At 40.0% G+C, this 72,089-nt stretch overlaps 1 long non-coding RNA gene across 1 annotated transcript; it reads left to right on the top strand.

The window, feature by feature from the left end:
• Positions 12,223-64,070, top strand: LOC110400431. The gene is made up of 3 exons (XR_002439833.1): positions 12,223-12,272; positions 13,957-14,052; positions 63,751-64,070. It is a non-coding gene; the product is annotated as an uncharacterized LOC110400431 (long non-coding RNA).

Raw genomic sequence — 72,089 nt, 5'->3', positions numbered from 1 at the left:
CCATCAGATGCAAAAAAAAAAAAAAAAAAAAAAAAGCACTGGAGAAACCGTGTTGACTGATGCTAGTAACTCATATTATAGCACTCAGTTATGACTTTACAGAAATTTTCATAGCAAAACAGTTTTTCAGAGCTCCAAAGTCTTGATACTCAGTTCTTTGTATAAAAACATTGAATATTCCTGCTCACTAAGGTTATTTCCATTTTTCTGCTCAATTTATATAAATATTTCATATCTGCTATTGCAAATGTATTCTTGGTTTTCTTTCACGATTCCAGTGATGTATTTGACAGGTAGAAGCATTTGCAGTATGAAAAAAATTATAGTTCTAATCCTGCTCTCCTAATGTACAAAATTTTGTGTAAAATTTTTTCAGTGCCACACAAAAGTCAGTGGGGCAATTTGAGTCTGTTAGATTCTACCCTTGCAGAGCCTGGCACGATATCTTCTTTTGATTGTGGGGTGCTCAGAAAACCTTTCAGGGTTAAAAATGAACATGTTCTGTCCCCGTACATGGTCAAGTCATTTTCTTTAGCTCTATCTTTTAGCCAAGCAACATTCAATGGCGCTTCAAGTAACCTCCACTATGAGCAAAGGTACTTTGTGAGCAGCGTAGTAGTTAACAGTACAAAACAAACATTTATTGGTTAATATGCACAATGCGAAGCTAATAGGTAGGTGTTAATGTGCTCATTGTTCCCATCTCAACAATTTAACCTCAATGTGAAGTTTTATCTTTCTGACCTCTCCTTTCTCTGGAAGTTTCCACCTGCTCCAGAGCATCCTGGGCAAACAGGCAGCCTTCCTCTCTGCTGCACTGCCCTATCTTCTTCTGTATTAAAGCAGTCCCTGAAGTATTCACAATAAATTCTGAACAAATGAATCAAACAGTTCTGCAGTCTGTCAGAGGTAATAAGATTTTTTTGACTGAGATGTCTGTAAATGGATCTTCAAGTCGGATACTCCATGGTGTCACACTGCCAGGCACCCTGGCAGCCATCCAGTAGGAGGTTGTATTACAGTTACATACAAAAGAACTGCATCGTCAGGGTTTTTTTCATGTTTGTTGAGATCTTTGAGCAAATCAGCAGGGAGCAGAGACCCTGTTGGCAATTCTGATTCACAGGCCGTATGGCTGTAGGAAGAGGAATGTTGAAATCTCCACTGGCAAAGCAGGATGTAGTAAGTTAAAAGAAGATATTTCAGTGGCCCCGCATGGAAAAGAATACATTTGACTTGCTAGTGCCAAGAACAGGTGTGCTTGAAAACAAGGTTTTCCTTCCAAGCAGAAAATCATTGGCAGGGACTTTCTGGCCTCAGCCCTTCACTGACAGATTTGGATGCTAAAATACTGTCTTTTATTAACAGTAGTGAGATATGTCCAAAGATATTGCAGCCAAGGGGAGGTTTGTTAGCAGCGGGTTGCAGGCTGACCAGGAGCATCCTGCTGGGAATGTGCCACAGGTACCACACACAGGTGGCTTTGAAAGGGCTTAATTGAGTAGTGCTGGGGCCACCAGAGCTCAACAAAGGGACTTCAGAGCTGGTGTCTTTAGGGCTGGCAGAGTAGATCAAGGGACAAGAGTTAGTACGTTCATCTTGCCTCTGAGATAGATTACTCAATGAGAAGGCTTTTTAAGTGAGATTTCTAAGAGCTGACAGCAAGGAAAGAAGGCTTTTGTAGCTTTCTACTTAGCATATTCAGCAGGAACCTGCAAGAATAGGCAAGTGTGCTGCATTTAGTCAGGGAAATAGTGGTGATTTGGTTAATTACTAGGCATGGTTTAGTGGGCATGGTGGTAAAGGGGCGGATGGTTGGACTAGATTATCTCAGTGGTCTTTTCCAACCTGTATGATACTACAATTGTGAGCCAGTTCAGTTCAGTCTAACCTCTTTTGTCCGTCTGTAGTGGAGAAACAGCTTGGAACTGCCTTTGCTTTCTAGTGATGTAGCTCCTGTGACACTGCTAGATGGGCTTCATTCCTGTGTGTTGAAATTCCTGGGGAAAAGTTTAAGCATCAAAAAAATGTGCTTTCCTTCCCTCCAGGTTTTTCTGATTATTTGGCTTTATCTTTATTTTCAGAAGACTTTACATCTAGAGCTGGCTGAGTACGTTCAGACAAGGGAAAAAAGTTTCTTACAAAAATGCCCTTTTGTTGAGCCCCAGGTGTTCCATTCATCACATCCCTGGTCCAAGTGCTTGCCAAGTGAGGAGCGCCTGGGCTGTCCTAGGAGGCTCGTGTGCAGGGAGCTGCCAGGGCTCCAGCCTGCTGCTGACCGAGCCCCAGGGCCAGCCTGCCTGTTGCTCCTCAGTGAAATTGTCATCCTTGCTCTGGTCATGAAAGCTGACAGCAACATCAATATCACTAAGTGGCTGTGGGGCCAGGGGAATTCAGCATGTTAGTTTTTGGTCTGATTTGGACTGTGACTTAAAAGAGCAAAACAAAACCAGCCATGAATGGGAAGCCTGTTTTCCAGCCAGCTCTTGTGTAGACTTCACCTGGTGCTCATTTTGAAATGACAACTGCAGCTGCTTGTCCTGGAGGCACAGGGTGGAGGCAGTTTGCCCCCCCTTCTGTTGGATTTTCTGTAAGACCAATCTAAGTTTCTTTGCAGTTAATGCACATAAGTCATAACGCAAATAGTCATTAATGTTCATGGCTGGTACCACCAAAAAAAAAACCACCAAAAAATGATGGCTAGAAGATTCAAATCAATCATATTAGAAATCGATGTGATAAAACATAGTGCATTTTCTCTGCTTCAGGTGAACTACAGACTTCAGGCTTTTCACACATGCAGGTTAAGCTGCCTGAACCTTGCCATCCTGCTCAGTGCACACACCAGCATGGGGATGGTGTTAGTGGGCTTTCACCACTGATATATTGCAGGTCAGAAATGCTGCCTAGTCCATGAAGATTGAGATGAGATTCCTTTCCCTAGGACAAGGGAAAAAATATATCCCTTTTTTAGTACTGGATATTCCTCTTGTCCCAAGCAAACATGAGTTTTTCTCTTGCATTAATATTCTTAATTTGCCCATAATTGCTTTCAGGCATCACATCTGAGGCCAGCCTTCATTAATATGTTAATAGTGCAGTCCCTCCCAGTGGATTTTCCAAAGCTAAAAGTAAACAGAAAGGTTTGTTTCCACTGCCCTTCCCCCAAGTCCTCTAAACTGAAAAAACATTACTGAGATGAGATACTTGACTAGGCTTCAATCTCTGTTATGATGGAGCACATTTATTTCACCTTTCTGGCTCTGCCCAGAATAGCTGATCAGAATCCCTCTGAACAGATCAGAGGCTCATAAGGTCAGAACAAAACTGCATTTTTTTAGGTGCAGTTTAGAACCACTTACACATTTCACCCATCCTATTCTGCATGGATATGCTAAATGGATTAAAAAAAAAAAAAAGCTGACATTATCAAAGTACTACAGGGAATTGCCCACACACTTGCTGTTAATTAATGTGAGATGTGCAGAGGATTTGCCCACACTGCTTTAAAAATCTCAGCTAAAACATGCTAATGCTGAGTATTTTCAGGGAATGAAAAAATAAGGTGCCCTGCAAAACAGGTTCCCTAGCTGTTTATTGCCTTTCTCAGCCTTTAGAGTTGGATTTATAAAAGGGTCATGTACAGAAGGACTTCAGAGTCCATTGCAGTTGCCCTGAAAACAGCCTTCACAGTTTTCCAGGTAGGAACAATGGACGATAATGTGAATAATTTTTTTTATTATTTATTTATTGGAATGTGGATTCTTCTGGCAACCTACCTCCATAAGGACTGACAATAAACTTAATATAGTGCAAGGAAAAACCAGCAGCAACAAGGTGCAGGAATAACTGTGTCTGCTCTGTTATTTCTCCCCTCCTTTTTACCCTGCTGTGGTTACGGGCAGCTTGGGAAATTGTAGGTTGCTTGGATGAGTAGAGATTTTGTCATCAGCTGCAACGGATGTGCTGTAGACTTCCTGGGAGAAAGTTGTCCTATGTTTGTTGATGTCTTTGTCATTTTGTGTATGAAGTTTCACTCTTCTGATCCATACTCTAACTGTCCTCCTCACCTGTCAGTGCTCCTAGCTTTGGCTAAGGGCTGGGTGTTTCCCTGAGGTACTGTGTTATTCACTTAGTAGGTACAGAGAGCAGAAACCAAATCAGGCCAAGAGCGATGCTGGCTGTTTTAGGACTCATTTCAGCAAAGCCTGAGGTGTACATTAGAGCAGAAGGAAATCTGTGTGCAGATATTTTCAACAGAAGGAGAAGACATTCTTGCTTATATCACTCATCCTTACGAGTTACATAGATGTGGGATGGTCACAACAGGCTCATAAGAAAGAAAACAAAACAAATGCCTACCTTTTGCTCATTCCGTGAGCTCTTGCAAATTCACTGAGTCCACCATATTCTTTATTATAAGTCAGGAGTCATCCAGAAACTAACATTTTGATTCAAATAACTCATATTTTCTTCTCTGACACCTGCTGACTTGTATCCAAAAGGTTGGATTAACAGAGGATCCAGTATTCAGCCCGTTTCCCTGTATTTCAGGTACTGTCAATGAGATGCAATGCCTCTGTTTTTCATTCAAATATTTCTCCTACTTCTGTTTACCTAGATCTTTTGTGTATCTGTATTCTCTCTTCTCCAGTCCATGTGCCCATTTGCAGACTATTGATAAAAATTGATTTTGTCCTGTGAGTAAATTGCACTCGGATGAAAGGAATTGCTCCCCCAGGATGTATGAAGGATTTCTGCAGAAAGCACCAGAGGACCATCGAGAGAGAGATTTTTCATAACTCTGAAGATCTTCATGTAGGTTTGCTGAAAATGAGCCAGATGAGACACTGCTGTAGTGTCCATTAATAGGTTCTCAGGGACTTTACAGCCATGTGGTACTCCTTCTCTGAGCTGGAATGGCACTTAGAGAGAAGGTACGCTCAGTCTGCAGCTAAACCATTGTTTATAGTAGTATTTAATTGTCAGTCTGCTTCCCATCACTAGCCATCCTTCATAAATTACCTACAGGGACTCCAAGTGATTCTTTCATCAAAGCTTTATGGAACAGATGTATTTCAGTTTCAATCCACTCATTGTATTGAGTAATAAATCTGCTTTTAGTAGTGGAGTAGTGAGTGTAACTCTTTGTATTCTTAGAAGTGCATATGATACTGAATCTGTTTTTAATGATTTTCATAGTAAACTGGATTTTGCTACAGTTTTTTCTGTTAACAACTTCAAGAGTACTGAGTCAGACAGTAGTGCCCGTTATAGTAAATAGGGGTCAAGCTGTGTGGCAGATCTCAGGTCTGTGGGGCCTGTTAGGTAGCCTTTTCCACCTGGATCCACAGAATTTCAAACATTCTGCATACATAAAGATGTATGCCATGCAGATGACCCAATTTAACAGCTTGTGTTACTGGAATCTGCAAAAATGTCTATATACGATTTCCAGAATTGCCCGTCTATGCCTTAGCTAGGGGTTCATCTGTACAGTAGCTATGAAATAGAAAACTCATCAATATTTTTTTAGCTCAGAGGATGAGGAAGTCCTGTAGTTCATGCTAACTGTCCTACTTGGTGCTTAAATCCCATGGTCACGGTGCACTTGCCCTTTGCCTTGCAGCACACTGGTCAGTATTCAGAGAAGGGGCTGCTGCACTCCGATACAGACATGGCAATAACAGCTTCAAAGGAATCTTCATTTCTTAATGTCTATTCAGTGCATTAATCTTTTCAGTTATAATGAAAATGGTTTAAAACAATCTGGAATGCATGGAAAAAGTATTTTAAATTGATGATATTTATAGCAGCTTCATTTTTTTTAAAGAAGTCTCTGTTCTTAACAACCAATAACAGCAATTCAGTAGCAATACAGTTCCTGCCAGTAACGTTCTCCTAGGAAAAAGGATTTCAGTAAGCTTTATCACTCAGCATAGCCAACAGAAATATTTGATACTAAGAGCAGTGGAACCAGAAAACCACTTCAGATGTCCTTCAAACAGCTAGATGAGGAATTCAAGGGGATATGCAATAGGAAACTCCGAAAACGCAGCTTGACTTTGATACTTACTTGGTGTGATAGAGTAATTTACTCTCCATATAGATCTTACTGCATAAGAAAAAGAAGGAAAAAGGAAGCAGTAATGTGTCACCTTATCTAAATAAGATACCTGTCATTCCTGAAATTCTGTTTAAACTATGATGGATGTTCTTATTCAACGAGAGAGATTTTTCCCCCAGTGAAAAAAGATCTTTTCAGACAGAGAAGAACTATGATGAGACCAAATTTCCTGCCTATGGATGAGACTGAACGATGTAGTAAGGGTTGCAGAGCAAGATGCCCTGGGATTCCTTTCTGATCACTTCCAAGGTCTACAACAGTGGAGAAAGACAGTGATTTGAAAAGAAATATATATGAAAATCAGCTGTACTAATTGGCATGCCAGAAAAATCCGTGTTCTTTGAAGTGGTAACATATTCACACAATGTGTTTTGTTTATTTCCTGAGAAAATTATTTTTCCTTTCATTTAATTTTGATCAACTGGCCTGTCATTTCCAGAACTTAATCTTTCTGCAATTTATGCATGGCTCTGATGTTAACGTATTGCTAATTTAACTAAAGCCATTAGCTGAAAATAGGTCTGTGGTATTGACTTTTTTTTCCCCCAAAACAAATGCTTTTTTTTTTTTTTTTTTTCCTGTAGCTTCCTTTTGAACACTTTTTTTAAATTATCTGACCAGTGCATTGACTTGTTCTTCCATAACCTAGAGGGCAGTTCTCCAAAATGTGTGGTAGACCTCTTCAGTATTAAAATCATTTGCTACTCCATACTATACACACCATACTAAATCCAGTGATGTCTACCCTGGGCTAACGTAAGTAGGTAGAGTAACAAAAATAAACACTCACTTGTGTTATCATAGCATCAGTTAAAACATACTCCAGCTTAGTAAACAATGTAAATTAGGCCACTTGATGCAAATAGGGTTATCTGAGCAGACATGATGTCTGTGTGTGGGTGTTGGGTAAAGCCAGGAGGGGGTGGGGGGTGGAGAGAGACTGCCTGTAACACAAATTGCTATTGTTTTCTGTGTTATTTGTAACTTTAGCTGGAAAGGCAGGGACTAACGTGGGTAGTGGAAAGCTGCAAAGTCAGTTTAAATCTACAGCTCATTTGACACCTGTAGTCACTGAAGCCAACAGAGATGATTCTGTGCACACTGCTAGTGATCAGCCTGTAGTCATTCTTGAAAATAATTCTTGAATGTAGTGATCTTGAATATATAACAATATAACAGTAGCTGTAGTGCTCCCTTATTTGATACTTTGAAACACTTGGGCTACAAGTAACCTTTAGGGAAGTGATTTTTAGGACTTACAATGTGGAAGATGACTGTATAATCATGCCCAAAAGAGTATTTGATGATCTTTGTGTATTCTTTTGGCTGAAGTAGTTAGACTCTGTGTCTACATTTGAGCTGACGTTATCACAGCTCGTAAGGACAAAGCAAGGGTTTTGGCAGCTCTTTCTTACAGCCCACCTATTGGAACCACAGTCTTCATAAGAAAATAAATGAGTTGCATTTATAACAAGCTCTTTGAAGGACCTTCCTAAACTACTTTACTGTGCCTCAGAATCATTGTTGGTCTCAGGAGCCAATTCTGCTCTAGGAACAAAGTGGTATTTGCAGTGCTTCCTTAAAAGCCCTAAACCCTGTTCCAAGTCAAGATGCTGCAGAAGAAAGTTCATTTACACCTCTTCAATGTGCTGTTTCATTGTTTACACAGTATTTTCATCAAAGAGCATGCTGTTCATTAAGCATGGAAGAACCTGACAGACGGGACCTGGAACACTTGCCATCACATTTAGCCCAAGTCTATCTGACATCTCAGCAGGGGAAGTAGAGAGCTGTGATTCTGTGCAGTGTCTAGTATACAACACTGAAAAGAATGTTCCTGCATAATGCAGTTCCTGCCATCAGATATTGTATATTTTACATCACAAATTCGGGCTTCTTGAACTCCGTTTTTAAAGACTTTTTCTTAGCTCACTGACATTTTAAGTGTTCTGTGTTTGATGCCACTAGATTATGACATTTTGATGTTCAGTTAGAAATCCAAAATACCAATTAGGGAATTACAAATTGCAGGAATCTTGCCATTTAACTATTAATTATATTCCTTATTGTCTCAGCTAGTGAATGATTGTACATAATTGTCTCTTAAATATAATATGCAAAATCTTGTTACTAGGATATTCCTGAGATGTCAGTCCCCACTCAAAGGGACTGGGGGACCTCTAGAGCTTGCTGAATGTGACAGTATTTTTGTGTGAAGAATAGTGCTCCAGAGAAGCAGGAGTACACATACATGAATAGAATCAGGTCTTATACCAACTTGAGTGCTGGCATACATTGTAATTCTTTCCTGATCTGGTGCAGAATGTGTCATCCTGGATTGCTAAAAGTCAAACAAGTCTTATTCACATCACGTTTTGTGAAAAGATACAACAGGGAAAATATTTTGGTTTGAGTGGAATGGGATGTTTCAAAAAAACCATTCCAGACATATTATAGAATGTTAGCCTGGGAATACTCCTTGCTTTGTGTAGCTACAGTACTTCAGTGCAGAGGCAGAAATTCCCCCCAGAGGAATCCTGCTCGTGTGTTCTGAGACTATTCGTGGTGTGAGTACAAAAGTGAGATTGACATTAAAGCAGGATCCTGATATGAACTAGAACACTTGAGTAGCCATAGCTCTGCTTCAAATCCCAGACTAGCCCAGGAGGGAAATTCCACAATAGGCTGGTGTTCCTCACAGCTTTGAGTCTATAGAATTGTTTCAATTCCATACATGTGGTAGGAAAACTATGCTGAGTAGTGCTCCCTCCTCAGAAAAGATAGGAAGAAGTGGGAAGTGATTTTCCTGTGCTGGCAGTTATGACAGAAAAGGTCAGGATGGGGAAGAAAAAATATTTTGTTGCTGTTTGTAAATTAGCCTCTCTCTTTGACTTTCAAGAATATGCTGGGGAAGAACTGCACTTTACATGTGCTTCTGAGTTCCAATGTGCTGTTGGTGCCAATACCGTTTTGTTTGTCTATATTTAGTGACAATGTCCTATTGATGGACTCTTGAATTGCAGCTCTGTCTGTTATCCAACTACTTCTCACATTTATACGAGCAGATCTGTGTTTTATTAGCATCTCCGAGTGTGACATGATAGACACAGATCTATGATGAAATAGGAAAAAAAAAATTGGCTTTAAGATTTTCTAACCATCTTTTTCCTTTTTTTTTTAAAGCAATAAAAGACAGGGAAAAAAAACAGCCTGAGAGATACATTTTCAGTCATCCTGAAACGCCCTTTTACCCTCGTAATTTTCTTCCAGACAGTGCACACATTTCCAGTGAATACTTTGCTAAAAACTGAGAAGATGTTAAAAACTGAAATGAATACATCGTGTTCTAAAGAATCAGAGATAGAGGTCATTCAGATTATTTCAAAAAGGGCTGTATCTCACAGCGACAATGACAATAATGGCAATCAAATAATAGAAGAGAGACCCCTGGAAGGCTCTGAAATCAAGCTCTCACAGGGACTGTGTTTTTTCCAGTGCTCAGTTATCATAGATACTAGGAGTATTTTCTGAGTTGTATTGAGATATAGAACAAGTAATTATTTCATAATAAACTATTGGATTTGGTGTGTAGTTAAAAGCCACAGGATCACATGCAAACCAGGTATTACTAGAGACCTGCAGTAGGTGGTTTCATTTGCTAATGTTTACCTCTTCGAGGGGACGTTTTAAAAATTATTTTTTTTTCTGTTTCTGAACCTTAAGAGAGAGAAAATATTTATAGTTTGGATTTTAAGCTTCGTTTTTAAAGAATAATATTGTTGTTGATTACTAACTTCTCCATAATTTATATGTTGCAAAAGTAGCATATGAAAACATGGGAGAAATCACTTCAAGAAAGTACCCTTAATTTTTGTATCATTTAGGAGTCATTTCATTGAATCAAGAAGTTCTAGTAATATGAATTTGCTGTATAACTACACTAACATTCATTAAAACACATGAATTACTCACTTAGAGAAATTGCAATTGTTTTAAACATTTCAAAAGGTTACATTAGGAGTCTAATGGAAAAGTAACATTAAGTGAATAGAGATAATCATTGGAGAAAACCATTCAGAAGTTCTGGTTTTCCCTTCCAAAGAAATTAATGAGTCCTGTAATGTTTTAGAGCAAATAAGTAGGCTTTGGATGAGTTCAAGTCAAGTGACTTGAATGTTTTGTCTTTTAAACTCCAATTGAATGTTATCCTCATTGTGTTTGTATATATGTATACATAAATGTAAAGAGGAAGTGTGGGAAAGAGAATGAGCAGGAAGACCTATTTTTTGAGATGTTCATAAGATTTTCAAGACCACTATGTTTGCCATAGTGGTTATATAGTTAAGCAGAACACCTTATTCTTGAGTAGAAAAATAACTTTTTTATTAAACAAGGTATCATGTCTGATACATCAGGTTCTGAGGGTGATGCCTTCATTTTACGTCACGTCAAACAGAGCTACCACCTATTCTTCAAAATTTTTAAAGCATTTTCTAATAATTTTTAGCCATTCTTTTCCACAGTCTCAGGGTACTGTGGATACCATACCCTGGACTAGAGATAACCTTTAATCTCATGCACTCTTGCTAATCCTTTACATTCTTAACAGTCAAATTGATATGTTATCTGCCTTAATCTCCACTGGTATGTCACATCTAGCAAATAGAGATCTTTTATATCTGAAATTAAATGTTCGGCAATTTTATTCCCTAATAAAGCTCTAATAGTAAAACTTGGAATTGGTAATTCAGAACCAAAATTAACTTTTTTTTTCTGGTATATAAAAACGAATCAGGACCATTTTGAAGGCCTAGAAACTGAAGGTTCTTTAAGTGAATTTTAAGGCACAATACTGGACACTGTTCTTAATTCTTGCTTTGTTTGAATATTTGTTCTGGTTTTAAACAGATATCAGAACTCAAACATAGATGAATACATTGGGAATTTTGTTCTTCCTCTTTTACTTATTCCCACGGATAGCGCACATATCCTATTTGTTCACTATCTGCTGTGTGTCACAGACTGTTATATTTCTTAAAATATGTGTCTGCACAGTATAGAAGGCAGCCAACTGTTTGCCTTGTTCTGGTTGTTGCACTGGGTCGTGCGTACCTTCTGGAGGGAGTGCTCGGTTGCTTTGAGCAAAGGAAAAGCTCAGCCAGGAGCCTGAGTAAAGGCTGGAAAGAGAGAGAAAGGAGTGCATCTGCAGCATAGCTGATGATTTGGAAACTGTCGAGATCAGGCAACAGAACTATCACAGAAGGCTTCAGAGCTGATGGAGGAAAGTCCTCTGTGCTATACAGAACAGGCGTGCAATGCCTATCCTATTAAACCAAGGTTTGTCTCATAGGCTTTTGCAAAACTGATTTGCTGCTTGTAGCTACAGTGAGCATCCAAATGCAGGACATTGCTTGGGTATTCATTTGCCACCTTCTTTTTTTTTTTTTTTTTTTCCCTGAAATTCAGTTTAGTTTGATTATGCAAATTTCTTCATAATATTTTAACTTTTTTTCCTCTGCGTAGCCCTGTGTTTCTGTTCTTTGCTAACCCAGTCTAATGTTACATTCTGTTGTTTAGTTTTCAAAATTTACAATCTGGTCCTGTTTCATTCTCAGTTTTTTTTCACATTCTAATAGCTTTCTATAAGTTTAAGCTGTCTAGTGATCTTTTTCAGTTATGAGTCTTTGATCCCCTTTACCATCTGGCCTTGGATGAGCAATTCCATAAACAGTTTAAAATGACATGTTTGCCTCAGCATAATCAAATGTATTAGATCTCCTTGTTCTTGATTTTTCATATGAAGCAGCTAATTTCCAGAATATGTATTCTTTTTAAGAATGTAGCGTTCTACAAATTCCTGTAACCAATAACTTAATCAATCTGATAACTGGCTTGGTTCTCACTTATATTTATAAATAGCAATGGATTGCTCAAAGTATAGTCAGTACCCTTAAATTGCCATATTGAAATAAACTTTTTTTTTTCTTTAGTTTCAGACACTCAGTTCGTCTTTATGTAAAAATTCTTATACTTCCAGTGACTTGCTATGTCTCTAGGAGCCCTCCTTTTCACCTCTATTTCTATCTTCTGTGTCTCTCCAGGTTCTCATACCAGCTGTAATTCCTGATCTCAATTAATGAGAAGGGTAAGTTTGAGCGCTATAGTTTTGATCAATCTTCACTATTATTGATAGATTAATCAATAGAGAAAACAAAGGAAGAAGATTCATGTCTCCTCTAGTTTGCTAAGACTGATATCTAATGCCCAAATTGTTTGATCCTAGACTCACATTGCCTTTCCAAAAATATATTTCTGTCCTGCTTCTATTAAAGGCAATGGTAATGCTCCTATTGGTGTTGCTACTGTATGAGTTGCAGTAATCCACTTCTGTTCAGCAGTTCTATTTCTTCTCTAACAAGGTACCAGTAAACACAATGATGGTGCGCACTTGTGGCCATGTTTTCATTTAAATTCCAAATCAACTACCTCTCCCAAAGCTATTCACTGAGAAGGGAAACCTGTCTTCGCCATGATGTACCTCTGGTCTTTAAAAAGGTACTGGATGGCATAATCCCAGCCGTGCTACAGCCCTTTGTGTTGGGTTAGGTTATATCACTCAAACTATTCTCCAATCTTACTGCAAAAATGCATTCATATACACACATGTTTAGGTGAAAGGAAAGTGTTTTGCTGATAGAAAATTGTGTCAAAAGGTTTTATTTCCCTATCTGTATGCAAGCATAACATCAAACTGTCATGTGAGGGAACTGTATTCTAAATTTTTTGTCCGAACTTCAGTCATTTACCAAATGTGGTAGTGCCTCTTACGAGTGCTGTATTACTGAGTCAATCATGCAGTTGGAAGTTAGGCTTCTTGATCCCCAGCTTCCATTTATGTGATCGCATAGAGCAGCAAGCAACAGAACTTCTTGCTCTGCTGAGTCTTACGCTATGTCAGTCATAGGTTAGACATGGAATGGGTGCTGGAAAGGAAATTACATTGTACTGTTATGTGAGAAAGAGTGTGCACATTCTGAAACCCAGCAACAATCCTCAAAGGACTATACCTACTTTAAAAGTTTATTTTCAAGTGGATCTACAGTCTGCTAAAACAGAGGGAAGAGAAGTGAAGCAGGGTAATGGTCTGGGCAAAAAGTATCTATTTTCACCAAGCAAACCATACAGCCATCTCACTTATTCCCAGCACCGTTTATTTTTGCCACCTGCCTCTCTTTTGTTGCCTTTTTCTGGATGATCAGCAGAGCTCTTCATTATTTCTCTCTGCCTGCTATCTTCCATCTCATTGTCTTAGTGAAGCCTTCACAATCCTTAATCCTTTGAGCATCCTTTTTGCATTCTTTTTATATTTTTTCCCCATTTCTCAAGCAAACATGTAGTACCTCTGTACACCTGTATTTCTCTGTTTTCTCCACTCTCTTTCTGCATCTCACTGAACCCTCTGAACCTCACTTTATTCTTTTATCTCTGATCTCTCAGCAATATGCAACAGCCCAAGATTTTGTTTTTCTCTTTCATTCCCCTGATCAGTTCCCTAGGGAGTTTAGGTTCTCCTCATTTCCACCTCTTTCCCTTCTACTGTTTTTTTTCCATCAGACTCCTCTTATGTTGCTGCATGTCCCACAGGACTGTGTCCCGATGTTGGAAGATTTCAATAGGCTCAATATCATTTCCTTTGACCTGTGTCAGATGATAAGCTCTGTGCCAGGATTGGTATTTTTTCTTTTTAAGCAGCCCCACAGTATTGTTGACAGTTACAGATGGAGCTATTTCTCCCAAGTAACCTGGTTTTCTGTCCTCCTCTCTTGCAGACTCAGTGCATGGGAGATGCACAGAAGAATGGGATGTTGAGTTCTCCTCCTTATTCCTGCTTGGGCAGCACGTGCCTGAACAGACAATCAGACCAGGTCAGCAGCAATAATGGGTTTTGAAGTTAAAAGTTAATTTGTGATATCTGACTGTGATCTGGCTTAAAATCCACAATGAACATTCTCCAACTGTTTTATATTCCATAGGCCATACCCCTTTACGTAGAATAGATCAATGAGATTAACACTTTACCTTTCCAGATGCATATTTTTTCTGTACCAGAAGTTGGGTTTTTGTATAAAACAATAAACTTTAACTTCCTTGATTTGGTGCTTGTTCCTGGCACATCTGGGAACATCAATACTCACTGAGCAGTCATAAAAGATGTCTTGAAGTTTTGTTGATCTCAGCATCTTTCTAAACTATCAGCAGAAGTTAGTGTACCATGGATATAGTTTTCAACAAGAACTGTTCCCAGTTCTTCAGGAAATACATAGATTTTTTTCTCTGAAAATGCTCATCCACTACATCAAGTCCTTAAATCCCTAATTTTAGAAGATGCAGTATATAGCATATTCAATTTTTAATAACTAATGCACCTGCATTGTTGTGTCTTGAGTTTCTCTGCATGATGCAAATGTTTCTGTAGCAGGTTCCCAAAAGAATCAGAACGTTGAAAGCAAGACTTAAAATTAATTCACATGTGATCAAAGCAAAAGCTTAAGTTTAGTGTGCGTGCTTCTTGTGGTCGCTTTGTAGCCCTGGCCCTCTGCTCTGGGAGACATTGCAAGTATGCAGCTACCATCTCCCTGTGAATATTGCTAATCGTTCGCTAGTATCTGATACATGTGCTGTTACAAAAGAGGAGTTTACTAACTCCTCTGCTCTTCTCCTCTGTTAATTACCACCCAAACAGGGAGCTAGCATAGTTGGAAGGACTATTGACTGTGCAAGTAATTAGCTGCAGTAAAAGCTGGAGAGAGGACAGCTTGGAGGTGTTTAGATAGCTTTCCTTAGCAGAAAGTAACCTTTTCTTTCTTATTGTCTTTTGTGTGAAGGACAAGTGTCTTACTGATTCAGGTTAAAACTCCTCAGAGGCTGCTGGGCGGTGGTGTGTGTATATAATTATCTGACAGCCAGTGAAGCGGCAGATGTATGCAGGCAAAAGTTGAAAGCCAAAGAGCAGTTTGAAGGCTTGCTTTTTGTGCTTTGTTGGTTTTGTTGTTGTTGTTGTTTTAACTTGAATCGTTTCACACCTTGACTTTACAGTGAAGCCCACAAATGGATGTACTATCACAGATTATCTCAGATTTTCTGTACAGCCTAAAAGTGAGCGCCTTGGAGAGGGAGAAAATAAGCGTTTAAAATCCATTTCTGTCACTCATATGACAAAGTGACACTGCGTCCTGACTGTATGGGCAGTTGAGGACTGTGGTGCATTTTGACCTCCCAGGGGATAGGAAGGCCTGTGTATGGCTCTCAACCATGCACATGCCATCCCAGCAGCTGGCATTTGCTTAACCAGAATTTTAAAAGCCACATAGCATGGCTGAAATACTAATTATTATATAATTTGTGATCCTTGCTGTCCTTTTTATGTGGAAGTAGCAGCCATCGGCAGTTTGAGAGCCATGCTGGTGTAGGGGCTGTGTAGGGCTGTTCTACCCTCTGTGCTCTGAAGCCCCACTATAAACCCTTCTGCAAATATGGTCCTGACCCGATCTCATTTTAATACATCAGCATTCAAGCACATTCAGAGACACAAATCTTGAGTGTTAGCTGTGAGGATTTTTAAGTGAGTGCTGGTATGTTAAGTGTGGCATTTGCCCACATTCTGTAATATAGGTAATTTTAGCCATACATCAGACATTATAAAACATAAATCATTTAGGTTATCTATTTTATAGGCTTTAGTCAGCAACTATACTTGGTTAAACAGGTTTTTGTTGCACCAGTTTAATGAGTTAAATGTGAAGATCATGTATTTTGGCTGTAACAGAGCTAGTGCAAGTTCTGTTCTGGTGAAGTAATGGAATAGTAGGGTTCATGTAACGTAACTTTTTAAGTGTGATACCGTAGCGGAAATACTAAGTCATGGCCTGAACCAGTGATGGAGCACCTGGTGGGAAGGCAGGGCCAACCCAGGGGAGCTCTGGTGCATGCAGTGCCCCTGAGTGACCAGAAAGGGTGGAGCCAGGATACCCTCCTTCCCAGACCTCATTTAAGGGTTGGCAGTGGAGGTGAGGGTATCTGCCTGGAGATCCTAGCCTACCTGGAGCCTTCTGAAGGTAAGCAGCCTCTTTCCTTTATTTCTGTGCCTATGGCTGTTGCATTTGAGCAAGTCCTTACTTGCTATAGCCTAGGACCTTGCTACTCTGTTATCATTGCTGCCCTTTCCACTGTGTTACAGTGTTACAGATACTTATCAGCACATAGGAAAGGCAAGAGAAGATGTTAGAAATTAAGGCCACAATTCAAATGTAATCATCCTAATTCCTCTTGCGAAGATACCACTTTATTGTCATATTTTTCAATTAAAAATAAAATATATGATATAATGTAGTTAAAAAAGATTTAATTCATAATTTCAGTATTTCATACTCTGTTCTTTACTTGAACAAAGTAACACAGGTTGATTAATGATCTCTCTAAATGTAGAAAAGTTTGATATGTAGCATGCATCAGGTCTTAGATATGTTGTATACTTGCTAAGGTAAGAAGGAAGCATTGCTATGGGGGGGGGGGGAAGTTAACAAATATTAATCAGACTGGTTAGTTTGGGGTGTTTTTGTTTTTTTTTTTCCCGCAAATTTTTTGTCCTTGGTATCCTAAATATGTGAATCCTTTTATCAGAAGAGGATGAACAAAGTACTTCCACTATAGAAAGCTTTAATTTTAGATAGATTGATTCTACAGATACACACTGTAAAATGTTCCTGTGGCACTGCTAGTGCCTAGTGATTGTGAATTATTAACTTGCATTGATTTATTCATCTTCTGACTCCAGCACTGGCTTATGGTATCACTTCATGCTAATCTTTTGCTCTTTACCTCATTTTAGATATTATGAAGTAAGTAAAAGAGCACCTGTTAAATAGTGTAAGGTTGTATTGTGGAAAGATGTTTGCATACTTCTGTTGAGTTTCTCTGTGTAGCTGATGCATGCAGTGTTTTGGAGTAAATAATGTGGATCCCCTGTCCCCTTCGTCACAGAACCGGGCCGAACGCCCGCAAACCGTTGACATTTTTTTTTGCAAAAACAGTAACGTAGAGCCAGCCAGTAGCCCATAGTGTGTCTCTTCGTATCTTCTTGACTTTACTTTGCTGAACCAAATTATCTGCAAAACAGAAGTCATATGCTGATACCATCAAGAAAGTGTTCCATACAGGTACGCAAACATGTAAGAGTGCAGATGGTAATCAGTCAAGATGCAGACAGATCTGACATTTGCTGAGAGCATCCCTATATTTTATTGAGTTGTCATGCCTTGTTGCGTACTTAATGAGGATGAGTCCTTTTATATGCCGATTTCACATTACAAATGTTGTTTTGCTACAAATAGCTTGTGGCAATACATCTTCCATGCAGCAAATAAGCACATACAACATTATAGCACACCCGTGTTATTGCACAACTGTAAACAACTAATAAAAGGAATGTATTTACTGTGCCTTGGAGTCATTGACTTTCAGTAATATTTTCTCCATTTTCAAGCCTATTGACTTTATGAACATTTGGCATTATTTCATTGTATCATCATTGCTTATTGTATCATAATTTAAACAACAAGCATGCTGTATGCCAATATATGAGGGCTGCTCCAAAAGTAATGCCTCTTGTTTTATTCTGTTGGCCATGACGTCAGAGGCAGATGTCAGCGGTATAGCAGTAGAAGTTAGTTGAACCTTCCTGCTCATAATCTGTCTCGTTTTGCTGCTGTACGAGAGATGGGAGCAGAGGGGCAGTCTAACAAAAGGATGTCTGACATGTAAGTGCGAATGAAGTAAAGGTGTGTCACTGAATTCCTCTATGCGGGGGGAAAAAATGGTACCCATTGAAAATCGTTGAGGCTTGCTGAATGTTTATGAAGACTAAACAGTGAATGTGAACATGGTGAGGCAGTGGGTGGTATGTTACAGCTGTGGCAGCAGAGTTGTGAAAGACTAGATGGCCATGCACCTTTGCTACACTGTGAAATGAAGAACTGAAAGTGACAGTTTCGTGGATCACATCATTACTAGTGACAAGATGTGGTGTCGCCGCTGCAAACTAGAGTCAAAACAGCAATCTATGGAGTGGTAACAAATGAATTCCCCATCAAAGGAAATGTTCAAGACACAGCCCTCAGCAGGTAAAGTAATGTACACTGTCTTGGAATAAGAAAGGGATGACCCTTCTGGATTTCCTGGAACCCAAACAAATCATCAACACTGATCACTACAACACTATGCTGACTAAGTTCAAGGTTTGAACTTCCAGAGTCAGGCCAGAAAACACCACCTTTCTCTAGTAACAGGATAATGCCAGGCCCTAATTTGAAGACTGTAGAGCACACTGCCAATCTTGACAGGGCTGTCTTACCACAACCCCATTTAGTCCAGTTTTGGTGCCTCCTGACTTCCATCTGTTAGGGTTGATTATAAATGGACTGCATGGATGACATTTTCCTAGGAATGACATCATCCTAGCAGCTATAAAACAGTGGGTCATGTTTGCTTGTGCAGATTTTCATGAACGTGGCATACAGGCTCTTGTTCATAACTGGTGAAAATGTATAGCTAATGGTGGTGGTAATATTGAAAAAACAGTGTTTTGTAGCTGAGAGTTTGCTCTGTCAAATAGTGTTCTCATGATCCTTGTGTCTGTTGTAGTTTCTGTGGAAATAAATAGGAGATATTATGTTTGGAGCAACCTATGCATATAGTAGACTACATATAAAAAGATATTTCTGTGACTAGCAGGTGGATTTTGTGTCATCTTAATGACTGGGGAAGTACTTCATGTACTAGGTTAGTCACTGACCTCAAGACAAGTGATTGAAAAATTGATGGGGAGATGCTGATGTCATCAAGTTGCTTCTGGTAGCCTCTGGGCATGGGCAGAGCCAATGTTTTCCCCTGCAAAGGTGAACAGCGTTGCTGGATCTGCATGGAAATCTGGGCAGTTTCTCAAATTAGACTGTTGAACCTCTGATTATTTTTTTATTCCTGGGAATTTTATTTGATGCTGAGTTGCTAAATATTTTCTGTAGTACAGAATTTGCTACCCAGCCAGATGTGAATGTTCCTCAATTTCCAGGTTGTTGCTTCAACTATGTTTTAATGGCTATCCTCATCTTCCTGCAGTTGATGTACGCAGGATGACTGCCAAAGAAAAAAGGACCTATGTTCAATAAACTCATCACCATGCTCCTTCCCACTCCACTCTTTCAGATAAATAAATGCATTGACAAAAATACTATCCTTGTTTTTATAGTTTGTTGGCTGGGTTGTGGGTAAGTTCATTCCTCATTCTGTAGTCTTTCATGAGTGATACTTTCTGCAAGTTGGGTAAAACCTGATGAAGCTCAGTTTGCATCATGATTTTTCTTCATATATCACTTACATTACAACACAATTTTTTTAATGTAGAAGGATTGCCTGCTGCTCAGGAATTTTAACTAGATCTCCTAACTAAGCTAGTGATAAATAGAAAACTAGTAAGATATCTTTTGCGTCTCCAATACTGCTTTAGGTACAAGCTCGCCTAGGCATCTACTAGACTGCAACTTACTGCTCAGGAAAAAATAAAAGTAATAAAGACAATCATGACAACTCTCAACATGAAAGAGGAATATAATCACCCAAAGAACAAGAAATGCATTTTATTATACAGTAATCATATCAGGAGCTTGACATTTTTCTATGTGAAAATTTTAAATGTTTTTCAATGTTATCTGTAATAAATATTATTCTGAAGGCAGAAAATAAGTTAATATGTTTTAGCATTCAAAGATACATTGGTAGCTTCAGTTTTGTAGGTATTGAGTTAAGCCATCTAACTGTACAGAGCAAAATTAGGCAGCAACTTTTACTATTAAATAAAAACTGAAGTTTACAGATCTCTCACAGTTTATCTTAAAATTATTTATCTTTACACTATATTTCATATTAAAACCAGTATTGCTGTTATTGTTGACTGTGGTGATGGGGAATGTCTGTCCTTCGGGATAGATATCTTTCAGAGTATAGGAAGCACAGCATCTTCCCATTTCCATGTTAAAGAAATGTTGTTTCTAATCTTTAATCACAAAATACTGCTTTTCAATCTTGTCATTGATGGAAAAGAATATGGGCAACTTGCTCTTTAGCCAGAAAGGGAGAGTAAACAGGGAAAGTTATGGGGATAATGTTCAGTATCTGAAAAGATTAAGTTAAATTTTACATAAATTAACTTAAACTAACCAATTTCATTGTAATTTAAGTAGCATTTATATAAATTAGGAACATGTGACATTTCTAATTAGGAATAATTTAATGGTTAAATCATGAGTTTTTAAAATGATAATTGGGCTAGTTGTAAAATTTCAAGGTCTGTGATTTTAGAATTGGATTGCTCTTTGACTTATGTAAAAGAATAGATTGTTAAGTACGTGCCTTGCAGGAGAGAAGCCGTCTAGGATATTATGATTTGAATTAGTTTTTCAAAGGAATTTAGAGTAGGCAATCTGTCCTCTGATCTTTATTTGCACACTAAAACTATGAGTCAGAGATGTTAAAATAGCTTAGATAGAGAATGCAATGATTTAACTAATAGTTGGAATTGCTGAGTTCCACATGTGAGGAAAGTGATGCGTTAATAGCACCCCATATGGAAGCTGTAATGAATCCAAGGTATTTTCCAGGGGAACTCATTTTTTTTTAACATAAAGCTGCTTGTTGCAGATACTGTAGCTATACAGCATTCTGGTTTTAATGTAGAACAAGAAGTTGGGAACTTGAGCAAAATCAAGTCAGTATAGAGACTTGTTCCAAGGGGCCATATTTTAATTCATGTGAATGGGAAGGGCAGTAGCTGAAGACAGGACATTGTACAGCAATGCTTTTGAGTGCAAACCCTTGGGTCCAGCGTAACTGCTCCCTGTTCTGGGTCCACGATAGTATACGCGGGACCCAAAAGCTGATGTCTCCCATGGGATCGTGGACAGCAACAAAGGCGTGGAGCACGCATGTTTGAGAGAGCATGAGCCACAGATGGGCAGTGTGCTGGCAGTGCTATGCCATTGACTGGAGACCTTTGTGCGGCAACATTCGGTGCTGTGGAATACAGAAATACGCTCAACCAAGCAGTAGAAAATATATCTGTAATGGCTTGGTTATAATGCAAACTGGAACTGTTTACAAATCATTTTTTCAAGTATGAACTATTTATTAGCATCCCTGGGAGTTACACTCACAGTGGCTCTCTTAGTTTCAGTACGAAAAAGTGTTTAGGGCTGTGTGCTTTGACTTTTTAGAAGAAAGAATTATATTATTATTTAGAAGAATTATTATTTAGGTGAGCGTCTGACAGGAGACTAGCAGCTTAGGGTATAATGACTGAAAGCAGTTTTTCTGAGGAATTTAGAAATGACAATCTGCCCTTTGATCTTTCTTTGCGTATCACAAAGTATGAGTCAGGTATACCAGGCCAGTGTGGCCACCATCTAAAGGACTGTTTAGACAAGTACTTTTCAGTCCAGGAAAGTAGCAACTGGGAAAATCAGCATTTATAAAGCTATGAGCAGTTTGGTGATTCTATGATTTTCCTGCTTCCAATACAGAAACAGAGCCATTCAGGGAACCTGGGAGGGGAGGTGTGTTTGGAGCATATAAAGGTAATCCTGGTGAAAAACAGCCAAATTTAGGAAGTCAATGCTATAAGGTATCCTGAAGTGCTAGACGTTGCATGGTTTCAACATAAAGTTTAGGAATGAGAAACCCATTGAGGACTGCTTAAGACCTACAAGCTCTATCTGGCCAAGGAAGCCCCTGAACAGAAAATGCTGGGATGCTGGCGGAATGTCAGAGGGAAGGTGTTTCTCTGTGCTTTCCATTTTTCCCTTGGCATCTGGTTTTGGATGCTGTCAGAGTAGATTGGAGTAGTTCGACCTTTTGTTTAACCCATTTTCACTGTTCTTGGGTTTTTCTGTATTTTGGAGCACGTGTTGCTTAGTTTCCAATTTTCCTTATTTCTTCAATGGTCAGTCAAATCAATAGAAAATGCCATTGTCTTCACTGGGGAAACAAAATCAGAAGCCTCACTGGTGATTGTGTGAAAAAAATGTCAATTTCTTTCTTCTTTCCCCATAGTTTTATTATCATTCAAACACTGAGGTCTGCTTTAATTAATTTCATTTTAATTGCCAAATGAGAAAAAATTTCTCACAGTCTCAGTTAGAATTCTGCTGGCTCTGGCAGCATGGGTTCAGTAGAAAATTTAGTGTGGGAAATACAGCTCAGTTAAACTAACCCCTGGCTCATCATCTCATGTGGCTGTGTCCCATTCTCCTGGACTAATGCAGCAGATGGCAGCAGCTTTAGTTTTTGTAAATGTGCAAACTTGCATATATGTAATATTCCTTTTGACTAATTTTTTTTACAGAGTTCAACACAAGTCAATTTGATGTTTCTGTTCAAATTGTGTGTTGTATTTGATTGTGCTGGATGGCTCTCCTGGATTAATCTCTGTGCGCTGTCTTTTCTTTCAGAGTTGGTTCTAACAGAGTGAGTTTGTTGATTTCTTTGTATGCTGCAGATCCCTCTCAGGACTCACCAAATAATTAATACTAATATCTGCTTAGCATGCAAATACTGAGACTGTGCTGTCCTCAGATTGCCATTTTTGTTATGGGAAAAAAATGGCCTACAATTCACCTCCAGTCAGATATTCAGTCCAGATCTGTTTCTGCTTGATACCTCAGAAAAGGGAGTTGGCAGCTTTCTTGGTGCAATCAAGTTCTAGCTCCTAGTATTAAAACCTAGACTGCATCCTCTACCTTCCTTTCTAAGGAAGAAAGAGATATCTGAGGTTATTGTAAGACAGGTGATGTTTCCTCTTATATAAAGCAAAAGAGAATATAAGAGTGCTTCTTTGTACCACAGCCATCAGACATTCAGAGAATTGAGTACTTTATGTAGAGCACCATCACACACATAAGCATGGGTATGTGCGGTCTGCATAATAAATACCAGTTCAAAGTTTCCTGCAGAAATTGTTGAAAAGTCATAATTCTAGTTACGCTGTAGAATTCCAGCAGTTATGCTGCAGCAGTCAATCAGTGGAGAAGGGTGGCACTGGCATCTTGTAAATTGGAGGCAACTTCCCATGCTGTGGCAAACTTTGGCTCTTTAACATCTACCACTGTTCCACCCCAGTGACTTATGTGCATGTTCAGTTGGTGCCACTTTTCTCCATACTTGTGAAACCTAACTTATGCTTTCTTTATCAATGGATGAAAAAGATGCTATGAGCCTTTGCTTGTTTCCCAGCAGTGTGAAAAACACCAATGAAACTGTTTGCAACATTTGTTAAAACTGTAAGTGCAAGATCCTGCAGCACTTTTGTATGTTTTGTTTTGAGATCTTCAAATGAGAAACTGCAGTGTGTCAAAGGGACTGTCAAAATGCTGTCAGATTGTCTTCAAAGCAAATATTAGCTCCGGAATCAGTGTGGCTCCTATTGCAAGAATCAGATAGCTTTGTTCGCTAACACAGTCCATTTTGTCTTGGAAGGTTTGGGCCATATGCTTTTTCTAATAATCTTATTGTGATCTAAGTCCTGTAGCATGTCAGAAAAGGAAAAGGAAAAAGAAAAAAAGGGGAAAAATTAAAAAGACTTGCACAATCAGGAGGAGCTGATTAGCAGTGCTTTAATAGGACAAGCTACTGAAAAATTCAGATTCATCATAATAGCAATAGAGACAACTCAGTAGTAATGAAAATCCAGGGAAGTCTGGAATATAACTTTTTTTTTTGCACTGTGTGTGCATGCTTCTTCTAAAACATGAAGATCTAGACTGAACTTGCAAGAGCTTTTCTAATGCAGTCATAAAAACCAGTTAAAGTTAAAACTGCAGGGCTGCTCAGGTATATTTGGAAGCTATTTGCATCTTTTAGCACTGGAGTATGAATTCAGAAAAATCTGTTCCCTCTGAAGGCCATTCTCTTAGTTCATATGAGAAAGTAATAACTGACTCAAATAAAGTGAAATAGGTTTGAGATTAAAAAGAATTAGAATTTCTTGAATTGGTAATAAGGCTATGTCATTGAATTCTTACAGATCAAAGCCCAAATGAGAATCTTGCCTGCAATTGCTGCAGTCTTGACTGCTACAGCCATGCTGTTTATTTTAGGATAGTAAAAGAGTTAGAAGAAACTTGAGGAGGTCTGCTCTCTCTGGTTGATAAAGGTTAGTTAATGCTACTTGTGTCTGCAGAAATACACTCCTGCAAGACTGAAAACTCATTCTGAATTAAAACTTGTAGAAAGGTTGTTTGATAAGGACCAGATTCTGGAAACTAGCTTGCCTGGCTTGGGGTTTCTCTCTACCAGAAAAGAGCATCACCTTGCATGATACTGATTCATGAGGTTAAATATGACTTTGTCTTTAGTTTGTGTTAAGAAAGTAATATTTAATATTACTAATGGATTGGAGGGAGTTAAGCATGTTATTGTGGTACAGTTAGTCCCAACTCTAGAATAAGTTTCACAACATTTATTTAATGCATTTTATTATATTTGACCTGTCTGGTTATGGTTAGCGTGTTTTCTGGAAGAATATGACTACATTTTTCTGTTATAAATCTAAGGCTGCATATATAATTATTTTTCCTAAGGATTAGGATAATATTTATTATTTTTAATACAGAATTAAGAAATACATACATCAACTAAGATGGTTCATGTAAAGGTACTTTCTTACTTTATCTCCTCACATGAGGAGAGTGAGAAATAATGTATGGAACAGTCTACAATTCCAAACAGTATGTTGCTGGGCAATTTTACTAACAGTTATTGTAAACCAATACACTGTGGTAAATATTTATCCAAATGAGGCAGTCAGGTAGGAGGAGATCAGGCAAAGGATAACGCATAGCACAGTGTTTTAGCTCTACTTGGGTAATATCCATGGGAGAAACTACCCATCAACACTTACAAAAGCAGATCACTTCATTATCTGCTAGAATGGTACTTTTCAGGCTCTTATCACTTAATTCTTTCCAGGTTTGTTTTGGTGTATTTGCCATTTCTTCCTTTTCTTAGAGATATTGCTGAGCATCCCAATTTTTTTTCTGCTTAAACACAAGAAAAGAGTCTAGTCAGCACTGTTGAAAGCACACTGTACTTGTAATGAGAAGAAACAGGTTGAGAAGACAGATAGCTATGACTTTCCAAAAGTACAGGAAAGCTTCTCCACTTCTTGAGAAGCTTTCTCTGAGCTACAGTCAGAGTTGCCCAATACATTGCAACTGAAGAAATGTTGTTCTCCCCTATGGACTTGGCATTTAGTACTGAACGTAATGGAAGTACAGGATAGATGTATATACCCTTTAAATGCAGATGTTTTAATACATTGGACTGTTTTATCATCCCTAGTATTTGAAAGTGACTACTGCATACCTCAGCATTTGATCAAGATTTTACCCTGAGTAGATCTCTCTATCACTCTTCTGGTACCAAATGATCTATACATGGAAAATAAAACCTTCCTAATAACCTTTGGTATTTTAGCATCAGCTAATTTTCTGCTGAGGAGAGCAGAATGTGATTAAGGCAATGGAAAACATTTTATGGAGTGACAGGTGGTCATGAAATTATATTAGCATTTAAATGACTAAAATGGAACCTTTCCTTTCCTGGTCTGAGAATGTCAGAAAGCAAAGAATCAGAATTTGTCCTCTCCTCCCTTTCCCTATGGGTTGTATTTTACTTTAAAAACAGCTGCCGATTCTGTGTCACAAATTATGAAAGATTTAAAAGAATGTCGTGACTTGCTGTAGATACTACTAGAAAACATTTTCCATCTGTGTGACATATTTTAAAAAAGCCCTCAGTCACTCAGAAAGCCAGCTCCGTGAGCTTAATCAGATGTTTTTCTTCTCTTGATAACTAAGAATCAGCTCTGGGGAGCGTTAAGATCACCGTGGCATTTATTTTAAGTGAGTGATTGAATGATTCCTGAGCTGCTCTTCTGGAAAATGAAGCAAAACCCTGCTTTAGAGGTCACCTCTAATTAGAGATCAAAAAATAACTTCAGATAACTTCATCAAAAATATAAAAAACTAATCAGTACCAGTTCAGTGGCTTTGTCTTATAATTAGCACTGCACAAAGGCTCCTTGAAGTCAGATGGAGGCTGGGGGGGTTCCTGCCTCACACTCCACAACTGAACCAATGGTTTCAAGCTGGTGCTTCCTTTGAACTGCTCTCCCCGGATAAATTACTGATGGCCTAAATGTTACATTTACATTTATTATTCTCCATTACCAAGAACATGTGAAGCTGCAAAAGATTAAAGCAGCAATTACTGGAGTTAGAACATTGGAAATGAAGTTCAAACATTGGAAATGAATGTTTAGGAAAACAGAAAAGACAATTTCTCGAGGCCAACTTAAACTAAATAAAAGCAGAAACTTCCACAACGGAGGACACTTTTACCAAAGGTTGTTTCTGCATTCATGGATCTTTGTTTGTCTTCTAAACATTTAGAACTAAAACAAGGAAAATATGAAGCTCCACCTAAGAAATTCTCAGTGTGTTCCACAGCTCTAGCCAGGCGGAGAAGGAGCTTTGTCATGGAGTGAACATCTGGCAAAAGAACAGGTGTTACTTGCAGGCAGCTCATGAGTTGGGTGGTCCAAAGGTAGGTGACAAGCCGTGGCATTGGCAAGCAGACTTTGAGGAGGGGACAGCACAGGAGGCAATGAATCAGCTGTGCTATTAGTTGCCTTGACAAAGAGTGGAAGGCTTTACAGTTGCTCTTTCAAAATGATCTCAGGTGTGTTACTGAAGTTGTTGGCTATTATTTTTTATCTTACTTATCTTCCTGTCCTGAGTTTTCTCCGTTTGATAAAGTGCTGTTTTGTTCAGTGCTTTGATTGATTGCTCTTGATAGAGGAAATAGAGTTCACAGAGTCCCATTCAGTTTAATTGAGTTTTCTCAAATTCGGAAGGAGAGGCACTCAAAGCAGTGTTTATTAGTGATCCTTAGCAGGAGAATCTGTCTTGATTTCTGCTAAACTCGTCCTGGCAGGAGCCTTACTCTGCTTTATATACAGTCTTCATTGGTCTTACAAACTTCTGGAACAAGAAGATACAGCTGAACTGTTTCAAATTTTGATGAGAACCATTGCCTCTGCCACATGTGCCCCAGACAGAGCTGGCTATGTTGGTCTAATAAGTGCTGTCATCCTTCCTCCTCACTCATTGCCTCCCTCTTTGGGACAGGCGTGTGATGTGGTGGCTTCTGATGCTGCGAGGAATGCTGGATTAAAGGCATTTCTCTGTCCCTTCTCCTCACTTCCTAGCTGAACTTGGGGTTTGTCCAAGGTCTACAAGCCTGGCTGGATGACTTTTCAAAATGTACTTCTGTTAAGTCTTATTAATTGTTAAAGGTCAGAGTTCTAAAATATTCCTGGATCAGAAATGCATCTCTCAAGTCTTCTTGACACCCACAGTCCTAGGGTTTCACCCTTCTCTGACTTCAGCCCATAATGCAAGATGAGACAAACTAATGACACAATTCTGTGTCAAAAAGTTCCTAATTATTTTGTGAAAAATGGACGACAGCAGGAGGAGACGTTAGGAGAAGGAAGGAGTTGTTGTACGCAGTAGCTACCGGTCCCTTTGTACTGTAATCCATTCCTGTGCTGTCCTGTCTGCAACTACACTGACCAAAAATTAGCCGGGACCTGTGCCTTGAGTGCACTGTGCTGACACCTGTACATCGCAGCTCAAACTTTCCCAAAATCTTCCGTGACCCCAGCGGAGCCCGCAGAAAACTCGCTTCTGCCTCTGCACAAAGCAGCTGCATCTGCATTTGGGTGAGAGCTCCTGCAGCGGCCCCTAGTAAGACTGTTTTTCCAACAATTCTCCTCACCTTTGAAATGATGAAATTAAACTCCCGGAGTTATTAAGGGCTAAAAATAATGATTTTATTGCACTCCACACTGTAGTAGCAGACACAGCAGCATATTGATCTGCACTCTGTGTCGTATCATATTTACAATACAACCTGATCAATATGCTATTTCTGAACCTATGGCTCTTGCATGTATGAAATTGGAATATTTTACTGTAAAACTAATGCACATAACAAAATCACAGTGGTGTCAGTCTAGAGCTCTGTACACAAACTAGACGAAGCAAAGAAAAGGTCAGCTTTGTACCTTTTATTTTAACAGTCTTATGATTTTTTTTTTATTTTTTTTTTTACAACCAGTAAAAAATGGCCACCGATGTAATAGGTAGTGCGTAACTGCATAGCTAGAGATATGTCCTGTTGAAAAGGCCTTACAGTAAGTACTGACAGACTGGCAGGGCAAAGAGATGACAGCAGGGAAGTGACCTCGCTCTGGTCCCACAAAGGTTGCCTGTAGCACCAAGGACAGAACACCTTCCTCATCCAGGCTCTGCCTTAGCACTTAATTGCTCTGTGATGTGAATGAAGGGTCTTGTTTTCTGCTAGTATACACTGGAATGAATAAATCAAGGTATCAGTGGAGTTAAAACAACGTTACACTGAAACATTGAAAAGAAACTCAGCATACCATCTACAGCAGTTGTACAGTTTGTCTGAGACCTTTTAAAGGGTATTCTCTTTTTAAGGGAATAAGGATCTATCACTCCACCTCTAGTGCTGACAATAATAGCTGCTGGAGACACTCTGTCTCCAAAGGACTGCTGGTGAAGGCCAGAAATGAGAACTTAACAAAGAGAATAGATTCCTCTGGAGGGCCATGGTTGCAACCAGCATCATGTGTAGATCTGAATGCTCCCCGAAAGAGATAACAGTGATTGAATAGAGTATTTCATTTGGTCTCCACTCAAGTTCTAATAGGTAGGAAAAGAGATTGAGGCTAACAGTGATGCACTGCAGAAAAGGCTTTGGGGGACTCTTTTAAAAATTGGTTTTGAAAGTAAATCCCCCTGTGTGTATAAATATGCTTGTTGCCAGCTTGTTTGTCTTCTATAGGTTTTGTTTGTGTATGAGTTTCGCTCTGTTTTATTGTAATATTGAGCAAATAATAGCACTGAGATGTCAATTTGGATTTACTAATTTGCTCTAACTTTTGAAACAAATTGTATTTTTTTGAACAGTTAAAGACGTCTCACTCGCAGTAAGGATATTTTATTAAAAATCTCCACCTACTTGTAATGTACTCACTTAAATTTGCAGTTCCAGGAGGTAACCAAGACATTACCATGATAAAATATAATGTGCTTTAAAAATTTTCCATCAGCTCCCACATTCAGTTCAGGCCCTCCCATTCTGTAATAATCATTTTCCATCGTTCGCATATAGTTTGAGTTGGCCTTTGTACATTGAATAAAACTGGAAAACAGCGTTATGAAAATCTAGCTGGGATTGTGAAAAAAAATTTAATGAGATTGCTTGAATGTCACCTGGAAGTTATTGTGTAGAAGTTTTGTTGTTTGTTTAAGTGCTGCTTTTTAATTACCTACAATTTTGCATACTTTCACTGCAACAGTTTGTTCAAAAAAAGAAAAAAAATCAAGTTCCAATGGAAGTTAAAGTTTGCTATGTTCATTGCATCAGGCCTTAAAGGAAAGGGGCTCGACGTGCGGAGCTTCAGAAGCAGTGCTAGGTCTTCCTGTTGAAGATAGGTGTCTGAATTTCAGAGAAGCAATTGGATTTGTGATCTTGAGTGAGTTACCCACGACACTCCAAAGAGATCCAAATAGTTTGATCTTTTAGAGTTTATTGGTGTAGAAGACAACCCTTCCAAATCTATGGGGAATTCTGAATGTCTGTGTGGGAATAGTGAGACTGAGGAAGTATTTGAGTATAGCTTGGTGGAGATGTGAAAGCCATACCTGACTATGTTCAGGCATGGTATGTAGATTCTGTTCTATGCCAAAAGATGGCAACTAAATTCTATTTTCTTATAAACTATGTCAAAAGCAAACCTAAAGAGAAGCATTCATTATGTGTTCCTATTTTGGTTCATGCATACAGTTCAATATTAATATCTCAAGAATAAAATCACAAAACAGCAATTCAAAATTGAAAGGGGCTGAGAGTCAGAACTGGTGTGAATGTTTAAGTTACCCCTCTGTAACTGTGGATGCTGTTGTGAAAACAGTCTGTCTCTGAGTAGTTAGTCTGTATTTCAGTGTAGCTAATAGGCCTTTCTCTGAAATAAGAAGGTAAACCTTCAGAAGCAACTTCACTGTAGAAACCTAATGCTGCTAAAGAGATGAGCATAGGCTAAATGGATTTAGCAAAAGAAGTATAAATCATTATGGAAGAAAACATTTAGGAATGAAGAGAAAGTGTGGGCGTTTGTATTTTTTAAATGATCTCTTTCCTAAATCACCCCTATTACTCTCTTAAACATTAGCAGAAGTTTATATAAACAGTAAGTTCTATAATATAAACTACAAATTACCAGGCTCCAAACTTAAAAAAAAAAAAAACAAAACATGTTTTTATTACTACTGATCAGTGTTTATTCTGTTGTTCGATATATTTCCAGTACAATTTCATTGTGTGTAAATCATACAAGAAGACAAGCTAAACCCTGCTGCTTTTAAGGAAATGATTCAATTAAAATTAGCGGGACTGCTTTAGCCAATAATGTAGACCATGTCTGGCATTCAGTCTTTACATACAGTTCTAGATGGTATGGGGTGGGACCTCAGATGGTATACACTGGTCTTTCCATTCACACCATCTTCAATTGAGTTATGCTGATGTGTGCTTAGAGGATCTGACACTGTGTCTACGCAATGCAGTAAAATTAGTTATTTTTTCCCACTGTTTCAAAAAATCTTTTTAATGAATTTACTTGAATATGGAAAAATCCTTTATTCCCAACCAAATACAGGGAGATTAGGATCTACCATACTTAGAATATAGACACATAAACATATGCATATTTATGTATGCACAGATATATGTTTAAATTTACTATTTTTGCAGCTGCAATGAGGTCAGACTCATACTTCTGAGGTATAGCCGAAGGTTTTAATTAAAATAACTGTATTTATAACAACCTTCTATCATTAATCAAGCGTAGACCTAAATCATTCTGTAAAAATGATGTAGTGTTCTGAATTATTGAAACTGCCGCATATGTAATGTTCTGAGTGCAATGTATCTTGTAGCATCAAAATTACAGTATTGTGTTCTAGGAGGGTTCTGCCTCACCATGCCTCAATCTCAGCAGAACTGAAGTTGTGGTCAAAACTTTGAAAATCTGTCAACCTTCACTGAAATCCTCAGTGAAGCATAGTCCTCTTTATGTCCTTCAAAAAGAGCTATGCAGATGTAAGACTTCAATTCTGTTTGGGGTTTTCATGCTGGTATTGTGATCTGTGTCTTGGGCTTATTCCTTTCTCTGCACATCCAAAGAGTTGATTGTAAAGTGCTGAAAGAGTACCCGTGTTAAGTTCTCCACTCGTACATGAGATACCAAACTGGCCTGTGAATTCAGGTGCTTTGTTGCAGGAGATGTCAAAAGCCAAGTAAAACCAATTTGGATTTGACAGCTTTCAAGAACTATCTTCTAAAATAGCAAGTAATTTATATTTTTTCCACTTTGATTATATCTTTCCCTTCTAGCATGCATTTTGTTGTATCTTTAAGAGAAAATTCTGTCCACAGCAGAAGAGGTCTAACTCTGGCAGAGGGCAGGTGCTCACCTTTGGGGGCTGGTGACAGATTGGGCCACATCGAATATTCTTTCTTTCCTCTCCCTGAAGGATAGGGATGCAGGGAGACGTGTTTCACGATGCCTGAGTTGCTGCAGAAAGTGAGGATAAATGTAAGGTTTCTGGTGAAAATAGACAAGCCAGTTCATCATACTTGAATAGTGTTTCTCAATGCAGAGAGCGGGACAGTCAGCAGATGTAACTAGGTGTGCTTGCTTTGTAGGTTCTGGAGAGATTATTGTGATAACAGACCTTCCTTGGAAAGCTTCAGATCTGCTGCAAGGCTTTGCTGAGCCACACTGGTTTGTGAGAAGTATGTCCAAAAAGGCAAATGGTATCCCAGCAGTCACCCTGTATGCATCAGTGTCTCCATGTACTGATAAATGTTTTACGAGTGGTATTAACTTCCATATTCCCTTAATGCTGAGGGAATTTGCTATGCTCCTTTAACACAACTAGTAATGACATTATTACATCAGATAATATTGTTCCAGGTAGGTGTTATTTCTACATTCAGTATGAACTTTTACAATCCCAGTAACGAGCAAATACGATATCGTACTGCTGTAATACTAAAAATCAAATATGACACAGCTGTTTAGGGAAAGAGGAATGTATTCAAACTGTCCTGTTGACAGTTTTGTCTTGGGCTTGGTGTTAAAACCCTGTAGAATGCTAGCACAGACCCAGGTGACTAATATGAGTGGTAGGATTACAAGCCATGCAGAGGCTGTCCATAGAGTTTTTTAATGGATCTCTACAAGAACACAGCTCTCATCTGCTGTGTGGATGCAGAGAATGTTTTCTCTCAGCTAGAAATGTCTGGACTTGACAGCCTCTGTAGCAGAAAGAAATCAAATTGTCTATAGTTCCTACAATTGCTTCCAAAAACTGTTTATATAACCCTGATAAAATCAGGCTGGAGGTGAGGATCTACACCAAACCCTACATGAAAAATACAATGCTATCTTATTTAGATTACAGCTGGAGATGTAATTAGAAGCAACGATAACATGTGGCTGTTTTAGTGGTAGTATGCAAAGGAAGGTATGCAGAAAGACATTCTATTATATTAAATGTTTAATTTATTAATATACACTGGATAATATCTGTAAAACACATTAGATTTTACTTTTAGATGTATCTGTAGGCTACCTACAATTATTTCTATATATATTTTTAAATTCAGTCATCATTAGTGCAACTGAAATGTAGCTGTGCAGTTAACTTGATTATGGCATCATGCCATCACCTCAAAAAAGAGAACAGGATGGGAAATGGTTCTTCTAAACCAACCATGGGAGAAGTCAGTATTCCTTTTTAGCTTGAGGTTAAGGCTAATAAAAGCAGACCCAGCTTAGCTTTGTGGCTGCGACACTTACTAGGAAAATGGAGAAATGGGTTCAAGTCTGTGGTCTGCCCTGGTAAAAAGAGAATTTTAAACCTATGGCTTGTCATTTGGAAAACTTTGGGTTGTTTTGGGGTCCCTTCATTCATTAGCACAGTGAAGCAGGCAAAAATTCTGCTGATTCAGATTCTATTGTTTGTTCTCTGTTTGACGTAATTACTGTATTGCAAATACATATATCTAAGGTAAAGGCATCTGAATAGTGCCAATAGTACCATTTGGGGCAGAAAATCACTTGCATCCACATCTATTATTAATGTTAAGTTAGTGATCTAGAAGAAAGTAAAAATTATCAGAACAACTGTAGTATATAATAAGTGATGATCCAAACTTTGATGCATTTTAGAGTGGAATGTTACTACAAACCTAATGTCTACTTCTACAGCCAAAATCTCTTTCACCACTTTTTCCCTCTCCTCCCCACTGTTCATACAGTGATTTCTCTCCACACAGTACATTCAGGACTTGAATATCAGGTGACCATGGTTGTACCTAATCCTACTGAAGCAGCTCGATTTCTGCATGCCCTGGCCTTCTGGCAATTCCAGACACAGCCAATGCTGGAAGCTTCTCTGCTAATTCCATACTGAGATGTTTTCTGACTACTCATTGATTAGATTGCTTTATTTCATTGGCCTATCTCCAGAGCATTGAGTGTTTCCCAGAATCTGAAGAGCATCTTCAGAATATCTAAAATTTGTCAAAACATCAACGATATGATCATGCATTTTTTAACTAATAGATAATCTGATAACGCTTGAAAGTGCTTTTCCCCCTCAGCCTGAGATCCCACCTAAAAACATCATTCAGCCTCACATAGTAAGAACCTGATAAAAACTACTAATTTTCAATCAACTGGTTGTAGTACTCACTTTTGAAAAAAAAGCTAATCTAATTTTAATAAACAAATTAAGACTTATTCCAGGCTCAGGAAAATCTTTCTCTTCTTTTGAAACTATACCTCTTATTTCAGTGGGAATTCACTGTACTTGCTGCTTCCAAAGGCAGAATTGCACACAGGACTTCCGACGGTCTGTTAGTGCATGTCAATTAGGCTGCACGACATTAGGAACAAACTCTTGATGCCAAGTTCAGCTCTTGAAACACAAGTTCCTTGTGCTCTTTCTCAAATGCACAATGCAGCAATGTGCCTGCTTACATCTGATCTTGAAGATCAGTGTAATGGGGAGCCGCACTCATAGAAGAAGAGAGGATTGAGTTACTGAAACCTCAAACAAGTCAGAAAGAATGTAATCTACCATGCAAATCTCAGCAGGCTGCTGTTTTATAGTACTTCCATCCAATGACTGAATTAAGTTACATTGTGTCCATCTTTCCTATACTGAACTACTAGATTAGATAGAATCTACTTAGATGGAAGCCACCTGAAGCAAAACTGCCACAATGCTAGCATTACCTAGGTTGAAAGTGATTGAGGAGCAACAATAGGAGGATTTCTTTGAGCACTAATGTTGTTTTCCATCCTGCTGGCTAAGCCAGCTTCTACAGCTAATTAAGCACAGGAAAAGACAATATTCACCAGATGCTGGCAGAGCCAGTCAGCAGATGGGATGCTTTCTACGTAGCCTATGTGTGTATAAGGAGGATTTTTCTTGGGAAAAATAGTCAGTATGCAGTGATAGAACCTGGTTATAGCACAAATATTCTCCTAAATATGCATATGTCTTTTCTCTAAAGTATGGTGCTCAAAATAAGAGGAAAGATTGTAGTTAAGTTACCATAATGTGCTTTCTCTGCTTGTACGCTTATCCTGCTGCCACGTTTTCTCCAGTTTGATCAACTTCTTTGCCCTTCATCAACTCAACCGTGTTCTCGCTTGCTCTTTGCAATCTCATTGAAGGGGAATGTCTGTCTGACAGAGCAATGTCCAAGCAAGAAATGAAATTGCCTTCATTTTTTTCCAAGGTTTTACTTTATTGATGTTAGTTCTTCCCCTTTCCTCTCTTTTTCTCCTTCAAAAAAAAAATAGGTTTTTTTGAGTCTTCAGTAACACTACCAGATTCTTATGGTATAACTCTGGTTATAATTATTATTCTTACACCAGCTCCCACTGGACTTGTGGCAGGTAGAGGGGCTGATTCTGTACCTACATAGCACAGGAAGCAGAACTAAGCTCAGTCATGTCTTACAAAACCTAGCCATGCAATTAGATTAGGAGAAACTTTCTCAGAAGAGCAGTAGAACAGGCTGCCCAGGCAGATGATGATGTCACCTCCACATTTCAAGAAACCTGTATATGTGGCACTGAAGGACATGGGTTAGCAGGCATGATGGGGATGGGTTAACAGTTGGACTAGATGATGTTAGTGATCTTTTCCAACCTTAATGATTCTATGATTCTGTGATTATAAAAGGGTATGTGTTTCTTGAGAATGACTGAATTCTGCATGTTTGTATTCACTGTGTACTGTTGCACAATAAAAATATTATTTAATAGGGTATTTGTAACTTTAACTTCATTATGAACTTATAACAATGATATTTTGTTTAGGAAAGAATTAGAAATTTCCCTATTAGCCTTTGATAAAGAAATTTGATTAAACTCTAGTTACTAGGTTAGGTTACGGCTGACATAAGAAGTTCATTGGTATGCATTTTAAGCTGTGATTATTATGGTGTCAATGGTGATGAATCTTCCTCAATAAAATAAGTATTCTGTTATATAATCCAGAGACAGGTGGGTAACAGATTAGTATACGCACTGCCTTTCCTTGGAGCCATGGAAGGGGACTCCAGGCTATTAATCAGGAAGCCCTTGGCAGGGAGTGTTGATAAAAACTGGGAACTTGTATAGTAACTAGAAGCATTTGAAGTTTGTATACAGATGTTTATTTCATATTTTATTGCTGCATTTAATCCTTTTACTAAACACTTCTTCAGCATTGTCAGGTAAATTACTGAAGGTTTTTGAGATCCAAGAATTGTAGGTGCAGTTCCAGAAGCTTGCCTTTGGCTCTGATTTTTATATAGAAAGTTGAATTCAGCAGTGGCACAGTCTGAGGAATATGAAAGAGCTACTGCATGTTCAGATAATACAAAAAAGCCATCTTCTGTCTTGATATATTGTTAGATGAAATGTGCATAGGTTAGGGAAGAATGGTTTAGTGATTTATTTATATTTTAACTCAAAGCTGAAAAAGGGATTTAACTATGTGAGAGCGAATTTTGCTGGAGGAGAACAGAGGTACTTGTCTCAGTAATTAGAGCAGAGAACTGAGATTCAGGAAGACTCAGCTTGCTGTACAGTCCTCTTCCTCTGACTTTGATGAGTCATGTGGGGCTGGACATGGGACTTTTCAAAATCACCTGGGAAGGTTAAACTCTACTTTGGATTTTATTCTGTCTTCATTGATCCCATAATGTTTGATGTTACTCTTTGTATACTGCAGATGTTAATACTTATCTGCATCAAAACTGAATGTAGATCTTTCCAGTTTTGTGTTAATGAGCACTCAAAGCTCTTTGAGAATGACAGTATTAGTTTAACAGTTGACAGAGATCTTAAAAAATACATAGGGGTGCAATATTCAGTCACCTCTCTTTAACTTCATCACCATCCTTCAAATAAGATAGTTTGGTACAAAAATTTGGAACAGTTTTTTATTGGATTTGTATGTTTCAGAAATATTTCCATTACTTTTCAGTATTGTAGGTACCATGGGTGTTTGAGACATAAAGTATACTACTGTATTTGTACCTTGGGTATAGTATGATGTTATAGAAGGCATCTGCTATTGGATTTTGCTACTTCAATTATCCTGGATATGAAGGAGAAAAGAAGTTTGAGATGCCATGAGCACGCAAGTTTGGTATCTTCAGACTAACCTGCTGTTAATTAAACAAATTAGTGAGTAGTAGAGCATGAGTAATTTTCCTCTTTAACTTAAAAAGCAATCTGCAGTGCATGGCAGGGACTTTAAATGATTAGGATTCATCTGTGATAGCAGACAGCTCACTTTATAACTACCTGCTATGCCTCTTGCTTTATAAGCAGCCCTTCCGTGGATCCACTTTCCAGCAGCCCTTATCAAACACCATGCCATCAACTGCTACTCTCTCCTTATTGAGGACTTTATTATTATTGTTGTTGTTGTTACATTCTTGTGCTTATGATGCCACTGTCAGACAAGCAGATCATGAAGACCAAACTCTGGACGCAGGATAAAAGGCAATACATAGCTTTCACTGATTTGTCTCCTGGATCTCCTGCTAGTGGCTGGGCAAAGCACTGTCATCTGCAAGCTGAAGGGCTAGTACAGCACTTCATCTTCTGTAACATTGCCACTGTAGTCAGAAGTTATCAGACAATTATTCTTGAATATTTGCCTTGACGTAAGATCAGTACAATAAGCTATCACAAGGTTAAAGGCATCCAAGGTGTAATGAACTTGTCAAACTTTAGGAATTTGTATAATACCATACCTAACCTAGCTCGTGAAGTTGCAACAAACCTGTCAGTTGCACAGCAGGGAGGTTAGTGGACTGGAGTCTGCTCTGTAATAAATATTAAATTCTTACTGTATTTTTTACTTCTTCTAATTTGAGTGTTCCTGACCGTGCAGTAAAGTCTAACTTTAAATGCTGTTACGTGTATTAGACACCCAATCCTATTTCCATTAACGTTCTGAGTTTCAGAAATGGTGCCCATTTTGAATTGGGATGAAATGCCACAACCTCCCAGTTTTAATGGAATAGGAACCTCACAGTGTTTCATTACAGTAACAGCATGGAGCCATCATCTTGAGATCCTCAGGCTGCAGCAGGCCTGGGGAAGCTGAGGACTAATGTGCCTGAGTGCCCTGCCTCTGCTGCCTGCACTGCAATTGCAACTGTGTCTCGAGCTGAAGCCTTGTCAAGCTAGAAATTCAGCAGCACCACTTTAATAGAGAATGTAGATACCCAGAGGTAGGGTGCAAGACAAAACTGAGGCTTCAGGAAGTGTTTGAAATTGCCTCACAAAATAAAGGGACATGCAGGTTATTTGCAGGGGTGGGAGGGTTTCAGGGGTACCTACCTTTTAATTAGAATTAAAAAGAGGTTAGATAATGAGCTGCAAAGGCAGATGTCCAATGCAGATAGGTATTGCAGTGAAGCAGATACAGAGCAGCTGCAGGGATTTTTGGTGGCTAACTTTCAAAAAACTGGAATTGAACATCAAGTGCAATACTAGGAAACATAGCAATAACCCAGAACTGTTGGGAGAATGTCACCTATCAACATGATGTAAGGGCTGGAGGTTATTTGAGGATGGAAGTGTGGGATTCCACACCCCATACTGTCAGAGGTTTCTCCCTATATTTACATTTTAAAGCCTTTGCTCTTGTAGCTTTTATTTGAGGAAGAAGGGTGCTCTTTCTGTTAGCATTCTTTTTTTTTATTTAATGAATTTATTAACATGTCCTGGTGTCAGACAGCTGACATTCGGATGTGCTCAAAAGACTTGCACAGTCTCCAAACTGGAGAAGGTCATGCTGTAGACAGAAAATCTCCATTTTGCTGTATAAAACAGCCCATGTGAATAGGAACAGATCTTGCCTAATGCGATGGTACTATAGATACTGGCAGCTGAAATAAATAAGCTCTCCAAGGAATAAGGTTGAGCTCTATTTTCCTTGACTGCACTGGGAGAGAGAAGCCTTGGTTCTCAGGGCTGTCGGTCAAGGACCTTTGTCCATTGTCTTGTTTTGGGGGATTGGAGAAGGACATAAAGGAGAAAATCAGCTGAGCTGTCATAACTGCAACAGGTGCTGCCAAGGCAAGCTGAGAAGCAGATGTTTCTAAAAGATAGGGTATTTGTCCCTAGTTAGAAAGTTTTTGACAATCTCTACAAACAGTGATGCTTTTCTTTACCTGAAGTTTCTTGAGATTCCAGCTGTGCCTAGAGCTGTTTTTTATAAAGCTTGTAGGGAAGGGAAAGAAAAAAAAGTGAATCAAGTACAAATCTACATGCAAGTATTTGTAATTTGAGGTAGAATGTGATTCAAATGTCAGAATACTTTGGGCTAGTAAAAACTGTTTCCAAATGTCAGTGCTACTTAGACTTGTGACAGAATGGAAAGGGAAGGGGAGCAAAAACAAATGTGGCAGGCTGTAAGCTCTGCAATGGAGGTGATGAAAAGCTGGAGATAGTCATCTGCATAGTATGCGGCTGAAACCAAGACATGGGCACACTTTCATATGTACCAGCCTCCAGGTTTTCCTCTGAATGATAGGGCTCATTCCAGTGTCCCACACAGCCAAGAGGAATTTGACCTTTGTAGTAAGGATTGCTGTGGATGCAAAAATTAGTTGTTGCATGTGCACATCATTAAGTTTTGCAATTACGTTGTAAATGCAACTGCGTATCAGATAGATCCCATACATCTTCAAAACCAGAGAAGACAAAAATATGACCCAGAGGGTTCTGTCCTCTTACTCATTTACTGATGTGGATTTTTCTCTGATTATCTTTAACCCCTCCAGCAGCCCTTGAGTCATCACTTTTTCTGCCTGTCTTACTGTAAATGTTCTTCTGCTAACTTCTTCCTGGCACATGCCTTCTGTCAGGCTGTGTTTTAATTCTTGTTCATATGTCTTGTACCTTAATTATAGTTGGGAAATCATGCCTACAGACTGACGGGCAGAAGGAACCTTCCACACACCAGTGCTCACCTCTTCCTCCCATAGACTTTCCATTGTGTTGCTTCTTGTCCATAATTGTCCAAACTTTCTCATCTTCCAACACAGCCAAACTACAGATAACAAGTAAGAATAGCCATCGTTAGGAGGAACATCATTACACAGACAATATAACATACAGACATCTAACACTGCAAGCTTCATGTTGAAAGTTGGTTGAGAAAAGCTGTCACTGACATCTTGAAATTTTGGTTGAACTCACTGGGTGTTGAATCTCTGTCTCCTTTCCTTGTGGCCTATGTGCTCAGCTTTTTTTTTATTTAACTTTTTGTGTGCTTATATTTCTGAAACATTCTGCGTGTCAGTCCTTTTAAATCAATACCATTAAAGCTCTATTTGAAGGTAAACTCTTTCAAGAGGCTGGCTTGCCCTACCCTGCAATTATATCGTGTGCTAAGTGAGTGCAACTTTCAGAGGTACTGAAGGCTTCTGGGTTTGTTTTCTGTCTTTTCCATTTCACCAGATGACATCTAATGATAATGGCCTTAACATGATGGGAAATTAATTGAGAGAGCATTTCTACACTACCGTAATTTTATCATCCATCCTATTGCTGCTCTTAGCAGGAATCCATAACCCCATGGGTGTTATGAGAGAACCTCCGTTAGCAGGACATACAGTGGAGAGGTTGGATGGTTAGCTTCTTCCATCAGCTGGGTGTCAAATCACTCTCAGAAAGAAATTACTGGCATATTCATTTTTTTAGCTACTAGCCTTGTGCTTTGTTGTACAAAATGATTTGTAGTGAGCCACTGGGGAGAGCTGAGTGCTCATGGCCACCCAGGGCTGCTCTCGCAAAGGTACTTAGCAGGATCATTGCATGTTAACACAGATGCGTGCGGCAGCACTTTCGATCTAATGTCCATTATAAAGTGGTGCGAGGGAATTAAGCCGTCTGACTCACCGTGTTGTAGCAGGATAGTAAAATAATCATGTTCCGCTGGATTTATTAAATTATGTTTGCTGAATCTCTCTATGCTGACCACTACAAAGAAAGTTTTCTTAAATCCCTAGCAACAAACTAATATTTTCGAGTCAGTAACACTGACAGCTTAAAATAATTTAATTTTCTTCAAAGCCTATTGTTTCTTTCACACTCTTGAATGACTTTAATACATGTTAAGCTGATTTATAAAACGTTCCATAACATGAAAGAATGGTTTTGTAAATGGTTGTCATGGGCTGCATAACTTCTCTACCTGCCTTGACTTTCACAGTCATTCTGCTCAGTTTCTTAATTAAGTGCCCCTTTTCCTGCTCTCTTTCTCCACAGCTGTCCAGTAAACTGGGATAAAATGGAACTTAGCTCTTTTTTTTTTCTGTATGTCACCTGTAGCAAAGTGGAAACAGCTCTGAAACAGATCATAGCTATGGTTGTGGAACACTATTCAGCACATAAATTTATGTTCACTTAAATGTTACAGTTAAAATAATGTGCTTAGGTGAAAGGTGAACTTTTGTGAAAATTCTTTTTTTTACTTGAAACTTTCTGCTTTTCAATTAATATTGAAGAATCCCAGACTTTGAATTCTCTTTCCTTTTCCATAGTGTTTCTTCCACTTTCTACTTTGTTAATTGAGAAAAAAAAAAGAGATAAGAGAACTGCAGAAGGCAGTGAAACCATTACATAGGGTTGGTTAGAGAGAGAGATCCTTGAGAGAGCTCCTTGCCTATCATAGCTACCACGGAAGTTCCAGTTTCTCAGCATTTCATAAACTGCTGCTTCCCAACTGTGCAAAAGTGCATTAGAGCTGTTGCTGGGCTCAGGCCCACGTACTAAGTGCTGAAGTAGGTTTATGTGATAAAATGATTGTGGAGCTGGCACGGGATTGACACCTTTCAGGACGCAAACCTTGGAGAGGTATCAGCACAGCGGCACATTCATTACCTAGATAACACCTTTCCTTTAAGATATCTTTGAAAGGAAAATGAACTTATGTTTTGTTTTAGGCATAGAAATGCCTAAATTCCCAGCTTCTTCATTTGCATTATAAGATTTTTAATTTGTTACTTCCGAAGTTATGTGTTGCTCTGTCAACTGTTTGTTGCAAGATTTCCCTTAGGGGAAAACTGAGCTTCATATCCATGCTCACTTATCAGTGTGAATAAGACTTGCCACACTCCAGTTGGCAGGTAGGGAATATTAGCAAATAACACTGGAATTTAATTGGCTTTAGCTTCTCATATTGTGTCACCAGACACAGCTTCATTCTTATAGAGCCTGACCTAAAAACAACGATGTATTTCAAATTCCAGCAGACTTAAGTCACTGCATTTAGGGGCCTTGATAGTATTCCAATACTGCTTTTAAAGTGAAACTTCTTGTTTTTCAAAATATTCAGCAGATTCAGGGATTTTTGTTACTTTTGTCTGAAGGCATTAAAATGCTGACAGTTTTGATGGGGACATCTGGCTTATAAGTGATATCTCTTCAGTTTTATGCCAAACTCTATCTGAACTGCAAGGGATAGTTACTACTGCTCTTAAAATAAAAAAATAGAAACGGAAATGCCCTTTTAATCCTTCTCTCACAGTAGGAATTATTATTGCCTTTATTGTCGCTGCATTAAACATATGTTTGAATGTGATCCTCTAATGTTCATAGCTGTTGGGTTAAGAACACGAAGAGCATGCCCCGGCCTGATTAGCTGCTCTTGTACAGCAGTACAAAAAGAAGCAGCAACGGTAATTTCTCAGCTCATTAGGTGCATATTCATCTTAATGGGGCATCAAAGTTAAAAACTATAATGCCTTCCTCTCATTTAATACTCCAGAGAACATTCACGGTTACCACTTGAAAGCAAAAAGGATTTCAGCGTTGGAGCTGCAAAAGTAGGTGTCTTCATTCCCTCCAGGCAGACGGAGATAAGAGAGAACTGCCCTTTATGCTCAGCCCTGCCAGAACGGCCATGCTGTGCTAGGCGCTGGTCACTACAGCTGTGTGAATAAAAATGTGGACATCTGTGAGCATTTCTGGTTAAACCTGTGGTTTGTGAATGCCTGGCAGCATCTCAAGAGCACGGTGCAATAAAATAACCAGGGTTATTACATTGCTTGTGGGCATGTAGACCCGTATACCAAGACCTTTCATTGCAACGGAAAAATCATGGTGCCTTGTCAAGCATTTAGGTAAACGAATCCAATCCTTATAAACACTATCTTCGTGTAAAGTCATTGTGCAAGCTAAAGCTCCAGAACCTGCAGTGGCACAGTTTCCAGTGTTTCAGTTAATAACGGTGCCCAGTACACACTATTTACTGAAACAACAGTATTGCCAGGAACTGCTTCTAAAAGTATTTCAGAGCTGGTGCTCAGCACACAATTCTAGGGCATATTTGCAGATGTGAAACTGAGTCGTGTATGCAGCTAAATTTACTCATGGCTGTAAAAGTGTTTTGCAACATGCTCATTTGAGATGTCAGTGCACTAGCACTGGCAGCTCTGCTGAAGAGACTATAATCTGTATTATATGATCAGTTACGTAGGATGCAGCAGATTGAAACGTTACAGCATGAGGACACTGTCTCCCAAAACAGCAATTCTCAGAAAATTTTGTTAGGCTCTGCTAGCCATAAAATAATGGGATAGGTAAAAGTAACTGCTGGTAGCATTCGTGTTTATTCAGGATCACAATTTTTTGTTTCTTCCCTTGTTGTATCTTCTTTACTTGATATAAATGGAGAAATCCTTTATGGGACTATATTCCATTGATGTATTTTGTTTAAAAGGCAGCTTTTGCATATATAATTCTTACAAGTCATTTATGTAATGATATACATTTAGTGAAATAAAAATGCAGCAAATTTTATCACATAATTAGGAACATTTTTGTTGGAATGTTAGTTGAATAATAGAGGATATAATAAAATGGAGAAACTTAGAGGACATTTTGAAGTAGACAAAAACAACTAGTGAAACAAATACTGGGAAGCTCTTTCAGAAATAGAATGAGAGAAGAAATGAAGAAGCCACAGACCTAAAGCATCTAACAATCTGATCAAGGCCCTCTGATTTTGGTAAAGTTGTATGGATTTTCTTCAGCTGTGATGATCTGTCCTTAAAACAAGGAAGGTCGGAGACAAGTGATAATCCTAAAGAGGATGGAGCAATGGAATAAGAAGGTAAAAAGTTCTTAGATAAGTGTATGCATGACAGGAGGTAAAAGGAGTATTTCTTTGTCAGGGGTTCCAAGGCAGCCTCCTGCTCCTGCAAGCAGACCTTGGACATCAGTGGATGAGACTCCATTTTACAGTCTGATAGCTTAACTGTCTCCATAACAGTTGGTTATGGTGGCTTTGGAATAAAAGTATTTGGAGAAAGGAAGTTCATAGCTCTAAACTACTGATGGAAGAGGGAGGGTTGCTGAGCTCAGGTAGCGGGATTCCATTGCTGTAAACCACTGCGGCTAATTATACCATACCTGTCCTGTATTTTTCTTTTGGTAGCTCAGTTTCATCATCTAGTGTAAGAGTTTTCTGTGTTGCTTGTGCACTAAATATTTTATTAGGAGAAGTTCTAAATAACCTATTGATGTGTTGCATCAGTATGTTAAAGAAACCCAGTGATCCACCAGCTACACACTGCCTTCAGTCATCATGCATGCTTAGTTACTGTAGCAAATTCTGCTGCATTTCAAGGCTCCTTGTTGGCTTTTTGAAAAAGACTGGTCTGTGTAGGAGCAGCTGGCATTTGATCAGGGTTGATCACCAGGCTCAGGGTGGTTTAATTTTCATGGAGTTTTTTTTTTTTTTTTAAACAAATTATGCTGGATTCCTTTCATTCCTGGAGGAGAATTTCTCAGTGGAAATTCAGCTGTCTCTGTTATGGAAGAGGTGAGACTAGACCTTACATATAGCTCCCTTTGGCCTCAAAACATTAAAAATTTTAATAAGTGGCAATACAGGTTGTTCTCCTTAAGTCATTAGCACTATTTTGATTTTAACACTAATAAGGAATTAGCTTGTGTACTTGAGGTTGTAGTTGAATGTTGAGGTCCAATTAAAGGACCTTGGCTGCTTTGTGTAGATCTGCTGCTCAGGAAAGCTAGGCTGCTGGCTATGGATATGTGCAGGTTTGTGACAGGGAGAGGGCCAGCAGCACGGCAGTGGTACCAGGCAAACTGGGAGGTCATGCACAACTTCTCTTGAGGAATATGGGAACTTGAATTATACCATGCCTAGAACCCCAACCACGGGTTCTTTTTTGCCACCCAATAGAGAAAATAAGGAGTTCAAATCTTTCTTACAGTAACATGGGATATTCCATAAATATATATGCAAACAGCGACTTTCTCTGCATGACTTTACAAAGGCTCTGTGCATCCCCAGCTGTTACCCCACTGGAGTAGTTACAATCCTTTCTTTTCTCCTTTGTGATTTGTTGCTGTAAACATTGGACTATAATTAAGCAAGAACTGTATTGTTAGATAAATCCCAGCCCAAATAAAGCTCCTTAAGATCAATGTGTTACTAAGAAGCAGGCGTTCTTTAATATAGAACAGGATGCACGAGGGGATCCTTCCAGCTAATCTTGCACCCCAACAGAAAAAAGGCACCTTCCTTATATACGTTTGGGTACACAATGTCATATGTGCTTGGAGAGAGGTCTGCAGCTGTCATGAGACCTCGACCCAACCTCTCCCATTCACATGTTTGGTTAGTTAATGATGGCACTAATCTCCCTTTTAGCAGGCTAGATTGATATACTAATTTTCAAGATGCTCCTAAAAGGCAAGACTAGCCACACCGTCAACAACTGTGCTTAATTATCACCATACACAGCTACTTTAACATTCTCCATTCAGCAATGTTTGACTCTGGTCTTGGGATACTGGAGCATGCGTTGCTCTTGGTATCACCTTGAGCATGTATGGGAAAGGCTTACATTGCAATAATGACCATGCATAAATGTTCAGCTAACATCAAACTCCATAAGACTTACTAGCTGGAAAGTGAGAAGTGCAGATTTTAATGGCAGGTGGCACAGAACACCAGTGTCCCAGCCCTGTGTACCATGCATGAGTTTGCAATGATGCTTCTCACGGAATGTCTGACGAGGAAAGGTCTGTTAGAAGAGTTGTTCTGTTGAATACAGTGGTCAGTCTGTCCCATTTCCTTTGAACCTCAGGAGAGCAGGGTTTTGTTGAGCTGGTAGGTGGGATGGTTGTAGACAAACGGCAAGGAGGAGGCTTCATGTGCTCATTTGAAGGGAAGAAGCTTTCATTCTAATACTGCTGGTTGTATTCATGTTGCTACCAGAAGAAAAATATTCCCTTCCTTCTCAGAGGTGTGTTTATTATTTTCACAGATTATCACGTTTGTGTGTTTTGTTCATCTTTGTCAGTTATAGTGAGAACAATGTGATGATGTTCCACTGGGGGAAAAAAGTATCGTAGTAGTGCAAATGAAAACAGACTGACTTGGAATGGAGAGAAGGAAAAGCAGAAAACCATTGGTACATGGCAGCTTGGGAAGTAATGAAATTCTGGGGGTATAAATGCCCATCCTGGTACCGACACCAAAGCTGCTAGCTGAGCGCCTTGCACCAGTGGCTGGGCTGTGCAGGGCACTGTGCTAAGTACCTCTCGTTGCTGCTACAAGGTTTCATTGTTTGTGGCTGACATTTGCTTTTGTTCGGTTTTTCTTTTTCTTTTCTGGTCAGCGTTTGTATTTGATGGCAGAAATCTTCCATGTGAGAATATTACAACCAGCCTTGCTCTTATGAAGTCTTACATTTTAGCGGAAAGGCAGCTACAGGACACCTATAGTTCTGTCAGCATGGCAATAGAAAAGCAGATCACAGGCTCTGGCCCTCTAAAAAAAAATTAATTGTCCATAGGCATTCATGGTAAAATACATAGGTAACACAAAAAGTAATGCCTCCTACTTATTTCCATAGCAGCTATGACAGGTACAAAGAGCACAATAACACTATTAGATAGAGCAAATGCTCGGCTACAAAACAGTCTTCTTCAACATAGTTACCACCACTAGCTGTGCATTTTCATCAGCAATGAATGAGAGCCTGCATGCTGTGCTTGTCAAAATCTTCATGGCTGTCCAGAACATGCCTTATCTTTCACACTGCTGTTGCCAGCGCTGAAATGCACCACCCACACCTCAGTGTACTCACAGCCACTGTTTGGTCTCCATAAACACTCAGCAAGTGTCAGTGAATGTCACTGGGTGCCATTTTTTCCACATGGAGGAATTCAGTGACACACCTTTGCTTCATCTGTGCTTCTATATGAGACACCATTTTGTCAGACTGCCCCTCTGCTGCCATCTGTCCCACAGCAACAACATGTAATGGAATATTGGTGGGAAGGTTCAACCTCTAGTGCCACACCACCAACATCCACCTCCGATATTACGGGCCAACATCATAAAATAGGAGGCATTACTATCAATGCAGCCCCTGAGTAAGAGTCAGCGCATCTGTAGGTATGGAGCCTGTATCCATGCAAGCAGGAAGGAAGATACTTCTAACTCCGAGTTTTATTTCTCTCTAAAGAAATCAAAACGCATAGAAAATGTAACTCTCGTACTATTTTTTGCTGGATATAGAGTTTAAACGTGACATTTGTTTCCATTTGATTTTCTGACTAAGCTGTTTTTAAGCCCTTGCTCCAAGGACTCTTCTCAAAAACAATTCAAATCCATTATTTCTGAGCTAATATATATTTCTGAAAATGAATATAGACACTGTCAGATGCTCAAATCAGTAATAGCTTTACTTCAGATACATATGTGATTCCTATAAAACTTTAAGACATCCATAAATATTTACGGATTTTTTTCTACTTGGACATTGCTGCATTACAGATTGTGAGGGTCTTCAGTTTGCTTCTGTGGCACAAGATGAAAGATACAAGTGCTTTTTGAGCCTGAATTTAGTCTGAGTCAACACTAATTATGTGTTGTCTGAATCAATACAGTCTGGAGTGAGTGTTGTGAGGGAGGGAAGGACGGACTGTTTAATGAAACAGAACCCAGTCCCCTGACTTTGTAAATCGGTGTAAGGTGCCATGATGGAGGGCAAATATTTAGGCTTAGTGCCTGAACACCTGCAGGTTGATGCTTGCTGAAGATGGTGTGCTTAGCATCTCTTTGGAGAGGTGTTTGTGGTTCTCTGGTTTCCTTACCCTCTTTGCAAGCATACAGATGGGAGAGTAAGGAAAGGACATGTGAAAGGACATGAGTGTTCATGCCCTCACCTGGTATGCCCAAGGAGATGGCCTCCATGAATTCCTCCTGTCCTTGTACCTGCCTTGTTCAAGTGTTTGTGAATGCAGATATTAAAGAACCTACTTTGGCTCTGATTAAAGCTGTATCCTAGATGAGGCAATCTGATGGCCAGCTGGAGAGTAACTGCAGCCCCCAGTGTATGTGATGGTAGGGGAAGAGTTGACAAAGAAGTGGAGGGAATTCGTCTGAGAAAAGGAGTTTTCCTTTCTATTTCCAGACAGAAATCTGCTCCCTGTTTTTTCCTCGTATGTTCCTCCTTCTCAGCCCATGCTGCTGGGCTGGTGCAGCCTCTGCTCCCAGTGGGTTTCCTTCCTTCCATCTCCACTTGCTGAATTTCCTGTGCTTGCATGTGGGCAATGAGGGGATGCTTTCCATGGAGTAAACTACAAATTGCAGAATATGTCCCAGCTGGCTCGTAAAGCACTGCTGTAACTGAACTTTTCTTCTGTAATTATCACTCTTACATAATAACTGTGAGATCCCTCATTCAATTTGACATAAAAGTGGAAACTTTTTTTTATGAACACTCTTCAGCTAGTCTTTGTTAAGGCATTGTTCTTCCTTCAGCTTTAATTCCATCATACTTCTTTTGTCTAATTAAAATCCAGTTTATTTTCCCCCAGTTGTTAAAAACAAGATAACTTTTCCCATTCTCTTGACTAAATTGGATTTTAAAAACAGAACAGTCTTCCTTTTTTTGTCTAAAAGGATTTATTACAGTACTCGGTGTAATCATACTAATTAAGAATTGTGTGCCACTATTTTAACGAAGCTCCCCATAGAAACACTGAAAATCTTATGGTTCTTATCATTATGAATGGAATAGAACCAACTCTGAGCTGCAGTCTTTACTCAGACATTGCAAATTGTCCATGCAGCCTTCTTTTTTCAGTTGCACTGCAATCAATTTATTGGGCAACCCCTCCTAAAAGTAGATCTTCTCTCTTTCTATTAAGATTTAAGAAAGATTTAAACCAAAGCTTGTTGCCTAATGCGATGAGCAGAAGCAGGACATTCTGGCTGTGGGTTGGCTGTAGCAGTGAACAACTCAGAGCTCCTTGTGAAGGGCCCACAATGGTTGCTTTTGGCAGTGTGACCGTGCATCCCGAAGGGTGTGATCCTACCCTGTGCATCTCCTGGGCTGTACAGGCATGTATTTGGGAATGTATATGCATAGTCTTAATAAGCATTTCTCCATTGGTACTAATATTAAAAATATAAACATGACATTCTTTGTGATTATTCCTATTTTTTTCAGTGTATAATGACTGGTCCTATAAAATTCACATTAAACAAATCCAAAGATTGCCTTTGTTTATATATTTGCAGAACTCATGCAGCTTTTCAGCGAGGAATTCCCACAATCTCTCACTTCTCTCTGGTGTCAGACTGACCTCCACTCACGCCAAATAAACTTGCTGGCAAGCATGCTCTGGTTCTAATTGGTTTGAATTATAACAAGACACCAGGGGAGAAAATAAAGAAAAGAAAAAAAAAAAAAGACCAAAATGGAAAACACTAGTCTTGTACTAGTGCTATTCTGCAGCAGCTGCAGTAAGTTTTGCCCTTCAGCGCCCACAGTGTAAGGCAGTTTCCTCCTCTAGGTAGGCACCAGACTTTGTTCCCTATTTTGCTCCTATCTTTTATTTAGAAAGCAAGATTTATGATCTCATCTTAAAAATGCATTTAATTTTCCAGTGAAAACCTATCCAGATTTTCATAGATCTCTGATTTAATTAACAAATCTAGGAAATAGAGTTATGAGGTTATTTTTCAATCAACAGACTCATCGCAAATGAAACAAGTAGTTTAAAATTTGAAAAGGCAAGGATCTCTATGCATCACAAATAACCCTCTTCATCTAAGTAAAACTTTTCTCTGAATCCCATTTTTCAGAATTTGCAAAACGGATACGACTGACTTCCAAAACACTACATGTGGTTAAGCAAAGATACATGTTTTACTGAGAATGCCTACTGAATTGTTTAATGGTAGATATTGCCCCTACCATTAAGCCAAAGGCCACACACACTGTAAGGCTGGACACCTTTCTTTGGGGGCCGACATACGATTGCCATATCTGAGTGAAACATAGGACTCAGGGTATCGAGTTGATGCATAGTTAAAATGAGAGGCTGTCTGAGATTCTGAGAGCAAGAGGTGAGATGGAGGCACAAGCTCTGTACTTCAGAATACAAGAACCCAAACTTTGTGATCGTTTTGGTCACTCAACCCATAATCACATCAAGTTTCCAGAATGACTTGTAACACCAGTCACATGCACAGTGAACGTTAACCTGTATTCAGGCTCTGAACTCCAAAGCTGACAAGAAAATACTTCCAGATACTTAAGCTAAGCAGAAACATGATTGAAAACGGTGAGTCCTTCCCTCAAGATACCACATATGAAACATTTTATCACATAGGGAATTAAATACCTCATAGGAAGTATACAAGCTTATTAACTGGCATATGATGATAAGTTGTCCCTAGCTAGGAAAATGTACAGCTGCTGTATGCTTTGGCTTACCCAAAGCTCAATTTTTTTTTTTTTTTCCCATGAAAATTTGATTGGAGACTTCCTGCATATTAAACATTAGTGAACTCAATGATCTCCAGAACTTCCATAGGTGAAATGAGAGTCTAAACATCCTGTTAGTCTCTAGAAAGATCCTTATCCATGTGGCTCAAAACTGATTTGAAGTGTCTGCCTCTCATTTCAAAGGCAATATTTCTGAATTGATAGTTGGAGTTATTTTTGTAAACTGTATACATTTGTCTCTGATTCGCTGTTGGATGGATAACTTCGGGTTTGTTGCTGCAAATGTTCTGTTCAGCACCAGGAGCAGTGGTCATGAAGTTGGCACAGAATTCTCCTCTCCTTTACCAGCAAGGACCAACACTCTTTGTTTAAAGTCCACCATCCTCCAGCAGCGTCTGTATGTAACAAGATAGTGAAACTTTTCTAAAACCTTATTTCTGAAGGATTGGAGGTTTGTCATAGGATTTTAGCAGGCATATTTAGTAGTTAGTATCTCTACGGATGATCCTTAGAAATTTCCATTGGTTTGCAGCAACTATGTGCTGGAACCATATTATTGAAGATATACATGCGCTATAATTGCAGCATTCTAACGCTGCAGTCAGGGAAACATAATGTAATGACATACACGGAGTTTGGTGCCAGGATGAAACAAGAGGTGCATCGTTTGTCTGCTATACTCACTGCTTGAGACTAAACAGGGAAGCTGCTAGGGTCTTTCTCCTTTTGGGGATCTGATGCTGTGTCTTTGTAAGTTATGTCTTTGGAATTTGGGCGCTCTCAATGTTCCTATCCCTGGAAAGAAACGTGCTTGGGTACAAGCATCCAGACACAGGAAGTTGCAATTTCAGAGCTCTAAATGCCCACAAAAGAGGCTTGTGAAAGTTCTTCTTGCTTCAACTCTATCTCAAGATAACCCTGAGCAGGGAGGTGATTCTTGTTCATGTGATTTGTGTAGTTTCAGAGGATGAAATGCGTGATGTTTCAAAGTCATGCTCTTTCTCACACTGGCCTGATTTTGGCCAACAGCAAGAAGCTATCTAATTGGGTTTGAAGGTTCTGTCATCTCATTAAGCAATAATATAATGTTAAATCATTCCCTTTTAAAATTTTAATTTTTCAGAGCTTTGGCATTGCATATCAATGCATACGGTAACTCCAGAACTTTTAAATTATCATAAGGTGGTGAGTCATAAGAGTAAAGGCTGCTCCACCTTCTCACATTCCTTATTTCAAGCCAACCCTGCAAGCGCTTTGCGCCTTGCAAACCAAGTAGTCAAATATCATTAAAAAATAGAATAATGGGTAATAGTTGTGATAGTCTCATGCAGGTAAAATGCTTCTTCAACTCTTTTGAAAATACAGAAGTGTGCAAACAGAGGTGTTGTTATCCACATCATCGTAATTCAAATGCAAAATGGACAGTTGAGGCTAGAGAGCTGAATCCAGTGATGGGTTAGGGATGCAGAGCAAGAGGTGACAGAAGACCAGGTTTTCTGTTTGTGTAATCTGTGCTATAGAAATGAATGGATTTCACTTTGTTCTGTAAATTAAATTCAGTCTTGGTTAACGTGTATGATAGGAGGGAAAGCTGATGGATGTTTCGTCACTCTGCTTTGTGCTTCTCATAACCAAGAGGCCATCCTCTTTATCATTCCACTTATTCTCACAGCAAAGTCCCTGAAGTCTTCCTCCCCACTTATGAGAGCACCTGAGGCATGTGTCTCGCAGCCCCATGCTCCTCAGCTTTTTTATCATGATTTGCCTGATGGACTGGGAAAAGGAACTGTTGCGGGCTGCCCTGACATCAGTGGGTCCAGCTGCAAGCAGGAATGTTCCCATAATAAAGGAGATAAACGTGCAAGATTGAATAGATCCAACTTTCATAATAAAGTGGTTCAATAGGAGACTGGTGGCCACAATTCATTTGATTCTGGGAACGCATTCACCAGAAAACAGTTAATAAAAAAAAAATGGAGACGTCTCAGGAGAATAAAAATAAAATGGAAGAGTGGAAGGGAAAAAAGAAGTAAAGCTTAAAATAGGCAAATACATCTATCACCTAGAGAGTGGCAGTTTTGGTTCTGATTCAAGAAGGCACTTAAACATTTACTTAAGTGCTGCTCTGAATAAGAATGCTGTCCCGAGTTTAAAAGAAAAGGAGATGGTAGCAGTCTAAGCATCTAGCATCGTGGCCCTGATTTAGGAAGCGATTACTTGGGAAGATGTAAATATTAAAAAGCTACATTTCATTTGTTCAAAATAGGATTTTTGCAATTTCAAGTGAAGCACTTCTTTGAACATGTAGATGTTACAGAATAGGATGGTAATAAACATTTTCTTGGAAGTGATTCCAGCCTGGCAGGGAAATCTGTTCATTGACCCCAGAGATGTTTTTCCTGTTGCTCCATCGGTACATTAAAAAATAAAAACAAAAGACTGTGAAGGTAAACTGGAATTTACAGAAATGTGAACCTACCTCTATTTCAGTGTTAACTTTCCAATAATGATCTTTGAAGTCTGCTGAGGGAAACCCTCCCTCTTCCTATTACCCTTAATATGTTATTATTCAATTTTAGCTCCCCTGCCAGGGGAATCTTTCCTACTCTGATCTCTGCTGTAAAAGGATTGAAGAAGCACAAGCAAGCTGACAAAGTCTGAAGGAGCAAACTACACCAGGTTCATACATAATGTAGCCATCACATCTTCTGTTCTTTTAATATCACTGAATTCATATGATATTCACCGCTTGCACTCAGAAGAGATAGAGATGTATCCATTCTTTACTTACGGATATTATTTCTACACTAATGAGTTCTTTTTCTGTCAACAGATAAAAATTCAGGAGACAAGGGATTCCTCCCCTCAAGTTCTCTTGATTATAAAACATTTTACATAATTAGCAATAAATTATATCATTTTCTTAGAAAATAAATATTAACATAGATCTCACATGCTATATTATAATGCCCTTCTGAATGATTCCAAATGCAAATGTAAGCTGAGAAGCATTCTGGACTTATAAAAACAAACAAAACAACAAAGGCAACTGAAGATAAATTTAATTACAAAGACAACTTGCTTCAATGGCATAAAAAATTAATCTTATGTAACTTTAAAATGTATGCCTACTGCACTGAGTCCCAAGGCAATACTATATTATGAAGCAGACTTACTGTAACCATGGGGAAGCAGCTGATACAGACTTCCTAGAGCACTTGCTGGTATGAGTAACCTAGAACATTTGATGGGACATCACTGCAAGTGTTTCGTTTGCATAGATACATTACTAACAGTTAATAGTGGAGAGTCTGCAAGGAGGTCTTTTCCAACCTTAATGATTGTGCGATTCCATTTAGGGACGTGGTTAGCGGGCATGGTGGTGATGGGTTGACGGTTGGACAGATGATGCCAAGTGGCTGGCATCACACTGTAATTTCTTCTTAACCAGCATCGTTTGCAGGGTAGCAACATGCAGCCAGGTCATCAGCTGTTGCACTGGGAATTGAGAGGACTGAACACACTCAGAAGCAGTTTGCTTTCTGCAAAAACATCCCCTGGAAGTTCTTAAATGCCCATTCTCCAGTGGATGGGATGTGCAGATATTAAAGCAATATGCAAAGGTTGTAAAATGCAGAATCCTCCTTGCACAGTCATTTGTGGTTTGGTCAGGGGGAGGAAGAACTTGCAAAAGGAGGCTTGCAGATAGGATTCGTAAAAGGCAATCCTTAATGCATAACTCCTGGCCAAGAAGTCCATTATCTGGAAAGTGGGGCTTTTGAAAATCGTTTCTTCTAGCTTTTCCAGAAATACCTAGTTTAATGCCTTTAAATAGACGCAGAACTGAGCAATGGGATGAAATCCTCCCACATGGTACAATATGCTCTGGGCTCAGCAGCAGCTCTTGTGAGCCAAGAAAGTCTTCTGAGGGCCTGTGTGTGGGGGGAGGATGTGCATGGGCATCCTTGCTGCTGCTTTGTGCATCCCAACGCTCAGACACAGAGCAGCCAGGCTGCGTGCTGTCAGACAGCTCTGCGGGTGGGAGTGCTGGGCAGCTGCCAGGTCCCAGCGGCTGCTCCCCTAAAAACGCTCCAAGAGATCAGTCAGAAACTCTTCAGCTTTGAGAGCTTGTGGAAATAGGTTGGCCGGTGTGCCACAGATGGCTTCTTAAGTTGGGGTGGGTTAGCTGACCTTTCGCATTTCTTTTCACCCCATTTCCTGCAGCTCTGTGATCTGTCTTCTGAGGAACAGCCAGTGCCAATTTGAGATCCTGAATAGCATATGAATGATCGTTCCTGATGAAAGGCTGCTGCTCAGCCCTGCTTCAAGTTTTCAGCCTTCCCTACAAACCCACAGCATTATCAGCTGGTGAGGACAACCCGTGTTGTGGTTGCAGCTTCCTATGGGAAGTGATTTGGGTGAAGAGCAGGATTACTCATTCTGCTCTCACCTGCTGTAGGCCCCTTTGAGGACACGGGACACCTGGAGTTGGAAGAAATCAGGGCCACAGTTTAGGTGGCTCTTGTCTGCCCAGCACTGTGCCAGCTACATGGCTGTGAGAGGTTGCTTGTGAATTTAGATAGCTTTGCATCCAGCATCTGGCTTATGCTACCCATGTATTTGTAAGCACAAAAAGGCTACTTTCTGCTTCCTGATCTGCCTACAGAAACAGCTTCCCACTATGTCAGTAATGCTGCCTCAGTAAATATTTCTAACCCAGGTGACATGGAATCCCTCTTAGCTATCCTGGAGCATCCAGCAGGGCACTCGCCCCTTCTCACCAAACTGAACATTGCTTGCTTTTCCTTTCATTCCCAAGCACTTCCCAGGAGATGGGATGTGCTGTCTGTATGCTCACTCTATGCATCTGAATTAGGCATCAGAATTTCCCACTACATTTAATGGGAAGAGGGTTTTAGTGCACGATATGCAGAATAGGGGTCTTGGAGGTAGGTACCCCACAGTGGCCATTCCCTGTTGCAAGCAATGATGGGCTGGCAGAGCACATTCATGAGGAGGACTGGAGTTAGCTGCGCTCCTCTGGATGAGGGAGGAATGCTTCAAGAATGGAGGCTGGTGTGCAGCAGCAGAGAGACAGCAACTTTGGCTTGCCTGGAGTAGAACTCTGCAAACAGCCTAATGGGCAGGAATAAGATCCTATTAAGTTGAGGTGTGCGTGCCCTTGTTTGGGGTGAAGTACTCCTGGGTTAATGTGGTTTGGAGGCTGCCTTACTCCCAGGCAAGAAGCGTGTGTGCAGTGCTTTAACAGGCTTTGATAGGCACTTATTAACTTTGTGCGCTTAGTTGGCTCTTCATGAATTTCTGAAGTATTGAGTCTGCTGGGAGCATTGTTGGCTTTATTTTAGCTTTTATTGAAGTTTTACCAGAAAACAACAATCACTGGGATTTCTCGGTGAAGAAAAGCAATGCTCTCTCCCCATCCCAAAACAGACAAACAGCCCCAAAAGAGATTTCCTCCATACACTCTCTGGGTAAAAAGTTAGCAGTGGTAGCAGAGGTGTTCCCACTCAGTGACACTGTCATAGGAAATGCCAATAGCACCAAACAATAAGACAGGGTCAGTTACTGGAATGTGATTTGATGAAAACACATTATGTAGTTTAAAGGTCCGGTTTTGACAATCTTTATTATTACTTTATGGGTTTCTATATAAAATGTTGAACTTACCGTATACTGTGCTAGTAATATTTATGAAATTGTATTAGAAAATGCAATAAAAGTTTATAGGATTGTCATTACTGTAACTATAAAGCAACAGCACATCCAACATGCCACCAGTGGAACAGTAATCAAGTGCACCAGACAAGTCAAGAGACCTCAGGGTGCCGATGCTAATCTGGGCACAGCTGTGCACTCCTCCTGGGAAAATAGGGCGCTGTGAGTAAGGAAATGATGGGTTTTGTCAGAACGCGTTGCAGAGCACCTTGTCCTTGCAGCATGCCCTGCAGAGGAGGTGTCTGCAGAACAGCCCCGGGCGCTGCGCAGAGAGATGCACGGAGCCCAGGCGTGGGGGGGGGAGCGGGTGTCGGTAATTATTAACTGCTAATAGCGAGAGAAACCATTATGGTGCACAATGGGCTTTCCTTTCACACCGCTAATTGTGTGATGAACTTACTTTGGCAGTAAATTGTCACATCTGCTGCGGAGAGAGATTGCACTTAGGGAAATAAAATAAATACAGTTGCTGTTCCTTTATCCTTGAATGATTGAGTCGCTTTAAAAAAAAAAAAAAAAAAAAAAAGAGCTTGGCAGATGGAACATATTATTTGTTAGACAAGGCTTCAGGAGGAGGTAATCACTTTTTTTTTTAGACAACTGATATTGTAGGAAAATCAGGCAAGCTTTCTCAAGCCCACCTCAATTTGTTCTTTCTGCTCTGATTGCACTTCAGAGAGCAACTCCAGCGGTCCTGGGCGAGCGATGCGTTTTGGTGTCAGGGCTAACCTGAGCTTTATTCCACTTGCTCCTGCCTCATCATCCTGCCCCTGCCCCATGCTGCAAAGAACAGCTGTCTGCAGCTGGAGAGACCTTGGCTGGTAGGGCCGAGCGTGGTGCCAGCGAGAGGCTGAGCTGCTGGGCCGCCATCTTCCTCCCACTGACACCCAGGGTGTGCTCATGGCCATCCGGAGCATGACATCTCTTATTAGTCTTCAGTCTTAACAGGCCAAAGTCAGTTGCAGGTGTACTTCAGTGAATTAGGAATAAAAGGTGTGGGAGGGGAGAAGAAGAAAATGTTGCAGAGTGATTTAATTATGATTTCCTTGGGCCACAGTGATCTGTACACAGGATTGGGATTTTTGTATCACAAGGTGCATATGGAAAGATGATAATGTTACAGTAGCAGTTGTCACATCCTTGGGGGTTCATTTATGTGTTAGAGATATATATTGCAGAAAAGAGACAACACATATGACATAAAAGGAGGAAAGGAGGATTCTGTTCTACAAAGCTGTGTTTGCCAAAGACTTCCAGTCTTCAATTCATGAGAATTTTTTGTTAATGGAAATGGGAACTTTGGCTGAGACAGGCAACATTTTTATCAAAACCTTGCTCCTAGCAGTACTGAATGGCCTTTCTAAAACTATCCCTGTATTTTCAGACGTTCCTAATGATAAGTGGGTGTCTCAGTTTTTGAATGATGAGGCATTAGAGGGCTTTGTTTTTTCTGATGCTGGGTACAATGCTCTAACATTATGTGCAGGCTGACTGTCAAAGAATGGCAGGGAGCTCTGGAGTGCCTTCGCAATGATCTCAAGTTGCTGGAGAGAAGTGACAAATCTTTTATTTAAATGTCCTCTTGCAAGATTCCTACTTTCAAATTTGTGTCTGTGTCATATCAGTCCCTCTGTTCAATACCAATTGCCTTTTTCACATGTCAGGTCAGTATCACTGTGTTTGCGCTGCCCACAGCCACATTTACACAATCCTTTTGTCACTTTGATTGAGACAAATGCAGGAAGTGACAGATGGGTTAATGGTCCTACCACGGTGTCATCGCATCGCCGCAGGAAACAGCATCAACATGCAATCAGAGCACGATGTGTGCTATTACAGTTCATTTGTCTTTAGAACAATTTTGGAGAATCAGTGGGTGTCCTATGGTTCAAGATCAGCCGTAAAAATACACATGCTGCTCCTCTGGGTTGTTCAAGCATTATTCCATTCCTTTGCTCCTGCAATGTGGTCCTGAGCCTTAACTCTGCATCTCAAGCTGGCCAAAAGTCCGAGCTTCAGTTTATAAGCAAATTTTGTTTCAGTTCACAAAAAAAAATGAAAGTCTTCAAAAAAAAAAAAAAAGTTCACCCTAGGTCCCAAAGCACTGTTGCCCAGGAACCTGAAAGCATCTTTGCATTTACCATTGCAGGTGCTCAGTGGAATTCACATTTGTATGACTTTCTGGGCTCCCACTGTCCCTGGATTCAGTGAGCATCCAGCCAGTCAAGGAGGCTCCTACAGATTTTCCTTTTCTAACAGGACATTTTGTCTGTAAAGAAATCTCCACTACTCACGTTGCACACCAGGGTACACAGCTCCTGCAGGATCCATCCATGCATTTCTCAGGCTTCAAGAATTTGGGCAGCCTGCACAGCACTCTGCTCTCTCCCTGTCCCATTCTTGGCCCTCTCGTTGCAGTCTCCAGCACTGCCTCCTCTCTCATACAGAATCACTCCTACCACTCTCAGCTGCTTGCAGTAGTTCCCATCATCACCTGCCCCTCTGCCCCACTTTGCATCCCTGAAGCAATCCTTCTGGCCAGTTGTGCTGCCTGCCATAGGAAGTTTCTTCTCTCACTGGAGGCCGATGCCCTCAGTGCTAACACACCAGCTTCATTAGCTCGGTTGATCATCCACCTCCTTTTACACCGCTTCCCCTACATTAAAGCACTCCACAATAGAATGTTTTGGTGTTACATCTCTTCCGCGAATAGTGAGGCGTTTCTGTGAAAATACATTATAAAATAAATTGTATTGCATTGTATAGGAGTCATAATATAACATTCACTGGAGAAAGCAATTACTTGCTCAATAATGCCACAACATTCAGCTCTTCTGCTTATGGGGCTCAATAATGCCACAACATTCAGCTCTGCAGCTTGTAAGGGCAGAAGGGTATGTTCCTTAGTAAAATAATTGTATTTTAATTTAGAATATTCTCTTTCACTAAACATGAAGACTATACAAACCTGCAGAAAAGCAGTCTCATCATGACTATAAGAAAAATGGACTTCTTTCATTTAATTTATTTTGAGAAAATATATTTCCTGCTTCTTTTCAAAATTGTTATTTCTCAACATGGATGATCAAATGAATTAGACTTCTTCCTGTTTGAATTGCAGGCACAGTGTAGGACTGGGAGAATACAAATTGCAGAAGTTATTTCTGTGGAAGTGTAGTTATAACTTGCCATTCTTTAAAAATTGTGGGATTTTTTAATCTTTTTTCAGATCTTCCGTGACTTGTAAACAAAAATTTGAGTCCTCTTGCACATTATGTAACCAAATGTAGCCATCTTTTCTCAAAGTGTCCACAAAATGGCAAGGTTTAAATGGCTCCCAGTATGAGTACTATGTCTTGGTAAGTTTGGCTTGATGATGATATTAAAAAATAATAAATTATTAAATGTTCAGGAAGGGACTCCATTTGCCCCTTGTTTCAAGTCATTGAGTGCTTCATCGTCACCCCACTTCTCCAAAATAAAGTGCAGTTCTACTACAGTCTTTAAATGCTTCTGCTCAGCTGCTTCTTGCATCAGTTTCTCCCTGTGAACTGTCTTTTATATTGTTTTCTAGATATCTTGGATCAGTGCCATAAAGTTCCTTTGCAATTCTTTAGCAAGTTTCAGACTATTTGTCATTTCCTAGTATTTTGACGCTGCATCCATTTGATCTTGATTTAGATGTTCTCCCTTGTTCATTCACTGCATCAAAAAAAAAGTGTGGTCAGCAATTCAAGGGTGATTCTGCCCCTCTATGATTCTATGAAGGGACTGCTTAATTCTGGCCATTTTACTAATACCCATGAATTTTTCCTTACCATTAATTTTGGTCAATGGCTGTGTGCAACTCCCTCACTTAGAATCATATAATTGTTTGAGTTGGAAGGAACCCTCAAAGGCCATCTAGTCCAACTCCCCTGCAATGAACAGGGACACCCACAGCTAGATCAGGGTGCTCAGAGGCCCGTCCAGCCTGACCTTGAATGTGTCCAAGGATGGGTCACCTCTCTGGGCAAACTATTCCAGAGCTTCACGACCCGTATCATAATTTTGTTACTTATACCCAGTCTAAATCTCTCCTCCTTTAGTTTGAAACCATTTCCCCTTGTCCTGTCACTACAGACCCTGCTAAAGAGTCTGTCCCCTTCCTTCTTATAGCCCTCCTTCAGATACTGACAGGCCACTATCAGGCCTCCCTGGAGCTCCCCAGGTCCTTATTGGCAGGGCTGTGCTCCATCCTTACATCCTCCAGCTTGCATTGATAGTGGATTGCCACAATCCTAGGTGCAAAACCTTGCACTTGGATTTGTTGAACCTCATGAGGTTCTCCTGGGCCCACCACTCAGCCTGTCTAGGTCTCTCCGAATGGTATTCCGTCCCTTGGCATGTCAGCTGTACCACACAGCTTGGTGTCATCTACAAACTTGCTGAGGGTGCACTCAGCCCCACTGTTGATGTAATTGAAAAAGATATTAAAGAAAAAGCACCAATCCCAGTACTGATCACTGATCCCCATCCAGACATTGAGCCATTGACCACCACTCTCCTGGTGCAATTTCACAACCAGTTCCTTGTTGAACAGTCCACCCACTGAATCCACATCTTTTCAATTTGGAGAGAAGGATGATATGGGGGACCATATCAAAGGCCTTACTGAAGTCCAAGTAGATGACTTTAATGACCCTTTCTTTTCCATTGTTGCAGTTACACCATCATAGAAGGCCACAAGGTTGACCAGGCAGGACCTGCCCTTGGTGAAGCCATGCTGGTTATCCCATATCACCTCTTTCTTTTCTATGTGCCTTAGCATAGCTTCCAGAAGGATCTGCTCCGTGATCTTTCGTGGCACTGAAGTGAGGCTGACACGTCAGCTGTTCCTTGTGTCATCCTTTCTACCCTTCTTAAAAATGAGTGTAGGAATAGAATGTTGTTTCTGCATTAGAACTAACAAGATAAATATTTTCCTAATAGTTCTTTTTTGAGGGGTCTTTTTACTTCATCAGGGGTCTCTGGTAGTCTTCGCATGCTCAGTGGATAGGTGAAGTAATTTATAGTCACAGAGATAAGGTAGATGGAGCAATTTATAGGTATGAAGACTGCAGCTCTTGTCTGTCCAGCCATCTGGAATACCTCTGAGCCTCGAGTTAAAACAAGTTAGACATCCCACTCCTAAATAGTGTGATAATGCCTTTACAAATCAAAAACCCTTGACAAGTATATCAATTGGCTCATTATATTGGAAGATTACTAATTTTTGGTGCTGGACAGACAAGACCTGAGTGATAGAAAATTTAAGGAGGAGAAGTTAAGTAACTAGCAATATGCATGTTTAGCTAGCAATAATTTATGTTTAACCAGTATCCATATGTTTAGTTAAGCGTCGGGAAGAGTTGTGAACCTGAAGTACTCAGCCAATGAGGAACCAGGGGAGGAAAAGATAAATGTCAGGTAATAGGGCATAAAAGATGTAACACTGTCTCTGCAGGTGCGCTCCTGCTTGCAGGATGCCCGCCATTGCAATTGCGAATATAATCTGCTTTTACCAGAGATACTGTCCTGATAAATTATTTGGATATTTCCAACAAGAGTGATATTGCCTTTTTTCCTGTCACCATGGATTTCACCTGACCATCATGACTTTTCAAATATCACTGATTGGCTTGGTGACTACATCAGCCAGTTCTATCAGGACTCTGGGATGCATCTCATTGGTACCCACAGACTTATGGATCTTCACGTTCCTCAGGTGGTCGCAAACCTGCACTTACGGCAGGAGGGATGTTGCTCTCCCAGTCATCACGTTCTGACCCATCCACTTGAAGGATGTGTGAAGAGCAATTGCAAAAATGTTGTTTGGTACCTCAGCATTCTCCTTGTCTATGGTTACCAGCGTGCTTCCTAGCAGGGGGCCCAGCAGGCTCCAACCTTTGTGTAATGTAGCTGTAGTGATGCACCAGGCCAGCCAATAAATGGAAGCAAATGGAAACTGGATTGTGGTCTTCTGTCAGAATTGCCCTTTAGCAACGTGTTAAGTAGTTCTGTAGCATAAACTATGTGTGTGTTTTCTCAGCCTAAGTACAAAAGAGCACAAATACAAGGCAAGAAAATGTCTCATATCTCTACATTGTTGTTGTTTGTTTGTTTTTTAATTAAAAAGTATTGTTAAATCTCTGTTAAGCACCACCAAGTTCCCAATCAAGAAAGTTCTTAGAGATTTTAATATCACACACACATGTACATAACATCTTCTGTGTAGAACTGAGTAGTTCATTGCATTTTTCTTTTCTCCCTTGTCTTAAACCAGTTTGGTAATCCAAAACCCTTCATTAAATTAATGACAGTCCGTGTAGAGCTTTCCTTTGGCAGTGTTAGTCTGTCAGATGAGCTGTGATAGACCAAGACAAAAAAAAAAATCAATATTTATGTTAAGTAAATGACAGTTGGCAAGTGTCATGGTTTTATGATTTTCAGTTATTGGTAGTAGCGACGGGCGGTGTGTACAAAGGGCAGGGACTTAATCAACGCAAGCTTATGACCCGCACTTACTGGGAATTCCTCGTTCATGGGGAATAATTGCAATCCCCGATCCCCATTACGAATGGGGAAATGTCCAAAGTTAAATGTAATTGATCCATACAGCGCAGAAGTGGAAAAGCAAAACCGTGGCTAGTTTTTTCAAGGTCTGAAAGTATGAGCAAGGCATAGCTTGTTGAGGACCATACTCAGATGGCTGTCTTAATAGCCAAAGAGATAACGTTTTGCTGCTGATGTTTCAGTAGGTGTGTGTAAGAGTGACCACTAGAGAAAGCAAATGCATCCCATTGCTGGAAGACTCACGGTGAAGTATTTCAGATAGCAGTTACAAATCAAAGATAGAAAATGGTTTGATACTAAAACTTTGCTGGCTGCAACCTCCTGCTTAGAGCACTCGAAATATATAGGGAACTAAAAATAATAGATAGATAGAAATTTGGCAGGATGCTCTCTGGGGTCTAAACAGTGTGATGTTGTATAATTTGTAACTGCATGGATACTTGTCAGCATAGTCTGCGTAGAGGAAATGCGCTGTGCGAATCCTTACTAACGTGTTACATGGCTGGGTGCTGCAGGGATTGAGCCACCTGGCATCTCTACTCTTCCCTGATATTGCAGTATCTGCTATGAAGTGTGCCCCCTGGTTACCACATGCACCTGCACTTAGCAGTTCCATTGTCAAAGCCATTAAAGCTCTTTTCTCTTTGCCCCCCTAGGATATGATGAGCTACTCGTGCTGCAGGAGGCCAGCCAGTGCTGAAGGGGAGTGCCTCATCTGTCGTCCAGCCATGCCTCTCAGATTTTTGAAGATTAATTATTTATCAAAGATGCTTCTGCAAGAAGTTTGGGCAGTACATGTCATCTTGAATTATTCCTGACATTTTTTTTCCAATGCAGCACACGGTGAGTTCATTGAAAGGAGTAAAGATGCTTTATCTTTACGATATCAAAGAACATGCTGGAGACAAATGTTTCTCAACTTACTTGCATGCCAGCCATCATGAAAGGCAACATTCTCTGAGAACAACACCCCAGATTCCAGCTTGGATGTTTGGCTCCCCGCATGTGGGAGATTCCCATCTCCGTCAATGGGAGCTGAAACATACCAGACTGATGATTCTGGGTGTTGAAAGACTTTTTGTAACATCACATGCATTGTAGTAGACTCAACAAGACAATATCCAGTATAATTACCATCTTGGAACGAAAAGGAAGGTGTATGAGGGGGCATGAGAAGTAAGTTACACTCATTCTTGGGCTCAGGCATGTGTGAGAATGGAAGATCATGCTGGAAGGCTCCATGTGCATTTAGCCTGTGCACCGAGCCCACCAATTTCAGACCAGCCTAAGCTGTTTCTGTTAATAAAGTGCTCAAAAGGAGACTTCAGTGATGCACCAGCTGTGTGCCAACTCTCTACACAGGAGACAAACAGCCTACTTTTACAAAGCAAAAGCATGCAAAAATACCAAAACACAAGCATTTTTAAATTCGTTTACATTAGTTATGATTTTATGTGAACATTTGCATAGGAAATATATTGTTTGCAAAGACGTTTCTTTTAGGAGCTTAATGTACATGAAACCTCAAATAAATGTATATCTGAAGAAGCCTGGTCATTCACAGGCTTCTGCAGGCATCCTTTACTACCTTTGTAAGAAACCAACCCATATAGCATGCTCAGTAGTTACTGCAGAGATATTATTTGGACACCAAGCAACGCGAAGCTGGACCTGGAGCTATCAGCCACTACACTGCTATTGCCTTGGAATTAAGCAGTTTATAACGAGTAAGGATTTCAGCCACTAAATAAGTAAAGACAGTTCATAAGTGCCCATTTCCATGTTCATCCTCTGAAGCACCTGATAACAGAGCAAAGCTGGTGATGGGGCCAGGACGGACATCTGCTCCATAAGCAACAACTGCTGGGATTTGTGCCCCAGGAGCATGTGGATGAGAAGTTTTGCTGGTCAGCTCATGAGCAAATACTCATGCTAGCAAGTGGTTGGTGAGAGCTGCAAAAAATACTCCCTGATAAAACTCAACAGCTCTTAGATACAGGGCTTAAAATATCAGAATCAAAATATATATATCAAAATATCCTTTTAAATATCCTATTTAAAAGGATAAACTTCTCCTCAAGCCTGAACCTACACATGGGAGATGGAGAGTGCTTGTTTTCAACATGGGAGAATATTTTCCCCCTTCCAGCAGCTCTCAGCCAGCAGCTTCATCTTACCCACTCTACAGGAAAAGGACATTGAACAAGAGTAGACAGGAGCTCCTTCCTCTCCACCAGCAAACAGGTAAGAAGTTTTGGGCTTTATGAATTGGAGCAGGCAAAGGAAGTGACATTAATATTTCCAGTGCAGTGGGGAGTGTGTCCTCTCCTAGTGTTAGCTAAGACACTACTGCATCTCCTGTTGCTCTGTAGGAACACTACATGGTTACGCTAAGAGGAGAATAGCAAGTGGGTGTCTTTATGTGGCCTGTATGACAGGGTTTTTTTTGGAAAATATGGTGCTTGTGGTGTACAGAATGAGCTCTGAATGAAAGGGAATGACTCTGACACATGTCAGAATGGTGTGCTTGAGTCTGTTCCCAAAGATCCTTTGAGATATGGGCTTCTGAGCACATAATGTGATCTCAAGTAGCAGCCTGGCGTTTATTATGGTGTGTATCTCCAAATCTTTGCTGGTTTGAGTGTTGGCCAACAGGTCAACAGATCTTCAGGTGGGGATGTTGTGTTCTCTGCTATAACAGAGAAAGTCAGGGGAAACCTGTTAGGTAGGCTGCAGGTCTTGGTCAGCTTTCTTTACAGTTTGGGAAAGAGGCTGTAGAAAGTACTGAAGCCACCATATTTCCAGGAATCCTATTTCTTGTGCTTCACAGCGTGAGCACCGATTGCCTACAGGTGTGGGGTTATTATTTAAGCCCCCAGGCAGCTTCTAGCCCCTACCAGTGTCCAGGAGCTGTACTGATGGGCCACAGTGTTGCTCAGGAGAACCAAGGTTGGAGGCTCACAAAGCAATTGCCTATTGTGATCCCCATGTCTAGCACAGTGGCGTATGCTCTCACAGGGCAAGTATTGAGTTCTCAGCAAAGCATGAGCATAATGCTTCTTTAGGTGTCAAATCTGAGGTACCCTGCTCTCTTTTCTTTTTTTCTTTGGCAGAGCTTACCTTTTTTCCATCTATGAGCCACAGCAAAGGTTAGGATTTTTCTCATTTTTAGAGGTTTACTCTGTGCTTCCTCTCACTTAATGATACAAGAATACCTTTCTCTTTGATTTCTCCCTCCTTTTATGTTTCTCTGCTTGTGACTAACAGAGTCTTTTAATCTGTGGCTTCCCTTCCATACAGGTTGTACCTACGTCACACCACACACGTGTTTCTCTCTGAACCTTCTTCAGTGTTTTTCTTTGTCACCTCTCTGACTTCTTTCTGTACTGCCTCCTGCTTCGGGGCACTGTCACTAATTCTTGGATGAGTCAAAGAGAAAATTGGGAAGCTATCAATACAGGACTGTCTGAGTGTGGTTTCAAAATCTCTCCCTTGATCTATGTGGCCAAAAAGCCTTCTATTCTTTACAGAGGCTTGTTTGTTTGCTGGCAATTACTGATAGAATAAACTGTGAGGTACTTAGTTTCTACTACAATTTGCTGCTATGTGAGGTGGGGGGAAGAGCACACTTTATTATCTATTTCAGTGGCAAATATCTGACTTTTTTCCTGTTTATTTTGTGCTGTTTCTGCACATCTGTGTTCTGCCTTTTTATGATCTTGCAGTGTTTCATGTGCTGCTTCTTTTCATATTTTATTTCCCTGTGTGGAGTGTCTGAATTTAAGTTCCACTGGAACTGAAGCCTGTTATACATACTAATGCAGGCCCGCAGCAGACCTGGCCTGCCAAGCCATCGTTACTGTACATAATGTATTTTTCAGCACTGAAGCACTTGCTTTGAGTTAAAAAAAAAATCTAATTTTCTTAATTAACTTTTTTATTGAGGGTTTAATGCATGTTCATTACAGAAATTGCAGCTCTCCTTTGAAAATTGACCATAAAAAAAAAAAATTCCTTTGTGGGGTTCCATATTTATTGTGCCTTAGTGATTTTTCAGATAAAATGTACTCTGTTTGATAGTAAAATGCTGTTTTCGTTTTTCTACCTGGCAGCCTTGTGCATTCAGCCAGGCTCTGCCTCTCACTGGGCTTTTCCCTTCCAACACATCAGCAGCAGCAGGGCAAACTTCAGCTCCTGCTCCCACCTGCCTGGGCAGCGGGCTATGCAGGTGTGATGGAGCCCAGCCTACAGACTGCTTCTCACGGTGCCAGAGGGAACTCACATCTGGCATGCTCCGTACAGCCAACAGTTCTAAGGAAATTGGGGAAAATCACTTCTCTCTTTCTGCTGTGGTTACCAGCACACATGTACTTGAGGTCTGCAGGATGATGCAGTTGGCCTCTTCCCGTGGTTGTATCCTGGAAAGCAGCTGTGCTTCTAGACAGGAAAATAGGCTCTTTGGAGTGGTACAGCTGCTTGGGTTGATAGCTGTTCCACAGGTAGAATCATAGAATCCTAGAACAGCTTGGGTTGGAAGGGAGCTCAGAGATCATCTTGTTCCAACACCCTGCCATGGCAGGGCTGCCACCCACCATCTTAGGCTGCCCAGGGCCTCATCCAGCTGGGCCCTGAATGTCTTCAGAGATGGGGCATTAACAACTTCTCTGGGCAGCTTTTGCCAGTGCCTCACCACTCTCAAAGAGGGCTCAGGGCAAAACATTTCCCTGCTACTGGGAGGCTGTGGCACTTTGGATTGTCTGATTCCTGAACAAAGGGAGGCTCAGCATTGCTTCCAGGGCTACAGCTTTTGATAGCGCGTGTGTAGCTGGGCATGGTGGGCAGCAATGTTCCTGCAGGGGGAAGGAATCCCTTATTTACAGACTGTGGTGGGCTCCAGTGTGAGATGTACATCCCTGCTTTGGGCAAGCAAGCCTGAGGTGCATACACTTAAACAGAAGAGAGAAGTACTGATGGTTTTGGTGAGGGCTTCTCCTGTGGATGCGCTGTTCAGGGTTGCTGTAGAATCCCAATGTGTGGTAACAACGATGTGAGTTTTTTTCCTGCTGCTCTTTTTTGTTTTATTTCCTTAAAATGTTGTCATACTGTTGCTGTCCATGAGCTTGCGGGTTTATTAAATGCCATTATAATCCATCTTGTCACAGTGTCAGCAAATTGCTCCTTTTGGTAGAAGGGTTTAGAGTTTGATTTTTACTTTTAATTGCCTGTGTTTTGTTCTCAGGAGCTGTAAAACTCCAAGTAGAAAAAGCAACATAAAAACACTGAGGAGCAGTCAACAACAAACAGGCTTCTCAGCATGGAAGGAAACAGTGTCATTTTGACACTCATATACTGAAGATGTGATTAAAATGCAACAGGAAAAAAAAATACAACATTATACAACACAACCATGTGGCTAATTTGGAAATTGCTGTATGTATTTAGCCTCATGTCACACATTCCTCTTTCGTTATCCCTTTGAAACACATGGGAAGGGAATTAAAACTCTCTTTGTCTCCGTGTCCTCATCCTCTGAGTCCTGCCCCTGGAGGTTTGTTTGTAAGGGGAAGTCCTCTGTTGTGGCTTAATGCTGGTAATGAGACAAGCCATTCTGTGGCTGTACACTGAGGCTAGTGGTGCTGCCCAGGGAATGCATGAGCTCCCAGACAGTGGTCTTGTACTTGGCCTTTCTTGTTGTGAAGGTATTGTTTTTGTGGGTTAATTATCCGCAAGTAGCGAGAAACAAAGGTCAGGGATCTGTGCAGATATTCTGAATAAAAGTGAATGTTACAAGTAATTGCTGAGGGAAGTCAGGAGTTAAGGAAAAATGGACTTGGAAATCATGTAGACCATAATCACACCTCTCCTGCCTTGTGATGCAGGGGAAAAGTTGCAAGAAATAAGCAGTTATTGAGAAGTACAGCCTCCCTGATGGCAGAGGGGCCTGCTTGAACCAGCTGAGTGTTTGGTTCCACAGAGCCCCTTCTTCAGGGACTAGGCACCGAGGATAGCATTGTTTCCCTGATGCTGAAATACCTCTCCTGGTGGAGATGTTTGTGACTTCCCGGTTGCCTTGGGGTGTATGGGAGTAGGGAGTTGAGATATCTGATGAAGGATGCAGATCTGAAGTCTCCGTGTTTACCATGGGGGCCCTTTTCCATGTTCATACCCTATTCCAGTGTTTTGCTGCTGTAAGCAAGTACACCACATATTGTTTTGTTTTGCCTTTTGTGTTTCTGTGCACCGCTCTGCATGTCAGAACATGTGGACTGGAGTGTTTGTGCATTACCAGTTAAAAATAGAAATTGCAGTGGTTGGCTTTTTTTTTTTTTGCTCTGTTTTAAGATAGCATCACTCCGAGAAGCGACATTTCAAGACAGACAGAAACAGCTCAATCTTTTGGTGGAAGCTAAGTCTCAAAGCAGTATGTTAATTAGCAGAGCAGCAAATCAGTACATGTATCTGTGTTGTTTCATCTAAGATTCAAACGAAGGAGCTCAATATTTTACATCTACATTCCCTTTTTTTTACCATACCCCAATCCCGCAGCCAAGAATAAAGAATTTAAGATCTTGGTTTCACTTTCAGTTTTATGAAGGAAAAGTTAGAATCTTCTGCTTTCTGTGGATACAACAGACTGATGCATTAGGATGTATTTATTTTTCCTCAAAATGTCCTTCACTGGTGCAGCCAGAAGAAGTAATTCATTTTAGATGCATCTTTGCAAATAGAACCTATTGAATAGGCTGACTGCTAAGGCTGTTTGGCTCTCAGAACGAATCTTCCTTTTGAAAGGTGTTTAAAGATTTAAATTGAGCCCTAGATATTAGTTTCCAAAAGCTTTTGGACTTCACACAATGAGCTTAACTAGCCTCTGGAATAACATGACAGGTAGTACAATGTCCAGCACTTCTATCGAAAAAGTCTCTAATATCTCTAAGTGCTCCATTTATCTCTGGATTTAACTTTAAAATGGATGGAATTTTTAAATGAGGAGAAAGTTCTTCTAAAAGATAATCATAAGCTGCTCTAAAACACCATTCTGAACCGTCTGGGACAGATTTAGTTTCTTACATACCTATTTGTGGTAAGATACACTACTTGAGGGGATGATTTATTGTTTCTGTCAAAAGGAGCTGCAGTTCCTCTCGCAGAATTGTTAGAAACTGAATCTAAAGGGATTAGCAGACTTTAAGTTTCAGCTTTTTAGTGTGTCATTTGGTTAATTTACAGCACCTCTTTTAGTGGCTGTGGAAATGGGCTGCTTTCTAATATGGTACCGCCAATAGTTTTACAGAGAATTTTAATTGCTGTACCGTTAGCATTTTTAACTCTTCTGACTCCCTTTCTGTTTTTTCCTTTCCAGAAGGTAGGTCTCCAGCTGTGCAACTCTCACATATCTCCCCTTTTTCCCTACATTTGTTCTTTGTTGTGACACACACACTTTTTAGATGTGGGTGGGAATAAGTGTGCTTGTCGGAGAGTAACAGCCAATGTATTCCTTCCTCAAACATCTCCAGTACCATCATGATAAGGAGAACATACAAGACTCACCAAGGTGTGGCTGTGTTCGTATATACATGGCAGTTTGATAGACTTTTATACTGTTATAATTTGCATTATGAAACCTCAAACTATCTTCCTTATTTTTTTTGTGGTTTCCCAAAATACCCCTCCTGGATCCTCAGTTCTTCCCATGAGGAGTGCTGGGTTTAAAAGGGGGGCTGACAGCACCCGTAGGGGCCACAATGTCTGAGACTTGGTGTCTGTTAACAGCTGGAGCTCTGGAGATGTGTCTGTACCTTTGTAGTTCAATAAAACTATGATGTTGGTCACCACCAAAACTACCAAGCATCAATGTGTAAAGCCACCTTTCTTTGCTCAGCAGAGCTAAGCTAGGTACTTGTAGCTTGCAGAAAATGACCCAAACTGCCTGGTTTCTTGAAATTAATTTGTTTAGCTGCTGTGTGTGGTCCTTCTAACAGTATATCTGACTCCACTGCCTAACTTCTGGGCAGGTGGTCTTAGTAATTCTTTAAAGGTAGTGTGGTAATTTGGCTGGTTTGTGTGGATGGTTTCCCCCCCACATTATTTGACCTGTGTTCCTTCTTGTTCCCAGTTCTTAGTGTAAAATGACAATCTGCCAGCACTGGTTCCATTTGGCTCTGAAGAAGAGGGAGTGGTGGCTTTCATTCAGCTCTTGGCATAGGTATGCTGTGTGGGTTCCTTACCCTCAACTACTAGTTGGAATATTGCATTTACATACGATCCCTGAAAGAAAGCAAAAACTTTAAAAGAATGAATTGTTTAGATAATTTTTTTCAAATAGTTAATTAAAAACACTATATTTTTTACTTCTTCTAGCGTGATCTACTTTAGTAGACAAAACCTGGATCGGTCACCCATGATGCTTCTGAATGCAGTTTTTCAACAATTATTTGACGACATCCATCGTGAATTTTGTTGTCAGCTATGTACTGATCACTGAGGAGAAAATTCAGAGTTGTTGCCTCTTCTAGCCTTCCTGTCTCTTGCCATCCTTCAGGCTATTAATCATTGCTAAGGAGGTTGTATTTTGAGATGTTAATTCATATTTTACATGCTTATAACATGTTTCTTAGGCCCTCCCTGCCTAGCTCATTTTTGGGATTAAAAAGATGACATTCCAAATCCCAGTTTTCATTGGAAGTGTTACAGAATTGTTTACAGGATGATGCTGGCACTAAATACCTGCGTCTTTCCTCACCACAGAAGGTCGTTGGTGAAATTAATTTCCTTTCCAAAGATTCCAGTTAAGATACAGTTTGTCATAATATGTTTTATCGTGAGTCACATGAGAAGACTTTAATGTGTTGTTTTTCAGCAGTGAAAGTGTTATTTGTAAGGCTTTATTTGTGGAGGCTTCCATGTGGTGCTCCCTTTGTGCAAGGGAGGAGAAAGAAAATTCTTTGTCAGCTGATGGATTGTTTCTAAATTGTCTTTGTCCTTAATGCTGGAG

Source organism: Numida meleagris, chromosome 5 (assembly GCF_002078875.1).
Source record: "Numida meleagris isolate 19003 breed g44 Domestic line chromosome 5, NumMel1.0, whole genome shotgun sequence".
Classification (NCBI taxonomy): domain Eukaryota; kingdom Metazoa; phylum Chordata; class Aves; order Galliformes; family Numididae; genus Numida; species Numida meleagris.
This window is presented reverse-complemented; position numbering and strand designations above follow the sequence as displayed.